Raw genomic sequence first — 72,089 nt, forward strand, 5'->3', positions numbered from 1 at the left:
TCGTATAAGGATGTGGGACCGCATTAGTGGGACCTGTACAGGTAACTTTGTAGATATGTCCACAAGCAGCCCCATTGTTCCAGAATGAATCACTGGCTGCCGCAATCATCACACCCTGATCTTTGTTCCCATAGCATGCTGAATCTGCATATTCAGTTTAAAATTGTCAGTGTAACTGTGTAAGCGTTGAATGTGATATCTTCTAGTGTCTGGTCCAAAATGACCCTCGACACCGGAGTGCTTTGGGGGAAATAGAGAGATAAGTTTACTTACGACCGTAGCTACTGTAAAAGGTTGCGGTGCCACTATCTGCAGTTACCAAAGAACAATAGCTGATTAAAACTAGTACTAGTGCAAGAGATATGAGAAAGGGGGAACTTGCTGCCATTCTTTGCTTTACTTAAAACTAAGGATCGATGAAGTGATTTACTGTGTGGGTATCTTCCTCGATGAGTGAAGATGAAGATTTGATATTCACTATTTATAGATGGATTACCAGAAAAAGACCTACCTTTTATGGGGCGGGGGAGTATTAATAACTTTGCATTGTTATTACTTGACTTATTGGTATTTTGTTAGGTTGATCACATATGTGCTGGTAGACTAAATATAAGTGTTGCGCGTCCGGTGGACTTCCTTCATCAATAATATGTACATAGCATGTAATATTCAGATTGCGTCAATGAAAAATCCTCTCCTAAAATTTTCAATGATACGAATATGGTTGAAGATTGGCTCATTCACTGAAAAAAATTTCTATCAATTTATATTTATTTGGGTATGACATTGTAAGCACCCGGATTTGGCGTAGCCGAAGGAGAAAGAATGGGGGCAGGGATAATATAAAACCTAAGCCACCATTAATGATGACGTGGAAAATATGGGTTGCCCTTTAAAGAATGATCAGTGGTTATCCAAATAAACCTCATTGTAATGTACACGTGTACGACTAATGTTGGGAGTCTTGCAAGAAAATGTATTAGGGCATACGTGCATCTTAATGTCAGGCTTTGTTTATAAAAGGAGACCAATCCTCCAGAAAATTGTACTGTTGGGATTAGTCTCTTGTAATACTTCACTAATTTCGGGGTGTTTACAGACATCTTGTGATTTACTATTATACAATCAGTCAATGTACTAGAAATTCAATTCAAGATCCCTTCCCTTTCTACTTCTTTCTACGTTAATCGACTTTTCTACGAGCTTTGCCCAACTGATCGATTATACTCTTCAGGACTCGTATCAAAGAACATAATAAGCAATAACTTATAAGCATTTTTACTTGAGAGAATTTTCAGCTTAAAATTCGAAACCTTGATACTATAATTAATTAGTATTGCGAGCCTTATAGGCTTATTTACGTACCGTTGGAAGATAATGTTGATAAAAACCTCCTTGTTTACTAAAAGGTCTAGCCCAAGACTGTCCATTGCTAATATGAAGTTTAAGAAACTCTGTTCGGAATCTGCTACTGGTTTGGAATCCCCAATCTCGTAGGCTGAATGTTTAGTGGCCCTAAAAGGTTTGAGTACGCCTGGTCCAGACGTTTTCCAAGTGACGATCATTAGAAAATGCTGCCATTTTATGAAAGATGATATCTTGAAGGTGGTCAAAGATTTCAATGGATGGGGCACTTTAAACTGGAGGTTAACGAATTATTTTGTTTCTTTCAATATTCCTAAAAAGCAAGTTGTCGAATAGATAAAAGATTTTCGACTGGTTGGCTTTCTAAACAACATTTACAAATGATTAGCAAAGTATTGGCTGAGAGATTGAAAGGGGTTTTTCCTTCAGTAATTTCTCAATAACAGTTGGCTTCCCTCCATGGGAGACAAATTCTTGATAGTGCTCTTCTCGCTAATGAATGTATGGATTCTCGAATCAAGAGCGGTATTCCTGGTGTTATTTGTAAAATTGACTCTGAAAAAACGTTCGACCATGTTTCATGGGAGTTTGTAGACGAAGTTCTTGGAAAGATGGGATTTGGCTAATTATGGCGCAAGTGGATTCAAAGATGCATTACCACACACCTACTTCAGTATTAATCAACGGCTCGACTCACAATAAATTCACTACAGGTGACCCGATCTCCCCTTTTATATTTCTTGTTGTGTAAAAAGCTCTTAATCTTCTACTGCAATGTGGTCACAAATTTGGTCACTTCTTTTTTTAAATGGACGTATAATGAAATCAAAGTTAGTCATCTTCGGTCAATGGTCAAAGTGAACGACCAGTCAGTGGACAAAGTCAACCTTTGGTCAAGTATTAAAATCAACCATCGGTCAATTATCGAATCCAAGTTGTCAGTCGCGCTTATAGCCAGTTTCCATCCATGTTTCCAGCGGTGGTGTCATCCAGTTTCCGTCCATGTTTCCAGTGGTGCTGCCAAACAGTTTTCGTCCATATTGTCAACAGTGCTACCAACCTGTTTTCAGCCATGTTGCCAGATGTTGCCAACCAGTTTCCAGCCAGGTTGCCAGCGGTGCTGCCAATCAACATCCAGCCAAGTTGTCAGTCGCGCTGCCAGTTAGTTTCCAGCCAAGTACTCTGCCGCGCTGCCAGCTAGCCTCCATCCATGTTGTCAGTTGTGATGTCAACCAGCCTCCATCCAGTCAACAGTGAAAGTCAACTGTGCTAGTCAAAGTCAAGGTCGTTGGTCAAACCCGCAAGCCCAAGTCGATTTGGCCCGTTTCTACCGATCCAGTACAAAAATCCTGGAGGAAGATTCTAGATAACTTGCTGACCAAGTTGCTAGAGGGAAGTTCTAGAATATTCCAGATGACTTGCTGGCCAAGTTACTTACATATGAAGTTTATCTCGAAATTAGGGTTTAGCCTACATATTCAACTGTATTAATAGAGGAGAATCTCAACCCTAAAGGGGCGCACGCTGATAGATGAAAATACACTAGCAAATCCTAAAAGGGATCAGAAATCAAATGTATCAATCACATCAATGAAATATCTCTCCTTATGGGGATTCATTCGTGGATGTAGGGAAAACTTGTCGAACCACGTTAATATTCGTGTCTCCCATATTCATGCTTGTTTTGTGTTAAACCCTAGTTCTCATCATCATCATCATCAAACCGATTGTGTTTTGTGCCTGATAATATTTCTGGTACAAACAAGTTCTAAAAACGATCTCTTGCATGATAATCCAAAAGCGAAACACAAGAATTGGTGGAAGAAGAAACGGAACAAGCCAAAAACTATAGATGGTCAAAAAAATCCATAGTTACGGAAAAGTCTGTTTCATTCACTTGTGGTGAGCAAAACATTGTTCACCTCAACACAACTTGATTGTGTTGTAAGTGCATCGTCACCAAGGAATGTCATGTTACGTATACGGTGAGGGAAGCACAAGAATTGGGGCGCACATATTGTAAAGCCGTAGGATTCACGATTGGATTCTTCTAAAAGTTATGTATATAAACTTGAACAAGTCTTATGATTTTATTTGCTTGATGTCATGATCTTATATCAAACATCTTTGTGATTATCATTCGTACTCTTGTTTTTTGCTAAGAGATTTGGTGGAAACCCGATTATCGTCTTGATTGGTTGAAAAATGTATACCTTGAAGTTCAATATCCAATATTTAGGAAGACAAGAATTTTTATCTCTACCTTGTTGAGCCCATACTCCAAATAGATGATTTAATGTCAAAAAGGATGTAAAAGAGTTCGTGAATTTCTATCCTCATGATTCACATACCGGGTATGCATACCATTCTTTAAAATAAAATCCAGGGATTTTTGTTTGCGAAACCATCTTGCAAACTCCTCCAGCTCACGAAATATCAGTTACGCCATTTTGCGAACTGGCATGTAAACGTAGATATTCGATAAACTTATTTTGGTCGTAAGTTCTACGCCTGAACTTGAGCTCATTCTTTTTTGCATTCTCTTTCTATTTAAATTATGTTCAAGATGGTGATGATAAATCCTTAATTTTAATGAGTTAGTTTTGTATATGACCCATTTCTTGATTTTGAGCACTTTTGTTCCGTTAGTCACACTTCTTCCACTACACTTGTGAGTCCAAGTTGTAATGACTTGAGGATCTGGGTAAAACTCTCAAGACACGATAATGATAATCGTACTGATTTTGGGTACATCATTCACCATTAGATAAGAGATAATAGATTTTAGGTGAAGTATTTATGATAGACATATCAATGCGAATAATGATACATGTACCTTGTCTGTAGTTCATGTGTATCTAACTTGATTTTTGTTTAAGATTATTAAATAATCAGGTTTGAAGAAACGATGTTGTTTTCTAGGAAACTTCTTGCGAGAATTTATTCTTGTGTTCGAGAAGGATAATAACTACGGTTTGGTATATAATATATTGTGATTACACAGCTATTTCCAAAGATTTTCATCTGACATGTTTTTAAATTTATTTATTTAAATTCTAAGTTTTTGGAAGATGAACTTGCATTATTTAATCTTATTAGTTTTATTTATTGCGAATGGTTTATGAGATATATGTGCCTTTACGTTTTGAGTTTTGTGCTATTATCTCATAAATGATCAAAAGTTAAATCTATTATGTCTTTATGCATATATTGATAAAAAAATAGAATGCACTATTTGTGAAATATTGATATCTCCTTTATCAACTTTTGTGAAAGTACTACATATTACTGCGTAAGTTTTCTTATGTAAAGTAATACCGGTTAAATTAATCAAAAATATTTTCTTATGGTTAACTTACTCGATGATTTTGGATAAAAATCCATGTGATTTGTTAATGTCCAAAGAAATCCTTCTTTTCTCGTAAAAGTAAGGTCACTCATGTTGTTCTCTTGGGAATGACATCAAACGGGGTAGAGTTCTTAAATGAACTTATGCTTAATTGCTTTTTTTCTTTCTGGGGAGAGCGGTTGTGGAATTTTTAGGGGTTAACTTGTATCTTAATAAACTCCTTGATGAAAACACTAAGTTTCGACTATGTCATATCATCTAAAGTAAACTTGATATGTTTTTTTAGTCATGAATTTTCTTTTGAGAATTCATAACGATCTTATAGTTTTCGTACCTTTGCCAATTCATAATTATAAAAATAGGGAGAATTATTTAGTAGTTCACACTACATAATATGGTTTACGGGTCATTATGTAAGGGGAAAAGGATTTCAATCTATAGGTTTTACCTATTGTGAAAAATATGGAAGTATTGACTAGCGGGGAGTGATACATACCACCATAGTATTATTTCAAAGTTGTGATACAATTGGACTTTGATTAACATAATAATACTATGACGCCGAAAAATAATGATTGAGAACATCTGTTTTCTTATTGTTATTGTTATGGATCTTCAAAAACAACGATGCTGAGTTGAACACATTCAGAATCGATGGAGAATTTGAAGTTACGAAAAATTCAAGGAAGTTAAAGAGCCAAGGAAACCAAGCATGATGGATCAGGAGATACAAAGTTTTATTTATTTTGTAATCCATATGTATTGGTAGTTAAAGGGGGAGATTTTTAGAGCATTGCTCGGTCGAACTCGCAAGTGTTGCTATCTCAAGCTTGTCTGTCAAGTTTAGTTTATCAAAACTATATCTTGATTTCTAGTCTACTTATAGCTATGTCTCGGATTAGGATAGAAGTGTATATTTGAGCATTAAACTTCACGGCGTTCACCATTTGAAGAAGAAGATCTACTGAAGACTTTAAAGAAACTTCGACGACAAAAGGTGCGTGGATACTAAAACATATATATCACTCAGAAGTCTATTCAATTATATTTACTAATGATAATAAGTCGTATAACTATACAGACTTTATGTTATACACATTAAAATTTCGAGTCGAGTTTATCTCGTTAATATAATTCTCGAAATATGAGTTTAAATATTAGAATGCTTCGTCATCTACTTGACAACATTTGTTATGAACAATGCATTTGTTGGAAACTAAATATTAAGTCAAGTTGATCATGTGAAAATTACCTTGAACATCTTACATGATCTGTGTAAGACAATCATTTGATGTTAACTTGGAATATTTTGTATTGATCAAATAATCATTTGAAAATTACTTGAAGCTAGTGGTATGTGTAAGATTACCATTGTCGTTCTTCTAAGGATCTTTCAAATCGATAATCTAGAGTTTTAGAACTACTACCAAAGTATGGATATAACAAAATATGTGTACCCAGTATGCGAACTGTGAAGTACGTACTAATTGGGTCCGGAACTCTTGTTTGAAAACTGTGTTTGCGAACGGGTTTATCTGTATGAGTCCAGAACTGTGTTTGCGAACGGAAAACGTAGGGAAGTTCCGGAATAGTGGTTCGCGAACTCAGTTTGCGAAATCAGTGGTTAATTTCTAAAATCGGCAGTTATGACAACTTGTTCACATACTATGTATGCAAACTAAATTGTCTATACAAATGAACTCAGGTTCGTTTACGAACGCTGTTAGAAAACTAAAGTCCCTGGATTTTTAATTCCTTTAAGGTATGCGAGCTCGGTTTGCAAACGGTGGCATTACATTCATGAGTTGGTTTAGTATACATACTTTGTACCTGGGTTGCACGGACGCTCCGTTTTTCGAGACGTGTCCGCGTCCGACTCGCGGTCGGACACGGGACGCGCGTGGGACGCTGACACGACGCGTGTCCGACGCACCAATTTGCGCGTCCTGCGCGCTTCTAGTTTGGACACACCAATAACTCGGGTTTGACGCGTTTTTTTCAGTTGCAGTTAAATTTGCTCCTTTATTTTTTCTATTATTAACTAAATGAAGAAAGACAAACATTTAGATTAATCATTTAGGTCTTTATTAGGGTTTTTTTATTGGAAATGACATCATGTATATCCTTAATTGGACATGTATTGTTCTAAGAATGCATTTTGATTGAGCCATGTGTTTAATAGTGATTGATTGTTTGACCTTATGCGTGTATAAACAAACGATATTTCTTTTCTTTTGAAACTTATACCCAAGTAGCATCATTTTCTAATTTTTAGGATCGAAACACTTGACTTTGTTGTTCAAATACATGATTGTATATATAAATATAAATAATATATAAATAAAATATGTATATAAGTGTTCGCGTCCTAGTTTTTTGAGAACTTTGTAGTGTCTGCGTCCGCGTTTGTGCAACCCAACTTTGTACACATACAAACCAACACGAATATGTTTCAAATGCTTCACACATATTTCTATGAGATATTAAGCATTTAAACAACTCTCCTAAAACACATTCAGATACATTTGATCATCTATCATAATTGGTTGATTATCAGATTTGAGTCTAGAAGTGTTAGATGAAAATAGCTAAGCTAAAGTGTTCATATGGATAACTTCAGTTAGCAGTTATTGATCCAACTCGTTATACACGTTTAGGTACGGTTCATCCATAACTTAATATAAGTATATTTCATTTGTGTATATCAAGCTCAATCATATAACGGTGGAGAATGATTGCTTACTTTATAAGCAAACTTAGCTTGAATCTTAAGTCGGGTTTTCATCTAACGGTGAATATTGATTTTTTGTTAATAAACTATCTTAGATTTGATTGTGAGAAGTCCTTATTTGAAAGACTATATAAGGAAAAGCTCTAGAAGCTTGGAAACTAAATCCCGACACTTTCGTGTATGCTAGTTGCAAACCAGGGTCAATTCTCTTTTAACCTAGGTTTCTAGTTCTTCTGAAAACCATTACTAGGTTTAACGACTTAAAGACTTATTTTGGGATTCGTTAAGCCAGGTCCAACTATTTTCTCTGTAGTTACGTATCCTGATCTTACTGTTATATCGTATTGAGTTTAATCTTCTCTAAGATTATCTCGAGATTTATCTCCGATAGATAAGATATAAAAAGTAATCACAACAATTCTTCGTCTCATACTCTTGTGATTCCATAATAAATTTTTATGTTAATCAGTTAGGTTATTGTGAGGTTACTAATATTCTAGGTTGCTCTTAGCAAGAAATAAGACCGGATTATTAGTTGTGTTTCCTGTTCCCCTTGATATTTATCTAAAGACGGAAACCAAAAAGGAATATACTTATATGTGGGAGACATATTTATTTATAAGTCTTCGACTTTGGATCGTAGCAACTTCTAGGCTGTAAAGGATGTCATCTATGGGAATCAAGTGCGCAGGGTCTTGCGAGATTCAAGAGGCGTAAGGAGCACGACTGTACTTTAATCGGTGTGATACTTGGTTAGGGCTCAACTACATTCCATCCCTAAGTTAACTTGTAGTAGGCTAGAGTCTTTAGCGGCTTAATACAGTGTGGTCTTCAAGTCTGAACTAGGTCCCAGGATTTTTCTGCATTTGCGGTTTCCTCATTAAAAAAAAATCTGGCGTCTGTGTTATTTCTTTTCCGCAGTATATTTACTTTATATAATTGAAATATCATAGGTTGTGCGTTGATCAATCACAGTTGATATACCCGACCTTTTTTGTTGGAAAAAACTTAATCGATACTTGGATATTGGTCTTTGGTACCATCCAAGTTATTCTCACACCAATCAGGTTCAAGGACTCATGTCTGTTTGATTACTGATTGTGTTGAGAAAGAGATAAAGATATTTGATATCTTTCCTTGATTGAGTTTCATTAAGTTGATAATATCAAAATTATATTGGAGTTTAGTCCACATAGTTTGATGAACGAAATAGTTGGGTGTGGTTGTTGTACCCCCGCGTTTTCGAATATAATTTTTATTCAAGTTTGTTATTGTTGCTAGTGAGACCACATGTGAATTTGATTCTTTTAACAACGCCAAATTTGATAAAAATGATTTTTTTTCGTAAAATAAAAATTTAATACTCTTATTTGTACTCCTCTCGTAGATAATTGAAAGAAATTTTCAAATATATAAATTTTATAAAAATAAATAGCATTTATTTTGGAAGGTATTAAATTTTTATATTTTTTTATCTATTTTTAAAAGCAATGGTATCTCTGTAAATATGTAAATATTAATGTAATGTACAATTTTATTTAGGGCTGCACAAGAACCGGCCTGTACTAAAAAAACTGGCTTGGAACCGGGAAACTCGGAAAGAACCGGTTTATGGGGTACAAAGAATGAGAATGAAAGTGAGAACTGATAAAGGACTGGGTACAGGGAACGGTTCTATCCTATTCCCGGCCAGTACCAGACCAGAAGTACCAGTTAATAATAACCGTCTAGATAAGTTAATCATATCCATCTATGCTGGGTCTTATATGTGTCTTAGGCTGACCACTATGGTCATCCAAGATACAAAATTCAAGGTGGTTCAAGGTGTCCTCATAGCCTCTATGGTGATTCAAGATACAAGCTAAAAATGCCAAATGATTAGGCGCTCGGCGACCAATGATTTGGCGCCCAAATATTAGAGTCGTTATATTTTCAAGTTTAAAGATAATTTAATGGACGAGATTGAAATCGCCATATAGCTTGGCGTTGAGCCCCAAATGGTTTAGCGCTCTCAATATAACCGTTAAATTTTGATTTCTAACATAAAATATGATTTCTAACCAAATCATTTGGCACTTTGAAAAAAAATTGCAGCGCCAAACTATTGGTCGCTTCTGTGTTGGTTCAAGAAGACATCCAAACAAATGCTTGAACCTCAACTTGAATCAAGAAAATTGCAACACTTTTGCAACAGTTATTTAACACTCCTCATCTTGTATCTTGAATGTTGGATGACCATAGTGGTCAGCCTTAGTCTATCTCATTTCCATTTCTTTCTTTTTTTCTCGACTCTCAATTGAAGAGTAAAAAACAGCTGCGCAGCAACTTGAAATTGAGAGATGGAAAAGTGAAATGAGTTAGGGGTTCACTATGAATCGAAGAATTGAGAAGGTGGTTGGATTTTTTAGGGTTCAAAATCCGAGAGAAGAAGAAGATGAATCTATAGATGTAGTTTGAAGCTTTGAATGAAGATCAAAAGAGGATTTAGTGATACTACATAGATGGAATTATGCTACAAACGTTGTTGATGGTTTCATTTTCTAGATGATGATGAGTAATTAAGAAACTGAAGAGGGTTGAAGGAATCAGGACAAGAGAAGTAATCAGGGTTTCGATTTTCATAGATAAGACGAAGCTGTTGCTGTTGACATGAAGTACATTGAGGAGTTATGCTCGAGATTCTAGATGATTGATGAACTGAAAGTGAAATTAGGGTCTCTGAGATGAAATTTAGATTGGGTTTGAGTTAGATTGTGAACTATCAAAGAAGATGATGGGTTGGAGTATAAAACTGATTATGGGTTAATCGATAAGATCTTTCTGTTGTTGCTACGATTGATGAATATATAAATGTTGAATTACAGGGGTCAATTTGGTATAGAAGATTCAGATGAGATAAAGATGGATTGTGGTGATGTTGCCGAATAAAGAATGAAAGAATCAGAGAATAATGGTGTTGATATTCATGAGTTTGAATGGAAAAAGAAGATATTTCTGGTGGTGATCGGAAGGCTGAATTGTTATTGATTGCAAGTATGAGATGATGTTGTTGATGCTGCTTGAAACTTCTTAGATGTATGTTAGGATCTGAATGTGTGAAATGCAGTGAAAACTAAAGAAAAATAGGCCGAAATATAGCATGGAATTACCCTTAAACTTTTGTCGGTTGTGTTTTTCATTTGTGTATGTTACATTGTTATTGTGACTTCCTAAATCAGGTAAAGGACTGGTACTGTTTAGAACCAGACCGATAACACAGATACAGGTACAAGCACCGATACATAAATCCAGAACATAGAACCGTCCACTAAGAGGTACAAGGGTTCTGAGGTAACCCGGACTATACTGGCTCATGTGCATCCCTAGTTTTTACTGTTGAATACATATGTATAATGGTAGTTTACATTGAAGGTCGTATTAGTAATATCAGGGTTAGAATATTTTTCCTTTTGTGGCCAACCAAAAAGAACCTAGAGAGATTGGGGTATACCCAAATTTAAATGGACATGTGCCCTTACTAAGGGGAAGTCAAAACAGGATGAAGTTACTTTAGTACCCCTGCACTAATTAACCTAAAACTAAACCCTAAACTTAAAAACTGAAAAACGTTTAATCTTCTTCTAATCTATCTTCTCTAATCCTTCTCCTCTTCTCCTTCCTTCATCTTATTCCATCAACCAAAAATTTCAATTTTGATATTCTACCAAAAATGGTTCGATCCAGTAGCAAGAGAGATTCAACAGGTAAAATGAGAAGATCCAAATCAGAGGGAAAAGGTAAGGAAAAAGTTGGAACTAGCAAACCCGAAAATCCAATCCTTGAGAATGTTGAAAAAAACCTCCACCGGTGAAAATAAAACTGTAAGTGATTTCTAAACTCAAACCCATTATTCTGCTGTGTTGTATGATTGTTATATTAGGTTAGAAATCGAAAATTATGATTTTAAGGTTTCTGGTCGGCATGGTCGATAATTTAAAACCATGTCGACTGTTGTTGTTTTGTAAGCGCCGGCATGGTATCAGGATAAATAACCTGTCGACTTTTCATAGCAGTCATGGCGACAGTTAGACAATAACCAGGGCCGGCAAACCATGTCGACATACATCTAGTCGGCGTTGTCTTAGACTTGTACCATGCTGATTTTAGGTCACAGAAACTTTATTTTCATTAGTTAATTGTCGGCATCTTTCTTGAATAAGACCATGTCGACTTTGTATTAGTCGGCGTGGTATATGATTACAACCCGTCCGACCATAGGTTGGTCGGGAGTGTTTAGATTCTAGACCCTGCCGGCTGTATTACTAGAACCATGTTTCAATGTTTAGAATTTTCATATCTCTTATTTGTGTATTGTTTAGGTTCCCATAGGCAAAAAAAGAAGATACCCCTTGTCTTGTTAACAATCAGAAGAGTTATTACAATTTATTGACGCAATTTTTCCCAATTTAGAAGATCCTAAAGATGAAACTGAAAAGAATTGCCCTGTAAGAAAGTTACTTCTGATGGGTAAGGAAGATACTGAAGAATTTCTAAGGTTTATGGATAGTCTTAGAAATCCCCTCAACTATGAATAATGCACATCATCAGAGGAGGAAGAAGAGGAGGTTGATCCAAGGACTTTTTTCAGGGCATGTGACTTTTCTGGAGTGAACCCCTATTATAATGAGGTCGGTGACTACATAGGTCCAGATATGGGAAAAACAAAAGTTGATGCTGCTGAAAAAGCTAGTGATGTGGAGGAAGATAACAACAACAAGAAGGATCCATGAAATTATTAAATTTTATCATGCTTCACTTGGTTTAGAAACTTAGATTGTGGTTTGAACTATTACATTATGTTTTGAACTGTTAGTTTTTGGTTTTAAACTTATTAAACTTATGTTAATTTTCAGTTTCAGTTGCTTTAGAACTTATTCCTTTTTGTTCAGATTTAAAAAATATTAGAGTTGCAGTAAGTCGGCATGGTTTGTAAGCTCGACCCTGCCGACCATCCCATGCTATATGATATACTGCTGTCAGGGATAGGTAGTCGGTGTGGTTTGAAATCTCGACCCTGCCGACCTAAATGTTAGTAGAATAAAAATATTACTTTTTAGGTACAAAGTACAAGCCATTGAATGCTCAACGGCTATAAATTTCAAAATCAAGATATTAGGTGTGTTGTTATTATAAAAGCATTCTCAACTTCATCTTCAACCTTGCATAAAGAATGGAAGTTTCAAGTGCAACACAACCAAATATTTGTAGTCTTTGTACACTAAGTGGTCATTTTGCGAACGATTGTCCCTTTGAAGGAAGCAAATGCACTATTGAAGGTTGTAAGAGATTCTTATTTCTCATGAAAGCTGCAGTAGGAGATGTATATCAGTCGTATGCTTCAAAATGCACTTGTTGTGGGTTTTTCTATTGGATATATGAGCGCCTAGCTCCGTATGAAGATGAAGTTGCTAAAATCAACCTTCTACCATGCACAGATCCATGTTGAGACGGTAAGATGAATCTCATTACCTCTCCTAAGAAATTGTATACCGGAAAAAGATACCATCTATGTCCCAAATGCGTTAGGATTAAGTTTTTAACGTTTGTATGCTTTAATTAAGGTTTGTATGCTCTAATTAAGTTTTTAAGGTTTGTATGCTCTAATTAATTTTTTAAGGTTTGTATGCTCTAATTAAGTTTCAAAAGTTTTTTAAGTTTTTAAGAATCCTTGTATGCAATGTTAGTTGGCATCATACTAAATTCAAAGCGTGTCGGCTGCTTAGCAGTCAGTATGCAGAAGTCATTAACACTGCCGGCGTACGCATAGTCGGAAGGGTTCTCCTAATACACCATGTCGACTACAATGTGTGAGAACATCCACGAACAACTTTTTTTTTCTGTTTTGATCGGCATGGTTGTCCTCTTAAACCATGCCGACTTCAAAAAAGCCGGCAGCCTAACGAAATCAAGACCTTTCCGACCTTGGTACAGTCGGCACTGTAGGAGGGAAACAACCATGCCGACCGTCCCAGGCCTTTTTTCCTGTGTTGTCATGCAGTGCAGCCGGCAACCTGATGAAATCAAAACCATGCCGACCCTCTGTCGGTCGGCTGGGTCGTGTGACAAATACAATGCCGACCAAAGGAGTATACACCAAAAAAACCACATCCATTTCATTCATTTGTAGTACTCCAAAGTACATTACACAAAACACGAATGCGATTACAAAAGTACTCCAAAAAGATTCCTTATTTCCTAATCATAATCACTCATCACTCAAATCTATGGGAGGGAGTTCATTCAAATCTGTTGAACCTCCTTTAGTCAAATCTATAGGACATTCCCTAGACTCATATAAAACATTCCAAAGGTCCATGTTGTCCTCATAAAGTTTCACCCATTCCTTGCTCTTTTTGTTTATGAACTTCTCCCAAAAACTAAACCTACAAAGAGGAGGTAATGGAAATTCCTTGTTGAGTTGTAGACCAACAAAATTATTTTTATCCACCAAAGCCATAATAATTCTTCTATGCTTGAGTTGCTCCACACAAACCGCATGTTTCGGTGCAAATGCGATACATAGTCCTTTACTAAAAAAATGTACCACGCATGACCACGTATCCGCCAATAGATGGCCACACTCCGGCATTCTCATCCAGTGCTCCCATTTGATCGGTGCATTTCCCTCCGGGCCTTTAACACTAATAAGCAATTCTTTAAAAGTCGCTTCTTTGTCCTCCATCGAACCTTCTAGCATCATTGAGATATGAAACTCCTTGTTTTTTTCTAGTCGGGCGACCATCTTCTTTCTTATGTATTGGCATTGGGTGAGATTCTCCACAACCGCTCCACTTAGGTGTCCCAATTTTTGCGAGACAACGTGAAACCCACAATTTCCATCCTTTGGGACGTCGTCGGTACCAATAACGAACTCTTGAATAATTTGAGGGAGTTGTACGCAATACTCTTGCAATACCAGTTGTACTACGTACCTTCCTTGGACGACCTCTTTTCTTCGAAACATCTCCTTGGCTTGCTTTACTCTCAAGAGGTAGAGTGGCATTTGGATTTAAGTTTGAGACCGTTGGTGTAGTTGAATCCTTCCTTGTCCAACCCCTTTTATTTCCAACCAATTCCACACTTGTTTGACTCTCAAGAAGTGGAGTGCTATTTGGATTCAAGTTTGAAACCGTTAGTGTAGTTGTTTCTTTCCTCGGACGACCTCTTTTCTTTTTAGCCGGATCCTCCTTGAATTGCTCCTCGGCATAAACATATCCGGATGTATCGCATTTTGTACTCAAATATTATTTAATTTGTTCCCTTTCTTCCGCCCTCGTCTTTGTGGTAGGTGGTCTACCACAAGGATCTTGTTTCGCCGGTTTTTGAAGTTCTTCCATAAAAGGGTAAACAATCGGCATCAACTTGTGCTTCATAGTTTGTTTGTCCAACCTATTCAACTTGGGGTACTTTTCGAGGATTATTCTCCCAAGTTCCATGTCGCCAAACTCTTCACCGGGATCTTCTCTTGGATCCGGTTTGAAAGATAGATGATTCCAATAAGGATCGATATCTTCAAGAGGAATGGGAGTTTTATACCTACCAAGCATATGACGACATGGAAGTCCGATAACCTTCATTATCCTACACTTACAAGGAGTGCTCGGCTTTTCATACTTTTGATACAACTTGAGATGTTTCATCATAAAACGTATTGCCCAATGCGAGACGTTGCAATGTATACCAACAAGAAACCAATTATCCTCCTTAAACTCCCTCAACTTCCGGAAGCTACTTTCTTGGAATTACTTTTTTATCTTGTTGATATCATTATTAGTGTACTCATGGATACCATGTTTCACCGTCACAATCCCATTTTGACTTGTGAAAAGGAGACATTTTAGTCTCCCATGAGCTTGCTCTACCATACTTGTGGATTCAAGTTTGAAATGTTTATAGTCGTAAGTAAAAGCATACACAAACCTCTCTTTGTGTGGCCTTAACCATTGTTTCTTGCAATATTCCACTACTTTGGGGTAATTAGTCCCCCACTCATCCTCGAACTCCTTCAAGTTTATCTCATATCTTGCAACACTCATCGACCAAACCACCTTATCCCACGCTTTCATTAATAACCCAAACTTGATCTCACCTTCTTTCCATTCTTCGTCTTCTTTCTTTTTCTCTTTCTCCCTCTCCTCTTTAGTTAGTTTACTAAGACGTTCATCTTCCTCCTTTTCACATTTAGTGTCTTTCTTTGCCTTTGGCTTTTGGATATGATTCATACAATTCTTTCTAAGATTGCATTGTATATGCCAAGTGCAAAGAAAATTTTGTGCATTTGGAAAAACTATTCTCACGGCGTTTATTATTGATTGCTCATTGTCGGTCACTATAACCCCGGGAGTCTCGTCTTCGTGGTAGAGAAGCTTCAAAGTTTCCAATGCCCAAATATAGCTATCATCCTTCTCATGATCCATAAAACACCATGCCGCCGTGAACGATTGCTTATCTGAGGTTTTCCTACAATGTTCAATAAAGGCATGTTGTACCTATTCGTCTTATATATAAGTACAATCCATGAGAAAAACTTGGTAAAAGCAACGCTCCAATTGAATCATATCGGGATGCGCAAGAAAAATACGATCCACCAAGCCCTCCGATGACTCATGGTGTCTCACCGTGTAATTGTATTTGTGTACTAACCATTGTGATTCTTCCATCCCATTCAATTCTTTTGATAGTTTCCTTGGCCGCATAAATTGTAGACAATGAAGAGAGGTTATTCTTGTCATCCCTCTTGAACTTACTAAGGAGATTGCTTGGTTTAATTCCCCAACTTGTTCTTACTTGTTCGAACTCGTGCGGTTTCAACTTGGCAACTTGACAATGCCCAACAAGAGTTTCCGTATCTTTATGATTATGTCAACCAACATCAACTCTATTCATTCTCCACACGTTATCGGTTTCTTTGTTCCTCCAAAATATAATCTTGAATGGGCATCCACACTTCTTTGACTTCGTCTTGTACACCCTAGTTGTCTTCTTATCATACACATAAAATTCTTAACAGTCAATTGACCGCGTCGTCTTTTTCCTCACATTCCAAATCATTAGCATAATGTGCGGAAGTATCAGGACCCATAATATTGTGACCTTGAGGCTGATCCGTCATCGGTACCAATGCAACAATGTACAAAACATCAAAAGTTAGTTGATATGTATTACCAAAGTCGGCAGGGTCGACATATAAAATCATACCGACTACAAAATACCCTACATGGTAGAAAAACTCAACAGTGCGGACCGAAATATAGTCGGCAGGGTCAACGTATACAATACAATGTCGGCGTAAGCATTTTCAAATCACGACTCCTGTGTTGCAAAAAATTGTAAGTCGGCAGGGTCGACATATAAAACCATACCGACTACAAAATACTGATAGGATCCGGAGATACCTATTTATATAAACCGCAATTGCACGGTGTCTAACTAGTAGAACAATGGAAAGTACAGGTCATTCCCACGAGGAGCGGTGGAAATACGTAATCAATATCTCTAATGGACTAACAAATAAAAATGTTTTTGGATTTTTGAAAGAATAAAGACAATGAGAAGAATAAACTCAAGTAACAAAACGAATCAAATGGGAGAGTTGGTAACCAGGGTTTAATGCATCCACCACTATTTCTATTCAAATACTGAAATGAAACACAATTCGTAAATCATTTATTGTTCGTTCTATTGACATCACCTATTATATATATTAGAGTCACAAATATCACTGGGACGCCCTAAACATGGCACATCAAAAGACTAAACCAAAGCATGCACCATCAAATTGCATTAGCGAGAAATTTATACGAAACTAAATACAGGTTCTCAAATAATACCTGGCTATTCTAAGCATACCCCATCAAAGGATTTAACCCAAGCATGAAATATCAAATAAGTAGACAAATATATTTTCGATCCTAACAATTATGCACAAAGGTTATACGAAACCGGTGAAGCAACAACTCATATTATCATTAAATCAATATATAAAATCATGGAATTATTTATTCAATTCAAAATGGTCTATTGCTATATAATCCAGTCAATCAAAAATGGCCTAATACCCATGTAGTTTCAACCATAAAAACCCTGGTTACAAAATAATTAGCAAGTCATCGCTTTCTCAAAAGCCATAAATAAATATATTAGATATTCACTAGCTAATCGAAATGGAATTGGAAAAACGGAAGAATGCAAACCCTTCTCCGTCTCTCCTTCAAGGCTCTCTATCCGCCTCTCTTCTATTCGTCTCCCAAAACCGGCCTCAGAACCCCCCTTTTTCTTCTTCACAATACAGAAAATATATACCAAATAAAGGTGTGTCGTCATTCTCTTAATTAGCCTTAATTGAAATTTGCATGGTGGTCATCAATGTGATCTCCCCATATATATATTCTTCTTCATTTTGCTTGCATGCATATTTGGTAGACTTAAAAAGAATCCCACTGGTGGGAAAGCAAAATCTTTTTAATTCATTTTTCTCCCTCCAACAAGATATTCACGTCGACCCATTTATTTGTTCCAATATTCCACTACCTAACAGGCTTTCCTTTCCAACTTCCCAAAACTATGCATATATGAAACGACACATGGCATAGTAACCCCTATAATGTTTTCTGCTTGCATGAAAATTACACGACTGTTCTTCTGAGCCCCACAAAACCATGATTCAGGGGAAAGCATGTGTACGTGCTTGACCTCCTTGTTTTCAATTAGACCGACCACTTGTGTATCATCCCTTCTCTGTCTGGCTTTGGTGGCTCGAGTAACCTTGCTGTTTTTTTTTTTGTGGCAAGCACTGTTTTAGCTTCACATTTCGTCATTTATTCTTGGATGATTGGATTTACTTCTACTTTCTACAAAAGCATTAAAATAGTATTATTAGCAACAATACTGAGTTCTAGCTAATATAAATATGGGTACAAAATATAGCACATACGTGCTTATCAACACCCCCACACTTATATTTTGCTAGTCCTCGAGCAAAACAAAGAATTGACCCGCTACACAGCTGGTCATATCATAAGAGAGAGTTAGACCCGCTACACAGCTGGTCATAAAATAAAATTTTAAAATACCATACACAAGACCCGCTACACAGCTGGTCATAGAAAATATCCTACAAAAGACCCGCTACACAGCTGGTCATAACCCCTAGTATCATAATGATAATATTTTTATTATTTTTTTAAGACCCGCTACACAGCTGATCATCTTTTTTTTTAAAGCCTAACGAAAATGCCACTCCCCCACACTTAACGTTACATTGTCCTCAATGTAATTGAGTCAACCAACGTAGAAATTAAGATGGGAAATTCAAGCAAACAAATAAAAGATAGAGGAAGAAAACAAATCTGATGGGTTGACTCCCATGAAGCGAAATCATATGGGTTGACTCCCGTAAAGCATAATCTTCGTATCCATGTGTGCGCACATAAAGAACCCCAAATAAGGTGAGGTTGCACCAAAGTAAGCAGCAAAGCATATATATAAAGTCTGAAAAGTTGGGGATCAGTCCAACAAATCAGGTCAGCTGGGAATATGAACCTGCAAACACTATAAACCTCCAAAAAGATATGTACATCCATTCCCAATTGAAAACATTCCTTGGTCGAGATAAATAAATCATTTACATGGACAGTAAACATAGAATGTATGTTAGTTTCTATTTGGGAAGCACACTGTAAATCGGGTTCTAAATCAACTGAAATACATTCGGTCGACACATTATCTTCACTAGATATCATAGGAAGCAATGTATTGACAATGTGAAAGGGCGAAGAATTATCAAACTCAGCACAATAGTTTAAACCTGTATCTAATGGTTCAAGTTTATCAAAATCAGTATCTCCTAAATCTGATTCTAAGTCCGCGGAAATAACTTCCGTTGTTGAGATACCTTGATTAACCATTGGAGGGCGCAATGCATTGACAATGTCAATAAGCATAGGATCATCAGAATCTGCAAAGTGCGCTAAACAAACTGAGATTGGTTCAAAATCAGTAGTTACCTGACTAGTACCAATCGCCTCCACATTCACATCAGCAATCAGGAAATCACAAGATGAGTCAGCAAAGTAGGAGCTCAATGGAGCAAAAATATCATGAATAATCGCCTCATCGACTAAGTGATTTATAGAAATCTCACTATTCAAATGACTAGAAGGTACCTCAGTATGAATGTCTATTGTCTCTAAGTCATTAGACTCAACAATAGTATCTTCTGTACAAACATGTTCCTCTAAATCATCAGCTGCATATAACTCTTGGCATGCTAGAACTCTCAACCTTTGCTCCAAACTAGGCGGTGTATGTTTATAATACTTCTCATATATTGTCAAAGGTGATTCTTCACTTACCATAGGTGGGGCAAAAACTCCATACCGTTTCCTCTGCATATATTCCCCAAGCGTCGTATCAGAAGACGTCTCCTGAGAATGTGAACTTCTACGCATATATTCTGCAAGTGTCACCTTAGAAGACATCTCGTGCAAAGAATTCATCATCCTCAAAAAGGTACCTGAAACAAAATTCTAAAACACAAAAAGAGTCAAAAGGAAAAAGAAATCCTAAAACAAAATAAAAATACTGTACAAAAATAAAATAAAAACCTAACTATTTACAAAACCAAAAATACTAATTACAATATTCCATAAACGCTCCCCGGCAGCGGCGCCAAAAATTGATAGGATCCGGAGATACCTATTTATATAAACCGCAATTCTACGGTGTCTAACTAGTAGAACAATGGAAAGTACAGGTCGTTCCCACGAGGAGCGGTCGAAATACGTAATCAATATCTCTAATGGACTAACAAATAAAAATGTTTTTGGATTTTTGAAAGAATAAAGACAATGAGAAGAATAAACTCAAGTAACAAAACGAATCAAATGGGAGAGTTGGTAACCAGGGTTTAATGCATCCACCACTATTTCTATTCAAATACTGAAATGAAACACAATTCGTAAATTATTTATTGTTCGTTCTATTGACATCACCTATTATATATATTAGAGTCACAAATATCACTGGGACGCCCTAAGCACGGCACATCAAAAGACTAAACCAAAGCATGCACCATCAAATTGCATTAGCGAGAAATTTATACGAAACTAAATACAGGTTCTCAAATAATACCTGGCTATTCTAAGCATACCCCATCAAAGGATTTAACCCAAGCATGAAATATCAAATAAGTAGACAAATATATTTTCGATCCTAACAATTATGCACAAAAGTTATACGAAACCGGTGAAGCAACAACTCATATTATCATTAAATCAATATATAAAATCATGGAATTATTTATTCAATTCAAAATGGTCTATTGCTATATAATCCAGTCAATCAAAAATGGCCTAATACCCATGTAGTTTCAACCATAAAAACCCTGGTTACAAAATAATTAGCAAGTCATCGCTTTCTCAAAAACCATAAATAAATATATTAGATATTCACTAGCTAATCGAAATGGAATTGGAAAAACGGAAGAATGCAAACCCTTCTCCGTCTCTCCTTCAAGGCTCTCTATCCGCCTCCCTTCTATTCATCTCCCAAAACCGGCCTCAGAACCCCCCTTTTTCTTCTTCACAATACAGAAAATATATACCAAATAAAGGTGTGTCGTCATTCTCTTAATTAGCCTTAATTGAAACTTGCATAGTGGTCATCAATGTGATCTCCCCATATATATATTCTTCTTCATTTTGCTTGCATGCATATTTGGTAGACTTAAAAAGAATCCCACTGGTGGGAAAGCAAAATATTTTTAATTCATTTTTCTCCCTCCAACAAGATATTCACGTCGACCCATTTATTTGTTCCAATATTCCACTACCTAACAGGCTTTCCTTTCCAACTTCCCAAAACTATGCATATATGAAACGACAAATGGCATAGTAACCCCTATAATGTTTTCTGCTTGCATGAAAATCACACGACTGTTCTTCTGAGCCCCACAAAACCATGATTCAGGGGAAAGCATGTGTACGTGCTTGACCTCCTTGTTTTCAATTAGACCGTCCCCCTTGTGTATCATCCCTTTTCTGTCTGGCTTTGGTGTCTCGAGTAACCTTGTTGTTGTTTTTTTTTTGTGGCAAGCACTGTTTTAGCTTCACATTTCGTCATTTATTCTTGGATGATTGGATTTACTTCTACTTTCTACAAAAGCATTAAAATAGTATTATTAGCAACAATACTGAGTTCTAGCTAATATAAATATGGGTACAAAATATAGCACATACGTGCTTATCAACACCCCCACACTTATATTTTGCTAGTCCTCGAGCAAAACAAAGAATTGACCCGCTACACAGCTGGTCATATCATAAGAGAGAGTTAGACCCGCTACACAGCTGGTCATAAAATAAAATTTTAAAATACCATACACAAGACCCGCTACACAACTGGTCATAGAAAATACCCTACAAAAGACCCGCTACACAGCTGGTCATAACCCTTAATATCATAATAATAATATTTTTATTATTTTTTTAAGACCCGCTACACAGCTGATCATCTTTTTTTTTTAAAGCCTAACGAAAATGCCACTCCCCCACACTTAACGTTACATTGTCCTCAATGTAATTGAGTCAACCAACGTAGAAATTAAGATGGGAAATTCAAGCAAACAAATAAAAGATAGAGGAAGAAAACAAATCTGATGGGTTGACTCCCATGAAGCGAAATCGTATGGGTTGACTCCCATAAAGCATAATCTTCGTATCCATGTGTGCGCACATAAAGAACCCCAAATAAGGTGAGGTTGCACCAAAGTAAGCAGCAAAGCATATATATAAAGTCTGAAAAGTTGGGGATCAGTCCAACAAATCAGGTCAGCTGCGAATATGAACCTGCAAACACTATAAACCTCCAAAAAGATATGTAAATCCATTCCCAATTGAAAACATTCCTTGGTCGAGATAAATAAATCATTTACATGGACAGTAAACATAGAATGTATGTTAGTTTCTATTTGGGAAGCACACGGTAAATCGGGTTCTAAATCAACTGAAATACATTTGGTCGACACATTATCTTCACTAGAAATCATAGGAAGCAATGTATTGACAATGTGAAAGGGGGAAGAATTATCAAACTCAGCACAATAGTTTAAACCTGTATCTAATAGTTCAAGTTTATCAAAATCAGTATCTCCTAAATCTGGTTCTAAGTCTGTGAAAATAACTTTCGTTGTTGAGATTCCTTGATTAACCATTGGAGGGCACAATGCATTGACAATGTCAATAAGCATAGGATCATCAGAATCTGAAAAGTGCGCTAAACAAACTGAGATTGGTTCAAAATCAGTAGTTACCTGACTAGTACCAATCGCCTCCACATTCACATCAGCAATCAGGAAATCACAAGATGAGTCAGCAAAGTAGGATCTCAATGGAGCAACAATATCATGAATAATCGCCTCATCGACTAAGTGATTTATAGAAATCTCACTATTCAAATGACTAGAAGGTACCTCAGTATGAATGTCTATTGTCTCTAAGTCATTAGACTCAACAATAGTATCTTCTGTACAAACATGTTCCTCTAAATCATCAGTTGCATATAACTCTTGGCATGCTAGAACTCTCAACCTTTGCTCCAAACTAGGCGGTGTATGTTTATAATACTTCTCATATATTGTCAAAGGTGATTCTTCACTTACCATAGGTGGGGCAAAAACTCCATACCGTTTCCTCTGCATATATTCCCCAAGCGTCGTATCAGAAGACGTCTCCTGAGAATGTGAACTTCTACGCATATATTCTGCAAGTGTCACCTTAGAAGACATCTCGTGCAAAGAATTCATCATCCTCAAAAAGGTACCTGAAACAAAATTCTAAAACACAAAAAGAGTCAAAAGGAAAAAGAAATCCTAAAACAAAATAAAAATACTGTACAAAAATAAAATAAATACCTAACTATTTGCAAAACCAAAAATACTAATTACAATATTCCATAACCGCTCCCCGGCAGCGGTGTCAAAAATTGATAGGATCCGGAGATACCTATTTATATAAACCGCAATTGTACGGTGTCTAACTAGTAGAACAATGGCAAGTACAGGTCGTTCCCACGAGGACAGGTGGAAATACGTAATCAATATATCTAATGGACTAACAAATAAAGATGTTTTTGGATTTTTGAAAGAATAAAGACAATGAGAAGAATATACTCAAGTAACAAAACGAATCAAATGGGAGAGTTGGTAACCAGGAGATCCACATTCTCATCTTTCTTCTCATTTTTCGGATTCAACTCCGCACCGAATAGCGGATACCTGGGTTTAATGTATCCACCACTATTTCTATTCAAATACTGAAATGAAACATAATTCATGAATTATTTATTGTTCGTTCTATTGACATCACCCATTATATATATTAGAGTCGTAAATATCACTGGGACGCCCTAAGCATGGGACATCAAAAGACTAACCCAAAGCATGCACCATCAAATTGTATTAGCGAGAAATTTATACGAAACTAAATACAGGTTCTCAAATAATACCTGGCTATTCTAAGCATACCCCATCAAAGGATTTAACCCAAGCATGAAATATCAAATAAGTAGACAAATATATTTTCGATCCTAACAATTATGCACAAAGGTTATAAGAAACTGGTGAAGCAACAACTCATATTATCATTAAATCGATATATAAAATCATGGAATTATTTATTCAATTAAAAATGGTCTATTAGTATATAATCCAATCAATCAAAAATGGCCTAATACCCATGTAGTTTCAACCATAAAAACCCTAGTTACAAAATAATTAGCAAGTCATCGCTTTCTCAAAAGCCATAAATAAATATATTAGATATTCACTAGCTAATCGAAATGGAATTGGAAAAACGGAAGAACGCAAACCCTTCTCCGTCTCTCCTTCACGGTTCTGTATCCGCCACCCTTCTATTCGTTACCCAAAACCGGCCTCAGAACCCCCCTTTTTCTTCTTCACAATACAGAAAATATATACCAAATAAAGGTGTGTCGTCATTCTCTTAATTAGCCTTAATTGAAACTTGCATGGTTGTCATCAATGTGATCTCCCCATATATATATGTATTCTTCTTCATTTTGCTTGCATGCATATTTGGTAGACTTAAAAAGAATCCCACTGGTGGGAAAGCAAAATCTTTTTAATTCATTTTTCTCCCTCCAACAAGATATTCACGTCGACCCATTTATTTGTTCCAATATTCCACTACCTAACAGGCTTTCCTTTCCAACTTCCTAAAACTATGCATATATGCAACGACACATGGCATAGTAACCCCTATAATGTTTTCTGCTTGCATGAAAATTACACGACTGTTCTTCTGAGCCCCACAAAACCATGATTCATGGGAAAGCATGTGGACGTGCTTGACCTCCTTGTTTTCAATTAGACAGTCCCCTTGTGTATCATCCATTCTCTGTCTGGATTTGGTGTCTCGAGTAACCTTGTTGTTGTTTTTTTTGTGTGTGGCAAGCACTGTTTTAGCTTCACATTTCGTCATTTATTCTTGGATGATTGGATTTACTTCTACTTTCTACAAAAGCATTAAAATAGTATTATTAGAAACAATATCGAGTCCTAACTAATATAAATATGGGTACAAAATGTAGCACATACGTGCTTATCAAATACCCGGCATGGTAGAAAAAATCAACAGTGCCGACCGAAATATAGTCGGCAGGGTCAACGTATCCACTACAATGCCGGCGTAAGCATTTTCAAATCAGGAATCCTATGTTGCCAAAAAACTGGAAGTCGGCATGGTTCAAATTTTCTACCTTGCCGACACGGGTACTGCTCATGAAAAGTCGGCACGTTGTTCAAATATAAACCACGCCGGCGCTTGTGGTCGGCAAGATCGACAAGCGTCGACCTTGCCGACCCTGAGAAGCAAAAGTGAAAAGAAAAAAAAATCGATCATTTGCATGGAAAAATCACAATCTTCACCACGTAGGTTGTCTACCTGATTACTTTCAGCTCCATTCCCTTCTTCTGGGTCATTGGATTCTACGTTTCATCATCACTTCCACAACCATCTTGAGTTTGAGGAAAATAAAAGTGAGGATCATGCATGTAATCCATTTGATTATGATCCATTCGATCATGATTTGGTAGGTCATCATACAAGTACTCATCTGTAGGAGGAAAGGTAGAAGACTCCCCCACTTCAAAATCAGGATTAAAATCACTCATATCACAAATTTCTCAAAAACCCTAACTTTTTCCCCCCAAAACCTCCTCTACTATTTCATACTCTTTCCTACTCTCAATTATTTCCAAACCCACTCATATGAATCAACTAACTAATTTAAATAATCTAATCATTTCAATTAAATTAGTGTTAATCATTACAGGGGCAATTTTGCCATTTAAAAAATACAAGGATAAGGGGTGGCTTCTTTTACTTCATAATAACCTAGCTTTTGTCTCATTAGGTATAACCCAATTAATTTGGGTATTACCCTAATCAAGCCAGAAAAAAGAAGCGTTTTCATTATTATAGTACTAGCTCTTAACCCGTGCCGTAACAGCACAGGCGCCTTGGTGATGTATATCTTGGATAAATTTTTTTTTCTCTTTAGTAGGATTAAGCTTCCCGCAACCCAAATGTTGCACAAATAGATTAAATTTTCACCTTGCACACCAGTGATCCAGAACCCATATATAGTACCCCTAAAAAATGATGTAACATTACATGAATTGCCACTTTTTTTAATGGCCAAAATTTGTCTAGAAGTGGTACTCCTGAGTGCAATTGGCAGACAATAATATTCCCATTATCAATCACGTAAGGATTTATTTTAATTTTCTGAGAATTGTTGGGACATTTGTTATTCGACAACTCCATTAACTTGGGAGTAGTCTCTAATCATAAAAGATGTTAATGGGCAGATACATTTATCTTTCCCAGAAACCTTTCAGGCAACACAAAGGTTGTGGACTGCGGTCATTTTATACGCTTTCAAGGACGACAGTTACAATTTTAATTCATCAACAAAGAAGCTTCTTGCAAGTACGTACTAATGCAACCATTTGACTGGTCCTTGAACCAATTCTCAAGTAACATCCTCAAGTACATCCTTTCTCTATCATTCCTGAAATGTACGGATAAAATGTTAGGCAGATTCATATTTTATTGATCAAAATAAAAGTTAGGCATATTTCTAGCAAAATTGCTACTTGCCAGCCAGACTCTGTCACCAAACTATATAATAAAGGCCTGATGAACTATCAACTAACTATACCGTAAAAATTTGAAATATGATTTATGCAGGTATGGAATTTGAAACTAACCTTGATCTGGGGGGAAGTCATGGCTTGACCAAGAGTGCACCCTCTTGCATTAAGGTCACCAGATTTGTTGAGGTGTTGTAACTTCACAATTCTATCATGTTATGACCACCATATGAATCAAATTAATGCATGTCTACCTAATAAAACAAAAATATGAGTAAATTTAGTTATAAGATCCATCAGATGAACCGTAAGAATAACTATAGAAAAAGTAAAGATACTCTAAGCAGGAGTGACTTTAGTAGCCACCGGTGCCTCCCTGGTGTTCCAGATACATGGAATCAACGAATCTATACGGCACTTCTTAAGTGATGAATGTCGAAATGAAAAATCCAGTAAGAAAGCAACCAACCCAGATTGTTGTCATTGGTGTCTCTCTGGTGCACCCGCCACCTCGAATGAATTCCTCTATGTTGCACTTCTGATGCAGTATACTTCCAAGTTTTAGAATATTTTTCAACATAAGAATTAAGAATCAACATTGCAATATAAATCCATTATGTGCACAACAATTTAATCCATGTCATGACTTAGCGTGTAAGTTCCTTCCCCGGTATGTTAGTTGTTGTAGTGCGAGCTTTCTTGTTCGCGCCGCCTCGTTTCTGCTGAAATGTTTGCTTATATGTTTTGCAAACTCATTGCTGTAATTATTCTTTGAACACATCTAATCAGAATTTATGTTAATAATTTAAGGTTTATTAGAGGTCTTACATCTAGCTAAGTAGCTGGATTAGCATCACTTTCTCGTTGATTAATTAGACTGTTGAATACTTATAGTGTTCATGCGCTTTGTGATTGCACCTTCTCAATTGACCCATCAAATGTCTCTGCAATCAAGATCCATAGCTTTACCTGATTATCAGATTATGGCATAAAGTATAGAAATGACTTCTAATTTTCTAACAGTAAGCATATTCTTAGTACTATAAAGTTAAGAGCTCCAAATGAATCAGTAGATTTCAATAAGAAATGTTCACCAACCTGTTGCGAGCACATGTACACACTAAAACGAAAAACAATAAAGGGTGCAAATTCGAATCGGACTAAGTAGCTTTTACTGCCATTACCATCCGGGGAAAAAAAAAGAACCATAACAATAAAGCATAAAGCCATTCGAGGACATCAATAGAGGAAACCCCTAATTAGGATTTTGTTGCATAATGTTAAATCATTGCAATAAAACATCCATATGGAAAAAATCTCATGCAGATCTCGTTATATGTATAATCATAGCATCCATTTTTACAAACTCTAAAAGTCAAAGTTTTAAACCTGGTTGAAGCCAATGGCCAAGTTTCAGAACATTTTTTATTTTCTATTCACTACCCAAATGCCACAACTACGCACTCAATCTATCATCACAGTGCACCATCACAAAAACACACACAGAACACTATCCTTTGAACCCTTCCGTCAACATCTCATCACCCACTACCATAGCTATCGGTACCTCACAATTATGTTTATGATACCTTTTAATGCACTGCCATACCCGTTTACCCCTTGTGAAACTATATACGTTGTATAAACTTTGACTTCTCGAAGCTTCTGGTTTTGGTTGCCACATACTTAATCAGTTAAGCTCTTTTTATGCACATAAACAAACATGAAATCCATTATATTTTGGAAATGTATTAAAAATCTAAAAGTTACACCCATGTGCACAATCCAAAATACCTTGAGCTTGAAAAACAGAGGAGAAAAATATGATTCCTTTTTATTAACTTTCTCCATGCATGTTGTCTCTGAATAATGAAGATTTTTGAAAAAAACTCATTACAAAATCTAATAAGAACCTGAAACAACACAAAAATAGAAAGAGTATAAACAAATATGAGAATTGAAAAGAAGAAACAAAGGGTATAATCAATCACGATGTACCTTGATTCTTGAGTAAGTCATTCCTTGTTATTCTAGCCATCAGTAAATTAGGGTTTTCTCTTCTTCTTTTGAATTTGTAAGAGAGATTCAATTGGTTTCTCTTTTGTGAATTGTAGTTTTTGTATCCGAAATTCAGAAGATATTAGGGTTTCAACAATTTACCTTATACACCACGACGATCATCTACCGTCAAGAATCGAAATTCAATAAGATCATGAACACACGGATGATTAGACCCAAATTATTTTTTCTTTTGAAAAAGCATTTCCCCAAGGGAGACCGAAACTTGTTTTTCTGGGGTTAACCCTGTCAAGGTGGAGAAACTGAAAAATTGAAATTTTTGAGAAAAGTTGGGTATTTCTGGAGAGCTAAGGAAAGCCTCAAGATCTTTTCATTACCAAGAAAACTAAAAAGTCACGCGAGAGCAGAGGGTATCCGGTTGTACTTCCCAGGAAAACGTTTCAAAATAACCCCTGTCATAGATTTATCTTTGGTGAGGACAAATCTGGAGCCAAACTTTGCTTTGTACTCTTGATAAGATAAGAGATTTTCAAGGACCAATCCGAGGAACTCAAAAAACCCGAGATTTATTGGGGTCTTCCATGGGCAAGACTTTCATGAGTTTCACAGGCCAGACAAGGGTTTTTTAGCTCTGACTTGGGTTGAGCAAGCTCTCTAACCCGACCAACCCAACTCCCGGCTTTAACCATTCCTTTGACCCTAAACTGGATGACGGGGTGTTGGAAGTTGTTGCCTCATTATTTTGTTCTTTTTGATGGACTGGTTTTGATCGAAGTTGATTTTTACGAATTCACAAATGCAAACTATTCAATATTTATGCTGTTTCGATTATTCCAGAATAACGAAGTACTTCCGGACTTTTGACAGAATTTGACTTTTAGGAATCTGAATTATATTAACGTTTGTTGTTGTTCCGTACGTTTTGTTGCATTCTGAATTGGTAACCAGGGTCTGTAGATCATGCAAGTTTCACATGTCTATTGCTTTATTATAACTGCTGGTCCCAAGAAGTAGATCGCCAATCAATAAATATAACGATGCATACATCAATCCAAAAAAAAAAAAAAATGATGGAAAATGATTTATTTTTTTTCTTCTTTTTGATGAAATCGTAGTTTCAGTAATGCTAAAGTGATGGCCCAGCTGATGTTCAGTCCGTAGAAGAAGCTGTCGATGACTTAAGTGTGATAAAATGATCGCCTAGCAGATGATGGTTCAGTTCATTAATTAGAGCCAAAACGTCGCTATAAATATAACTCCTACTGCTCAATTCTTCTTACAACATATATGAAAACAGAGCCAAAACGCCATGAAGATCAAACATCTTTCCCTCTCTATTGCTCTCTCTTTCTTCTCTTTCTGGCTACTGCTACTCTAATATCACCTTCTCATGCTGCTGCTTTAGGAAAATGCAATCCTAGTGACTACAAAGCTCTGATGAATATTAAGAAGTCACTAGACAACCCTAATCATCTAGCTTCATGGATTCCAAATACAGACTGTTGCAAGTGGTACGGAGTCGCATGTGATCCCGAGATCAACCGTATCAACGAGCTCAACTTGTTTGGAGGTGAGCCAAATTCCATCCTCGTTAGGGGATCTTCCTTATCTTGGATCTTTATCTTTCCGGGAATTTAAGAATATCACTGGTACAATCCCACCATCTATCACAAAGTTAAAGAATCTCTATGTCCTGATCTTTCCTATTTGAGTCTCTCAGGTCCGATTCCCAACTTCTTTAATCAGCTTACTAGCCTCAGTTTTCTCTACCTCTCTTCTAATCAATTCTCCGGTTCCATTCCACCAAATCTTTCGGAACTAAAATATATTAAAACCATTGACTTGTCCTACAATAGACTCACAGGTTCAGTTCCTGAAAGTTTTGGGAGATTTCCTGGTCCAATTATACCTCAATTGTTCTTGTCTCACAACCAACTCTCGGGTCCAATTCCAAAGTCTTTAGGTGCTCTGGATTATTGGAAGATCGACTTGTCGTGGAACAGGTTTGTTGGGGACGCATCTGTACTGTTTAATGCAAGCCATAGTGAGGTAACCCATATGAATTTGTCGTGGAACCAATTCGAGTTTGATTTATCAAAGGTCAAGTTTCCAAAGAATTTAATGGTGTTGGATTTATCACATAACAAGATCTTTGGTACGATCCCTGAAGAAATTAAGGGTTTGCAATTGTTGTATGGGTTGAATGTGAGTTATAATAGCCTGTGTGGAAAAATACCACATGGAGGGAAAATGGGGATATTTGACAACACTGTTTATCTCCATAACAAGTGCTTGTGCGGACCACCAGTGACGACGGGCTGTAAGAAAGAGCTAGAGTAAGAATATGAATGTAGTAGGCTAAGTACTTGTTGTTGTTAGCTAGGAAGGATTTTCTTTGGTCTATGCATGTCCGAGAGAATCTTGATTGAGAATGGTGCGACTGTTCCAAGTAATATCTGTCTCCTACGATGATGGATTAATCTAGTGTTATCATCTATAAATAAATATTTACTTTTTCATTTAAAGATCTTATGCACTGGGGTGTACTCTCAGTGTCTCTCAAGTATGATTTATTGATAGAGGATAACACTAGATTAATATCAGAGACTAAACAAAGACACTATTTCATTTAAAGATCTTGAAATGAATAGTGTATACATATGAAAGGCACTATTTATCTGCTTTCATGCCCACTTATGTCAGGTAGTTGCGAAGAGGCCTTTCATATGTATACACTATTGATAAGAAACCATGAACACTGATGCGGATGCTAGTTCAGCTGTTCATGTATACGTGCCTTAGCTAGGCTAAACTATGCATAACTGGAGGTTAATGACTGTATATTATTCAGACGACAAGTATCTCTTTTAAAATATAAAAATAAAAATAAAAATAAAAAGAGAACATCAAACAAAGGGGAAAAAAAGAAAGAAGAGAACATCAAATAAGACTATAAGTCACTCTCTTCAATATCGTCATCATCTGTGGTTTCTGCTGCTGCATTTGACGGTTTGCCATTCACCGCAACAAGCTCAGTTTCAAAAATCAGTGTTGCTCCACCTGTTATTTTCAAGCAAACTTTAGAAAAAGATAGAATTTGAAGAGAACCAGTCTAATCACCTACGCATTTCAAATGATAATCAACAAGACTACTGGGACTTTGAAGAGAACCAGTCTAATCACCTACGCATTTCAAATGATATCAACAAGACTACTGGGACTTGAAAGGCAAACACAGTTCTTTCGCCTTGATTTGATTTCTAGTTTTCATTCAACTGACTGGTACCGCTAGTTATCAATTTCAGTCTCAGCCAAGAATCACATGCAAATACAGTTGCAGTTTATAATCAGTTGATCACCAAATTATTTTCCCATATCCATTTTGTGCAACATTTTGTAACAGCATTAAAGATGATGTGGTGTTCCAACAATTTCTGTTCCTTTCTTTTGCACGCTTTACTTAAGTAACAATTAACAAAATCTCATTTGGTGATGGAAATAGATGCAAACTATGGTGCAATGAACCGAAATCAAGAGACATAGTACTGGTCACCAAGAGAAACCTGATAGAGCACTAATTTTCAAAGTTGATCACTATGAACCAAATAGAGTTTTACCTGGAATGGTAGGTGGGGAACCCTGGGCACCATAACCTAGTTTTGCGGGTATCTTCAACTTACGCTTCTCACCAACACACATGCTCAGGAGACCCTGGTCCCATCCTGCGAACAAAGAAACAAAGTCCTTTCAATTTTGTTATAAAGAAATTGAAGCATATTAAGAAACTGAAGAAAAAAAAAACACCATATGGCTTGTTTGTCGCTTACCTTTAATTACTTGACCGCTACCAAGCTCAAATTCGATAGGGTCGCCCCTCTCGAAACTTGAATCGAAAACGGTTCCATCAGTAAGTGATCCCTGCCATGTTCAGCGCCATTAGTTATGACAATGACAAGAGCCACAGGCACAAGGATACTAAGTGAGTTAACTATGAGACTTTTGGCAAAATACAAAAAGTCAAATTCCTCAAAACCATTGATTTAGATAGTAAATCCCAATGCACTGTATATTAGATGTTTGCTAGCGCATCCATCCGGATGGAAGGGTGAACCTTTTGGTTTGGATTATTCATCTTAGTGATGCAATTCAAATAAGCCCAACAGGCAACAGGTTAACCAATCTCCTTAGTAGAAGACATAAGAACCTCAGTTCATCATTGCACTAAATTTGCACACGAAATGCACATAACTAAATTTAATATTATAACACTGTTGAATAAACAAAGGTTGTATCGTCGCTCACCCGATAGTGTACTTTGATCCTATCACCCTTACGTGCCTGAATGTCACAAGTTTTTGGCTTGAACTGCAGTGACAACAAAAACAGATCGTCACAAAACAAACAATTATAAATCACATTGCAAATCATTCTTCATTAACAGTAACATAATCTAACAACAAAAAAGTATTATCATCCACCACCTCATCAAGACTATCTTTGAAACCGATACCGAAAAACCTAAATCTGACAACCAACACCTTAATCGGATCAATTGATATCAATTTGAAGAGATTTTATACCTTAACACCAATCTGAAGCTCCGTCACATCCTTAGATTTAGCGAAAGCTGAGTAAAAGAACAACAATTAAACCTTCTATCAATCAACCACAAAAATCTATACAAAAAAATATTAGGTTGAGAAGAGAAAAATCGAAGAGAGTGTGGATTTATACCTGACGAAGATAAAACCAAAACAAGAGCTACTGTAAAGAAACAAAAGAGATTCATCTTTCCCATTTTCATCTTCTCTCTCGCTACTGTTTTTTCCCTTGATCTAGATCTGGAGTTGTCGAGTGTAAATACTACGAGACTAGAGAAAAAGAGGGAGGAGTCCCGAGTTAATATGTAGTTTCGGTTAATTCAGAGATGCACCCTGGTAACTTAATAATTGTTTAATACTACCTCCTGGTTAATTTTGTAAGTGGGTTGGCCGGTTGGGTAATTTATTTTGTGAATTCGGCCAGAGCCCACGAATTACTTGTTCCCCATATCTTTTTCTTTTTTGTTTAGTGGTTCAACCTCAATTGGTATGCGTATGAATCGATTATTTAGAGCGTCCACAATCATGGAGCCAAAGATGGAGCATCAAAAGAGACTAGTGGCAGTGGTCTGGAAGATAACTAAATTTGGTCGGATTTTTTACGGTTTGGGACCAAATCTAGTGCGAAATCCAAATCAAAGTTATATTTGCTCGAATGTTGGTATTATATATGCTCAAATCTGGCACTAAATATACGTCCGCCCAAGTGTGGGAGGTGGATTACACATGCGCTCAATATCAAGTGTGGATTAAACCTCCGCTTGACCAAATTTTGCTTCTCTGTCGTTGTGAATGACCACGAAGCAAACAAAAGAAAATTAGTTTTTAACTTGGTTTTTTCTCTTCATGATCGTGAACGCTTAGACGAATGAATGCCATCAAAGTTATATAAAAAGTGATCCAAAAGAAGGCGCGAAAAAAGATTTTCTAAAGATTTAAACTATGAAATATGGAGTTCGGGATTAGTGCCAGGAGATTTGAATCTTTTTGAGCACTAATAATGAAATTGTCGTGTGATAGATAAGTCTTGCTTGAAAAAAAGTAATCAACCAGCTGACCATACACTTATTAACCTATGTAATATTACATTCGAGTTCATTTCTTAAATTCTTGCATCCAAATTGAAGTCATTTTTCAATCATATCACCCATGCAAGCAGCTTATGTGATTAGAAGACAAACCATTAGTACAAAACAAAGCTGGGCTAAGTTTGCCTTTGTTAGTGGTGGTCAGGATTTGTCCAGACAAAGATAAATCAAGGGTTGTGGTTCTCCTGACCACTCCCTACAACTCGAACGCTTGGCATTAATTCCAATATTATGAATGAAAAATGAATACTCAAGTCAATATATGGATAGATCAGTCTTGCTTGAAAAAGAGTAATCGACCAGCTGACCATACGCTTATTAACCTATGTAATATTACATACGAGTTCATTTCTTAAATTCTTGCATCCAAATTGAAGTCATTTTTCAATCATATCACCCATGCAAGCAGCTTATGTGATTAGAAGACAAATCATTAGTACAAAACAAAGGTAGGCTAAGTTTGCCTTTGTTAGTGGTGGTTAGGATTTGTCCAGACAAAGATAAATCAAGGGTTGTGGTTCTCCTGACCACCCCCTACAACTCGCAAGCTTGGAATTAATTTCAATATTATGAATGAAAAATGAATACTCAAGTCAAGATATGGATAGATCAGTCTTGCTTAAAAAAGAGTAATCAACCAGCTGACCATACGCTTATTAACCTATGTAATATTACATACGAGTTCATTTCTTAAATTCTTGCATCCAAATTGAAGTCATTTTTCAATCATATCACCCATGAAAGCAGCTTATGTGATTAGAAGACAAATAATTCGTATAAAACAAAGCTAGGCTAAGTTTGCCTTTGTTAGTGGTTGTCAGGATTTGTCCAGACAAAGATAAATCAAGGGTTGTGGTTCTCCTGAACACCCCCTACAACTCACACTCTTGGCATTAATTCCAATATTATAAATAAAAAATGAATACTCAAGTCAATATATGGATAGATCAGTCTTGCTTGAAAAAGAGTAATCGACCAGCTGACCATACGCTTATTAACCTATGTAATATTACATACGAGTTCATTTCTTAAATTCTTGCATCCAAATTGAAGTCATTTTTCAATCATATCACCCATGCAAGCAGCTTATGTGATTAGAAGACAAATCATTAGTACAAAACAAAGGTAGGCTAAGTTTGCCTTTGTTAGTGGTGGTCAGGATTTGTCCATACAAAGATAAATCAAGGGTTGTGGTTCTCCTGACCACCCCCTACAACTCGCACGCTTGGCATTAATTCCAATATTATGAATGAAAAATGAATACTCAAGTCAATATATGGATAGATCAGTCTTGCTTGAAAAAGAGTAATCAACCAGCTGACCATACGCTTATTAGCCTATGTAATATTACATACGAGTTCATTTCTTAAATTATTGCATCCAAATTGAAGTCATTTTTCAATCATATCACCCATGCAAGAAGCTTATGTGATTAGAAGACAAATCATTAGTACAAAACAAAGCTAGGCTAAGTTTGCCCTTGTTAGTGGTGGTCAGGATTTGTCCAGACAAAGATAAATCAAGGGTTTTGGTTCTCCTGACCACCCCCTACAACTCGCACGCTTGGCATTAATTCCAATATTATGAATGAAAAATGAATACTCAAGTCAATATATGGATAGATCAGTCTTGCTTGAAAAAGAGTAATCAACCAGCTGACCATACGCTTATTAACCTATGTAATATTACATACGAGTTCATTTCTTAAATTCTTGCATCCAAATTGAAGTCATTTTTCAATCATATCACCCATGAAAGCAGCTTATGTGATTAGAAGACAAATAATTCGTATAAAACAAAGCTAGGCTAAGTTTGCCTTTGTTAGTGGTTGTCAGGATTTGTCCAGACAAAGATAAATCAAGGGTTGTGGTTCTCCTGAACACCCCCTACAACTCACACTCTTGGCATTAATTCCAATATTATAAATAAAAAATGAATACTCAAGTCAATATATGGATAGATCAGTCTTGCTTGAAAAAGAGTAATCGACCAGCTGACCATACGCTTATTAACCTATGTAATATTACATACGAGTTCATTTCTTAAATTCTTGCATCCAAATTGAAGTCATTTTTCAATCATATCACCCATGCAAGTAGCTTATGTGATTATAAGACAAATCATTAGTACAAAAAAAATCTAGGTTAAGTTTGCCTTTGTTAGTGGTGGTCAGGATTTTTCCAGACAAAGATAAATCAAGGGTTGTGGTTCTCCTGACCACCCCCTACAACTCGCACGCTTGGCATTAATTCCAATATTATGAATGAAAAATGAATACTCAAGTCAATATATGGATATATCAGTCTTGCTTGAAAAAGAGTAATCAACCAGCTGACCATACGCTTATTAGCCTATGTAATATTACATACGAGTTCATTTCTTAAATTCTTGCATCCAAATTGAAGTCATTTTTCAATCATATCACCCATGCAAGAAGCTTATGTGATTAGAAGACAAATCATTAGTACAAAACAAAGCTAGGCTAAGTTTGCCCTTGTTAGTGGTGGTCAGGATTTGTCCAGACAAAGATAAATCAAGGGTTTTGGTTCTCCCGACCACCCCTACAACTCGCACGCTTGACATTAATTCCAATATTATGAATGAAAAATGAATACTCAAGTCAATATATGGATAGATCAGTCTTGCTTGAAAAAGAGTAATCAACCAGCTGACCATACGCTTATTAGCCTATGTAATATTACATACGAGTTCATTTCTTAAATTCTTGCATCCAAATTGAAGTCATTTTTCAATCATATCACCCATGCAAGAAGCTTATGTGATTAGAAGACAAATCATTAGTACAAAACAAAGATAGGCTAAGTTTGCCCTTGTTAGTGGTGGTCAGGATTTGTCCAGACAAAGATAAATCAAGGGTTTTGGTTCTCCCGACCACCCCTACAACTCGCATGCTTGGCATTAATTCCAATATTATGAATGAAAAATGAATACTCAAGTCAATATATGGATAGATCAGTCTTGCTTGAAAAAGAGTAATCAACCGGCTGACCATACGCTTATTAACCTATGTAATATTACATACGAGTTCATTTCTTAAATACTTGCATCCAAATTGAAGTCATTTTTCAATCATATCACCCATGCAAGAAGCTTATGTGATTATAAGACAAATCATTAGTAGAAAACAAAGCTAGGCTATGTTTGCCTTTGTTAGTGGTGGTCAGGATTTGTCCAGATAAACATAATCAAGGGTTGTGGTTCTCTTGACCACCCCCTACAACTCGCACGCTTGGCATTAATTCCAATATTATGAATGAAAAATGAATACTCAAGTCAAGATATGGATATATCAGTCTTGCTTGAAAAAGAGTAATCAACCAGCTGACCATACGCTTATTAACCTATGTAATATTACATACGAGTTCATTTCTTAAATTCTTGCATCCAAATTGAAGTCATTTTTCAATCATATCACCCATGAAAGCAGCTTATGTGATTAGAAGACAAATCATTAGTATAAAACAAAGCTAGGCTAAGTTTGCCTTTGTTAGTGGTTGTCAGGATTTGTCCAGACAAAGATAAATCAAGGGTTGTGGTTCTCCTGAACACCCCCTACAACTCACACGCTTGGCATTAATTCCAATATTATGAATGAAAAATGAATACTCAAGTCAATATATGGATAGATCAGTCTTGCTTGAAAAAGAGTAATCGACCAGCTGAACATACGCTTATTAACCTATGTAATATTACATACGAGTTCATTTCTTAAATTCTTGCATCCAAATTGAAGTCATTTTTTAATCATATCACCCATGCAAGCATCTTATGTGATTAGAAGACAAATCATTAGTACAAAACAAAGCTAGGCTAAGTTTGCCTTTGTTAGTGGTGGTCAGGATTTGTCCAGACAAAGATAAATCAAGGGTTGATTCTCCTGACCACCCCCTACAACTCGCACGTTTGGTATTAATTCCAATATTATGAATGAAAAATGAATACTCAAGTCAATATATGGATAGATCAGTCTTGCTTGAAAAAGAGTAATCAACCAGCTGACCATACGCTTATTAGCCTATGTAATATTACATACGAGTTCATTTCTTAAATTCTTGCATCCAAATTGAAGTCATTTTTCAATCATATCACCCATGCAAGAAGCTTATGTGATTAGAAGACAAATCATTAGTACAAAGCAAAGCTAGGCTAAGTTTGCCCTTGTTAGTGGTGGTCAGAATTTGTCTAGACAAAGATAAATCAAGGGTTTTGGTTCTCCTGACCACCCCCTACAACTCGCACGCTTGGCATTAATTCCAATATTATGAATGAAAAATGAATACTCAAGTCAATATATGGATATATCAGTCTTGCTTGAAAAAGAGTAATCAACCAGCTGACCATACGCTTATTAGCCTATGTAATATTACATACGAGTTCATTTCTTAAATTCTTGCATCCAAATTGAAGTCATTTTTCAATCATATCACCCATGCAAGAAGCTTATGTGATTAGAAGACAAATCATTAGTACAAAACAAAGCTAGGCTAAGTTTGCCCTTGTTAGTGGTGGTCAGGATTTGTCCAGACAAAGATAAATCAAGGGTTTTGGTTCTCCCGACCACCCCTACAACTCGCACGCTTGACATTAATTCCAATATTATGAATGAAAAATGAATACTCAAGTCAATATATGGATAGATCAGTCTTGCTTGAAAAAGAGTAATCAACCAGCTGACCATACGCTTATTAGCCTATGTAATATTACATACGAGTTGATTTCTTAAATTCTTGCATCCAAATTGAAGTCATTTTTCAATCATATCACCCATGCAAGTAGCTTATGTGATTATAAGACAAATCATTAGTACAAAACAAAGCTAGGCTATGTTTGCCTTTGTTAGTGGTGGTCAGGATTTGTCCATACAAAGATAATCAAGGGTTATGGTTCTCCTGACCACCCTCTACAACTCGCACGCTTGGCATTAATTCCAATATTATGAATGAAAAATGAATACTCAAGTCAATATATGGATAGATCAGTCTTGCTTGAAAAAGAGTAATCAACCAGCTGACCATACGCTTATTAGCCTATGTAATATTACATACGAGTTCATTTCTTAAATTCTTGCATCCAAATTGAAGTCATTTTTCAATCATATCACCCATGCAAGAAGCTTATGTGATTAGAAGACAAATCATTAGTACAAAACAAAGCTAGGCTAAGTTTGCCCTTGTTAGTGGTGGTCAGGATTTGTCCAGACAAAGATAAATCAAGGGTTTTGGTTCTCCCGACCACCCCTACAACTCGCACGCTTGACATTAATTCCAATATTATGAATGAAAAATGAATACTCAAGTCAATATATGGATAGATCAGTCTTGCTTGAAAAAGAGTAATCAACCAGCTGACCATACGCTTATTAACCTATGTAATATTACATACGAGTTCATTTCTTAATTACTTGCATCCAAATTGAAGTCATTTTTCAATCATATCATCCATGCAAGAAGCTTATGTGATTATAAGACAAATCATTAGTACAAAACAAAGCTAGGCTATGTTTGCCTTTGTTAGTGGTGGTCAGGATTTGTCCAGACAAAGATAATCAAGGGTTATGGTTCTCCTGACCACCCTCTACAACTCGCACGCTTGGCATTAATTCCAATATTATGAATGAAAAATGAATACTCAAGTCAATATATGGATAGATCAGTCTTGCTTGAAAAAGAGTAATCAACCAGCTGACCATACGCTTATTAGCCTATGTAATATTACATACGAGTTGATTTCTTAAATTCTTGCATCCAAATTGAAGTCATTTTTCAATCATATCACCCATGCAAGAAGCTTATGTGATTAGAAGACAAATCATTAGTACAAAGCAAAGCTAGGCTAAGTTTGCCCTTGTTAGTGGTGGTCAGAATTTGTCTAGACAAAGATAAATCAAGGGTTTTGGTTCTCCTGACCACCCCCTACAACTCGCACGCTTGGCATTAATTCCAATATTATGAATGAAAAATGAATACTCAAGTCAATATATGGATATATCAGTCTTGCTTGAAAAAGAGTAATCAACCAGCTGACCATACGCTTATTAGCCTATGTAATATTACATACGAGTTCATTTCTTAAATTCTTGCATCCAAATTGAAGTCATTTTTCAATCATATCACCCATGCAAGAAGCTTATGTGATTAGAAGACAAATCATTAGTACAAAACAAAGCTAGGCTAAGTTTGCCCTTGTTAGTGGTGGTCAGGATTTGTCCAGACAAAGATAAATCAAGGGTTTTGGTTCTCCCGACCACCCCTACAACTCGCACGCTTGGCATTAATTCCAATATTATGAATGAAAAATGAATACTCAAGTCAATATATGGATAGATCAGTCTTGCTTGAAAAAGAGTAATCAACCAGCTGACCATACGCTTATTAACCTATGTAATATTACATACGAGTTCATTTCTTAAATACTTGCATCCAAATTGAAGTCATTTTTCAATCATATCACCCATGCAAGAAGCTTATGTGATTATAAGACAAATCATTAGTAGAAAACAAAGCTAGGCTATGTTTGCCTTTGTTAGTGGTGGTCAGGATTTGTCCAGATAAACATAATCAAGGGTTGTGGTTCTCTTGACCACCCCCTACAACTCGCACGCTTGGCATTAATTCCAATATTATGAATGAAAAATGAATACTCAAGTCAAGATATGGATATATCAGTCTTGCTTGAAAAAGAGTAATCAACCAGCTGACCATACGCTTATTAACCTATGTAATATTACATACGAGTTCATTTCTTAAATTCTTGCATCCAAATTGAAGTCATTTTTTCAATCTATCACCCATGCAAGGAGCTTATGTGATTAGAAGACAAATCATTAGTACAACAAAGCTAGGCTAAGTTTGCCCTTGTTAGTGGTGGTCAGATTTGTCTAGACAAAGATAAATCAAGGGTTTTGGTTCTCCTGACCACCCCCTACAACTCGCACGCTTGGCATTAATTCCAATATTATGAATGAAAAATGAATACTCAAGTCAATATATGGATATATCAGTCTTGCTTGAAAAAGAGTAATCAACCAGCTGACCATACGCTTATGCCTATGTATATTACATACGAGTTCATTTCTTAAATTCTTGCATCCAAATTGAAGTCATTTTTCAATCATATCACCTGCAAGAAGCTTATGTGATTAGAAGACAAATCATTAGTACAAAACAAGCTAGCTAAGTTTTGCCCTTGTTAGTGGTGGTCAGGATTTGTCCAGACAAAGATAAATCAAGGGTTTTGGTTCTCCTGACCACCCCTACAACTCGCACGCTTGACATTAATTCCAATATTATGAATGAAAAATGAATACTCAAGTCAATATATGGATAGATCAGTCTTGCTTGAAAAAGAGTAATCGACCAGCTGACCATACGCTTATTAACCTATGTAATATTACATACGAGTTCATTTCTTAAATTCTTGCATCCAAATTGAAGTCATTTTTCAATCATATCACCCATGCAAGTAGCTTATGTGATTATAAGACAAATCATTAGTACAAAAAATCTAGGCTAAGTTTGCCTTTGTTAGTGGTGGTCAGGATTTTCCAGACAAAGATAAATCAAGGGTTGTGGTTCTCCTGACCACCCCCTACAACTCGCACGCTTGGCATTAATTCCAATATTATGAATGAAAAATGAATACTCAAGTCAATATATGGATATATCAGTCTTGCTTGAAAAAGAGTAATCAACCAGCTGACCATACGCTTATTAACCTATGTAATATTACATACGAGTTCATTTCTTAATTACTTGCATCCAAATTGAAGTCATTTTTCAATCATATCATCCATGCAAGAAGCTTATGTGATTATAAGACAAATCATTAGTACAAAACAAAGCTAGGCTATGTTTGCCTTTGTTAGTGGTGGTCAGGATTTGTCCAGACAAAGATAATCAAGGGTTATGGTTCTCCTGACCACCCTCTACAACTCGCACGCTTGGCATTAATTCCAATATTATGAATGAAAAATGAATACTCAAGTCAATATATGGATAGATCAGTCTTGCTTGAAAAAGAGTAATCAACCAGCTGACCATACGCTTATTAGCCTATGTAATATTACATACGAGTTCATTTCTTAAATTCTTGCATCCAAATTGAAGTCATTTTTCAATCATATCACCCATGCAAGAAGCTTATGTGATTAGAAGACAAATCATTAGTACAAAGCAAAGCTAGGCTAAGTTTGCCGTTGTTAGTGGTGGTCAGAATTTGTCCAGACAAAGATAAATCAAGGGTTTTGGTTCTCCTGACCACCCCCTACAACTCGCACGCTTGGCATTAATTCCAATATTATGAATTAAAAATGAATACTCAAGTCAATATATGGATATATCAGTCTTGCTTGAAAAAGAGTAATCAACCAGCTGACCATACGCTTATTAGCCTATGTAATATTACATACGAGTTCATTTCTTAAATTCTTGCATCCAAATTGAAGTCATTTTTCAATCATATCACCCATGCAAGAAGCTTATGTGATTAGAAGACAAATCATTAGTACAAAACAAAGCTAGGCTAAGTTTGCCCTTGTTAGTGGTGGTCAGGATTTGTCCAGACAAAGATAAATCAAGGGTTTTGGTTCTCCTGACCACCCCCTACAACTCGCACGCTTGGCATTAATTCCAATATTATGAATGAAAAATGAATACTCAAGTCAATATATGGATAGATCAGTCTTGCTTGAAAAAGAGTAATCAACCAGCTGACCATACGCTTATTAACCTATGTAATATTACATACGAGTTCATTTCTTAAATTCTTGCATCCAAATTGAAGTCATTTTTCAATCATATCACCCATGCAAGCAGATTATGTGATTAGAAGACAAATCATTAGTACAAAACAAAGCTAGGCTAAGTTTGCCTTTGTTAGTGGTGGTCAGGATTTGTCCAGACAAAGATAAATCAAGGGTTGTGGTTTTCTTGACCACCCCCTACAACTCGCACGCTTGGCATTAATTCCAATATTATGAATGAAAAATGAATATTCAAGTCAATATATGGATAGATCAGTCTTGCTTGAAAAAGAGTAATCAACCAGCTGACCATACGCTTATTAACCTATGTAATATTACATACGAGTTCATTTCTTAAATTCTTACATCCAAATTGAAGTCATTTTTCAATCATATCACCCATGCAAGCAGCTTATGTGATTAGAAGACAAATCATTAGTACAAAACAAAGCTAGGCTAAGTTTGCCTTTGTTAGTGGTGGTCAGGATTTGTCCAGACAAAGATAAATCAAGGGTTGTGGTTCTCCTGTCCACCCCCTACAACTCGCACGCTTGGCATTAATTCCAACATTATGAATGAAAAATGAATACTCAAGTCAATATATGGATAGATCAGTCTTGCTTGAAAAAGAGTAATCAACCAGCTGACCATACGCTTATTAACCTATGTAATATTACATACGAGTTCATTTCTTAAATTCTTGCATCCAAATTGAAGTCATTTTTCAATCATATCACCCATGCAAGTAGCTTATGTGATTATAAGACAAATCATTAGTACAAAAAAAATCTAGGTTAAGTTTGCCTTTGTTAGTGGTGGTCAGGATTTTTCCAGACAAAGATAAATCAAGGGTTGTGGTTCTCCTGACCACCCCCTACAACTCGCACGCTTGGCATTAATTCCAATATTATGAATGAAAAATGAATACTCAAGTCAAGATATGTATTTTCAAAAATTATAACGGGGAGGTTTGAACTCATGACCTATTGTGTCATAAGAGTGGCCTCTAACCAGTGTTTCACCTTGGTTGGAATTAATAGAAAAGATAAATCAATGGTGGTGGTTTCTTCAACTTAAGTATCATAATTGCTTTATTAATTAGTGTTTCACTAATTGCACATAATAAATAATCTATTCATTATAAAGTGTTCTTTAATTAGTGTTTCACTGATTACTCATAATAAATGACTAATCATTTTTTAATTATAAACATTTTCTTAATTAATCATAATATTTAATTCTATTAATAAGTAATTTTGATAAATAATATCAATAGACATTTTTGGCGACAATGAGTAGTAGAAGAGGTGGAGGCCGAAAGATTAGTGGTGGCTAAGGGCGGAGCCAAGCACAATTATATTTATTTTTGTTCTTTTATCGTAAAATGGGATACAAAGTCCATTTTTCATATGTATCCAACTTGCCAAGAATTTTTTCTCCCTCTTTCCTCAAAATCCTGGCTCCGCCCCTGGTTTGTGGTGGTAGAAGTAGTGACGGTGAGTGCTGGTGAGTAGTGATGGACAATATTAATTTTATGTTGTCGCTACAACATCGACAACATCGTAGTGTGGAAGATGTGGTTGGTTGTTTTTAACACTTTTTATAAATGAAGGTACCATATATTTCAAGGATGATATCATGCAAGACAATATTTTCATGATCGTAGTTGGGTCACCCAAATGGTACCCCTGTTATCTTTGGTACTATATCGTATAAATCATGCTTTTTGAATGTCAAAATAAACTTGATTGCAATACAAAAAATAATATATACACGGGAAAAAAATAATGAAACTAATCAATTGACGACATTTTGTTCAATCTAAACCTCACACATGGCGTTTGTGATTGAAAAATAGAATTGCGTCCAACAACCTACATGGGGTGGGCGGCAGTGATGGTGGCAGTGGTGGAGTCAAAATCTGACATTGAGGAGGCCTACTTTTTTTTAAAAAGAAACATGTAAACTTTGGTATACTAAACCATAAATATATATGGACAAAGTACCATTTATAAAATAAACTAAAAAATTTATGTAGTTATTAAAAATTTAAAGGGTTAGAGCCAGGTTAGTCAATCCCTGGCTCTGCCACTAGGTGGTGGTGGATAAAAAAATGGATTCATATGGTTTTATGGTGGTGGCAGGTATTGGTGAACAAAAACATATTATGCTAATTTTGTAACGCCACAAAATATGTAACGTCATATTATAAAGTATAAAACGTGGTTGATCATTCTAATGTTAAAATAAACTCGATAAAACACATGTCCATTTTTAAAAAATTGGTGTAATAAATTGCCATGTTATGTAATAACTAAACGAACGACACGAATCAAGATCAGAACATATGAAATTATTTATTAGCGATTGGTCTATGTAAAGAGTGGTCAGGATTTGTCCTTGATAAAGATAAATTTACCTCTGGGGTTTGTTCAACTTAACCATTTTTAAATGTTTTATTAATTAGTGTCTCATTGATTGTTCATAATGATTAATTAAATTTCTATCATAAATGTCCCTTTAATAATCTAACATAAATACATAATTTTACTAATAAATAATTTTACTAAAAATTATATTAATTCCAATGGTGGTAGTGGAAGTAGGGTTAGTATAAACGGTGGCGGGTATTTATGAATGGTGGAGGCGGTAACATTACTATTGGTCGAAGAAATAGTGGCGGTGGATGGTTTTTATGATGGTGGGTGTTGGTAATAGTAGTGGATAATAATAGTTTTGCTTTTTAGTGAGTTTTATTGACCGAGTAAAAAAGAAATCTTCACAAAACATGCAACATTGTATTGTGAAAGATGTAATTGATTGTTTTTAGCACGATTGATAAGGACAAAAACCAAATATTTCGAGGATGATACCGGAACGTATAAGACAATATGATCATGACTGTTAGATCACCGAAACAGTATCCATATTATAAATAGGCAATTGGTGTACCCGCGTAAGAGAACATTATCGCTCTTTCAACTACCTACAAAGACAACAACTTTCACTCAATTCCCGATATAAAACCTTTTTGACCGGGAAAATCTATTTGCATTCTAAAATATTTGTTTCAAAATTATGTTTGTTCATCAAAATCATCATAAAAACTTTAAATCATAAATCTAAATTTCGCCTCCGATTTTTATAGAATATTTTTTATATTTTACATTCTCAAATCATGCGACCTCTTGATTACAAATCAACAATATCAAATTACGGATCAATATGTATAGGTTTCATTCACTGGGTTAGAAGGTATAGTTGATACAAATAACACAAAGCAGAACATGACTGAGAATATTTCAATAATTTGGTCAAGAAATAAGGTCAAAATTTTAAGATTAACTTTCTATAAGACTAATTAGATCGGCTTCGATAGGAGCCGACTAAAATATGGATTAATAATAATTTCCACGTAAGACAATTGGAAATCATAGTTTGGCTAACTCTGCCTATGTAAAGAGTGGTTAAGATTTGTCATTCCTCAATTGCTATGTTATGTGAGAAGAAGGTGATATCTAAGATTGAGGTACAATTCAAATCTATTAGACTCATACCATTTACAACTGGACGCCTTGAAAAAAATTGACGTGTTGTTATTATTATTACAGGTAAGGGATACATTGACCACACTTGCGCAAATAGCTCACTTCGCAAATGATTGGCGTTGCACGTACTGTCTAGAATGCAACAAGGAATTTGAGGAAACAAGGCACCAGAAGCAGTGTCCGGAGCATTTTGGATATAGTAACTTAGACTCGATGTAATACTTATGTTCTTTTTTTTTAGTTTTTTCACAATCTATTTATTTAAGAAAAGTGAACATTGAAAATACATAACATCAACAAAAATTAGACAGATTGCGTTTGACAATAATGACTACTGATGGTCCGGAAACGGAAAAAGAAAGGAATTGTTGTAGAAGAATTTTTGGGATATACAACGGATTACTTGATACGAATGAAAGAGGTATAACTATTTCGATTCTGAAATCACATAAAGTTCACAGTAGAAGATGACATCAAGTTTAAAGTTAGTAACATACATAACATGACTAACTAAATTGTTAAAAACAAACAGGATATATAAACTTAGAAAGCCGTGGGACTTGAAGAGGTCAATTTTGAAAACTACAATCTTAGAAAGCAACGATCCACAATGCTATAATTTTGTTTTTATAAATATTCAATGTAGAAGATGTCAACTTTTGGTAAAGGATCTATTGACAACCTATTAATTTGAAATAGGATCAAGGAGTACAATATGTGTTCAAAGTTCTTTATGAAGTAATGTGTCGCCAGATTGTACTCCAAGTGAAGGTAGGAACATATAGAAGTGACAAAATGTCCAAGACTTTTGAAGTTACCAAAGCCTTCGTTAGGACGAACTGTTGGGCACAATACTTTGTTGAAGATTTAATGGCAGAGGTTCGCATATATACAATCACTTCGAAAAGGTAATGGATACACATTTTAAACATTGTCATCTAATGGGTGTTGAAAAATTACAGGAAAATCATGTCACAGTGGAGAGTTTGTATCATCCGTTTGATGCAAAAAAATAATAATATTCTCTGCCTATTTGGAGGATCGACAACATGACCATGATAGATGAGTCAGCTGGAGCGAAATAGGAGCATGGGGAGACTTTTATGGACGATATTGATTAGTTGGTTTCACTGAGATGAGCGCTGCTGACGACATATTTCCAAAAAATATTTAAACTTCCATGTTCATGTAGTGCATTATCTCATTATAAGCAATGAACCTAAATAAAAAAGTGTCTGGAAGTTAAGATTATATTTCTTTCGTTTGAGCAAATCTCCAGCGGTAAAATACTAAAGGAAAAAACAAGAAAAAAAGAGAGGAAAATCCCAACTATTTTTATGACAAACTCATATTAAATCATAAGGAGTTGATAAGTATTCGGGACAAAAATTATACAATATATTAAAAATGAACCAACATCATGGTCCGTTTCGTTATGGCACGAGTTAAGGGCTAGTTTATCACATAAAATAATTCATGGCATGAAAATAAAAAATAAAGAAAGAAAAGATTTCATGCAGGAGCGGAGTCAAGGGTCAACTAACCCTGACTCTATCCCCCCACAAAATCATTAAAAATATTATCTTGTATTTAGTACCCATATAATATTTTATATTCTACTAAAATTCATATGTTTATGTAAAAAAAAAAACCTCTCGTTGGTAATTTCCGGTTCCGGTACGAGTTTCATGGCTTTGGAACTGGATATGTCAAAAAAATTTGACAAGGTACAGTGGATTTTCTTGAGAAAGTTATGAAGAAGATTGGCTTTAATGATGGATGGTGTACTCTAGTACATCAACATGTGTGTTCTACAAAAATTCAGTTTCAATTGAAAGGTTCTTTATGTGCACTTTTCATTCCATCAAGAAGACTTAGGCAAGGTGATCCTCTTTCACCTTATTTGTTTCTCATAACTATAGAGGTTTTCACAAAGGCACTTTCCCATGTTGAGTACAAAAGAAAAATTCAATAGATAAAAAAATACCAGAAATGCTCCTCAAGTCTCTCATCTATTGTTTGTTGATGATTGTTTACTCTTTATAATATGAATAATTTACTAGAAGTTTCGAGTCATTAGTAAGAGATTAGGACAACAAATAAATTTCTGAAAATAATTTATTTATTTCTTTAAGAATATTCATGAAAGGCATTGCACGATTCTTACAAGAAGATTAAAAGTCAAAATGGATCTTGAAGAGAGATATTTGGGTTCACCATTTTTTTTAATGGGAGGAAAACTACTTCTTTTTCTGGTATTGTTGTAATTATGAAAATGAGACTTGCGAGGTGGAGAAGAGAATTCAAGGCTCATGCTGAGAGAACAACTATGGTGAAAATTATACTCAATGTCATGCCATTGCGCCAAATGAGTACTTTTAAGCCCATTAATGCTACAGTTATTGAATTGGACAAAAAGAAAAGGAATTTTTGGTGAGACAAAAACATGAATAAAAATTACTTCCTGGTATAAGTTGTGCAGAAGAAAACATTCAGGAGGTTTAGGATTCATGGATTTGAAATGCTTTAATTATGCATTACTATGTAAAAGGAGCTTGGAGATTATATACCTAAACTGATCAATTGTGTGCTTCTGCTCTAAAAGCAGGATATTTTTCTGACACTTATACTTCGAGTTAAACAACAAATGAATGTTATTTTTTTCTGCAATTCGATATTTTACTTTAATTAACTTAAATCGTTGAATGTCATTTTGACATGAAATTTTTTACACAAAATCGTGGATTTCATCAAACAATATAGCCTCTGGATAGTGGGTATGGATAGCTCACCAGTACCTAGAACTTTAATGATAATAGTGTCAAGAAAGAACTTTTATCTTGCTTATCTTTTAATTGATGATAAACAAAGGATTTGAAATATTGTAGTCATTAATATTTTGTTTGAGAAAAATGTTGTTAGAGCATTGCTCAGTCGAACTCGCAAGCGTTGCTATCTCAAGCTTGTTTGTCAAGTTTAGTTTATTAAAACTATAGTCTTAATTTCTAGTCTACTTATAGTTATGTCTCGGATTAGGATAGAATGGGTGTTAGAGCATAGATCGGTTGAACCCAACAAGCGTTGGTATGTCAAGTTTGGTTGTCATATTTTAGTGAGTCAAAACTCATTTTAAGAGTCGCTTGATTATGTACTAGAGTCAACTTCGTATAGTTTAGCTTGAAAGTATTAGGATATGAGACATTACAAGTATTGCGAAGACTTGAAGAAGTGAAGAAGTAAGAAGCTACAACGACAACATCATCCTTCCTCTTGAGGTTAGTGATATTGACTTGAACTGTTTCATTCCCTAACGTATCTTTCAACTCGTGCATATTGAAAACAAAACAGCGAAGCATGTTTGCACTCTAGATAGACATAGTATTAAGAAATACAATACGAGGTTTATTGCTTAACCATTAAACTTTGTAGATAAGACATCGACATAATCGTTTAAATGCTATTGTGATTATGTATAGGTATGAGGTGAGGATTTCATCCTAGGAAACTATGTTTTACATGTGTTTTAAGGAAGTAAGTTCATAAACTTGTTTATGAATCGAAAAGGAAATCGCCAGGCGTTATTGGGATTGTTATTCATTGCATATCTTGTGAACATCCAATATGTGTGATTTAGTATAACCGCTCATGACTTGTTTGTGTTCTTGGTAAAACTATTCATAAAGGCCTGACTTATGTATTGGTATGACTTTTATTAGTGAAACCGATCTTAAGTAATCACCTGTGAGGTATGATCGAGTTTGTGATTTGTGGTTAACCGAATCTGGGTAAAGGGGAACCGATCCTAGTAAGAGGTGCAACACTTCACAAGGGGAATCGATCTTTGTATGAGGTGCAACAAGGTTTATAGCAGAAAGGGGAAGCGATCCTATGGACATGTGCAACACGTTTTTCGGCAAAGGGGAACCGATTCTATGGACATGTGCAACACATATAAGTTAGATACCATATATATGTGGGGAACCGATCCTAGTACTTAGTCAACCGAAGTACACATGGAGGTAGAACCGAAACTTGTTTTGGTAGAACCGTTAAACCCATGATTTGTGATTGAGTGTTCTTGATCAATCACATAGTTCTTGAAAGTCAGATGAACCAATCCTAAACTTGTTTGGAAGTGTGGAAAATCGGTTTCAAGGGTGTAAGTATGAACGAGGACTTACAAAGTAAGGATGTCGACACACTTTGAACACATGCAGTAGTGTTTATCTTTAATTGTTCAAAGTTATTCCTTAATAGCTAATGGAAGAAAATCCCAGGATCGAAACATAAATAAGTTAAGAATATTTTAATTAAGGTCTTAATTTTATTTTAGGAAAATGAAATTAGTAACGTGCATTTATTAGTTGAGATTTTCCAAAGAGGTTTTCGGTCATTATTTTGGACAGAGCATTTCCAGGAATTATGGAAACCGAATTTGGAATTTTAGTGCATATCTTGAGAATATTTTCGGTTTTGGAAATTCCTTGGTGTCCAAACATCCTTGTCTATAAATACTTGAAGTTTGCATTTCTAGCAAACTAATCCTTCGTGACAGCAAACTTCCTCGGTTGTGTTGTTACTGGTAAAACCGCCTATTCGGAGAGGAGAGTAACCTAATTAGGTGAAATCTCTTACGGCCGCTCAGTTTAAAGTTTTCTTTGGAATTGATAAGCTCTATGAGTGCCGTTGGTGGGAAACTAGATAATTGCGGTTTATCTTGTATTTTCGATTGATTTGATTGACTAACGGTGGTTGAACTTTGATTGCACCTAGTTTGTTTATGCTTGAGAATCTTCTCTTCTGATATAAGATTCACTCAAACTAGATCGAAGTTTCGACAGGGATCTTTAGACTGTTGTTAGTGCTAAAGACGATCTTATGATAATCCATTGTTAACAGACTCCGTTATGTGCGTGATTGATCACAAGAGATTCAAGTTTTTGTGTGCAGGTGTTTATTGAAGATCTAAGAAGATAATGAAGATTTCAGATTTGAGGTTCATAATCTTTGGTGTGCACAATACTTGTTTCAGTATAAGAGGATCCAACTATAATTGGTTTATCCTTGTGGTAGATTGGATTGATTAGTTGTGTAGATCGGCATCAATACAATTCTTTGTGATTAAATGTATTTATTGCAAAATCTTAACAATTACTTCGGTAGTTGAACATAAGATAGATCTAAGAATCTGATGAAGGAGTTTATTTGAGATAAACAGAAGAGCCTTTGTCTAACTCACATCACTTGGTTGAAGAGAGTTGATACCAAACAGATTTGTTGTTCCTTTATTGTTTGGAATACGAACCAAAGGATTTGTTCCAAGTACGTGACTTATTCATAAGTTGGAGGCGTGGGAATACAGAGGGAACTAGGTGAACTATAGGTCTAGTTGCTTGGTCTCAACTATACGAAGTTGGTTTAATTTTGTGTAGCGGCTTAATCCTGAGAGTATTCAATTCTGGACAAGGTCCCGGGGTTTTTCTGCATTTGTGGTTTCCTCGTTAACAAAATCTTGATGTGTCATTTACTTTATATTTCCGCATTATAATTGTTTTATTATAATTAAAGTAAATTACACAAACGTTAATTCCTATTTACTTGATAAGAAATCCTATTGTGTTTGGTGAAGTACGAACCTTTTTATCAAGTAAACATACTTCGTTGTTGTATTGTCTCGATCTCGTATCCATAAACGATCGCACGAAGTGTGAGCCGATTAGGTTCATTGTATCGACTCAGTCCATAGACAATCACTTTCGGAGAAAGGACTTATAGGTAGGAAAAGTTTTAGCTTGAGGTATATTTGGGTACCCTCGCCTTTTCAATGTGTAGTTGAGATTTAGACTTCACGGCGTTCATTGATTGAAGACGAAGATCTACTGAGGAGAGCTTGGAGGAACTTCATCGACAAAAGGAATGTGGAGACTAAAACTTATATATCACTCAGAAGTCTATTCTATTTTATCTCCTAATGAGACTAAGTCGTATAGCTATGTAAACTTTTATATTATATATATTTGATATTTCGAGCTGAGTTTAACTCGATTATCTATTTCTCGAAATATGTGTTGGATGCTTTTTTCTTTAGCTACGTTCATCATATTCTTGACGCGTTTAGTTGGAAACAATTTATTTGTTGGAAACTAAATAATAAGTCAAAAGATGATCATGTGGAAATTGCCTTGAAACATCTTACATGATTTGTGTGAGACAATCATTTGATGTCGACTTGGAATGTTTCTTATTGATCATTCGATCACTTGAAAATTACTTGAAGCTAATAGTTTGTGTGAGACAGCTAATGTCGTCTTCTAAGGATGTTTCAATGATTGAAATGAGAGTTTAGAACAAAAACCTTTGTCTGGATACAACACAGTATGCGTACCTAGTATGCAAACTATTTTGGTATGATTCAGGTCCGGGAACCTTGTTTTACATTTTCCTTCTCTTGGAGCTGCACATGAGATTCAGTCTCACATCAAGGTACATTCAACATTTAATGAAGTTTTTCTTTCACAATCCGAGAAAATTTGGTTCATGGTTTGGTGTTAAGGGATGGGATTTTAGCTAATTTTATAGACTAATTTTCCAATTCAAACAGACAATTGTTAAACGGTCGGTCCTTGGAACACAACAACTAGATGGAATGATGCAGAATCAAGTTACATCTACAAACAAGAAACAATGTTTTAATTGTGGGAAAATGCCAGTAAGTCTAGAATATTGAATACACTTTGGATACACTTGTTATGAGACAAATGACAAGTTTGGAGGAGTCTGTCAGTTTTGAGGTATGAGTACTAAAAAATTTATAAGCTGGATTACATTTGAAATATAATAGTTTCCATAATCATTTTCAATTTATTATTTTGTAATGTATAATTAGATAACCATTATTTTAGTTACATGTGGGGTGATTCATTGTTGCATCTCTCGTAAATTTACTAGTGGACAGTAGGGAAATAGATAGATAGTTTGAGGTAATGCTTGATATGAAGAGATAAGTTGAAAAGAAAAGACAAAAGGAAAGAGATTTTGAATCTTTTCTTAAGTTAATCCTATCATGTTTGTGCAATGGATTTGGCTTGTTTTTTTGTTTTTTAATTTTCTTGACTAGTGCCAGTGATGGTTTTGAATATACTATGAGTTAATAGTCGTGAACACAGCTTAGAATTGAGGCATCGCTCACTGATTTGTTTTTACATTTTACTGCGCAATTACTTTCAAGTAATATTACGAGCAAGTAACGTCGGTTGTTGGTCTTGAAAATGCAGCGCCCAACATAAGTTTTTTTTTCTGTAATTTGTATTCAAAACAACGTGTTGTAATTGTGCTTCAGTCTTGGGTTTACTTTGAAACAACTCTTTAAAATATATTGGTTATTCTGCCTTTGAGACCATTGTTACCAATTTAAAACAATTCTTTCCTGGTCCTGGATATACTTTCATGAATATATTGAACATATGTAGTGGTACAGGAGTAGGATTAGATATGTATGTGACTATGTATGTGAATATCATTGTATAACTATGTTGCAGGTGGAAGTTTTACTCACGACCATGTAGATATGCATAAGTGAGTACCATATCGTACCAACACCGTACAAATAAGCAGCTAACAAGGTATAATCCTCATATACTCCCAGAGATAGTTCGTGATGGTGATGGGAAATTAACAAGGTCTAATTTCCATTCTTTGTTTACAAATTTAATCGTGTTAGAAATGACATATTTGCGAAGTTCGATTTCACGCCTAGTTACTAGTCATAGTAGCAATACACTAATATATCATTTATTCTTTCAGTTAGTGGTATTTTTCACTCTCTTAGCTTCTCTAGTGTTAGCAGGTAAGCTTGAAGTTTATTAGCATTCTAAAAAGTCAATACTTAACTGATTGTCCTTATAACAGTGTTATTTTTTGGACTTGTTTGTGCGACTTTATGTAAAGTCGCCGTTTGCAGGGTTGAGGTATATTATGCGTATCTGTGGTGCAATGGTAGCAAAACTGATTCCATGTAAGAAAATGCGTGTTCGATTCACGTCAGGATCACTAATTTTAATGCATCAATTTTTGGGATCAACATTGGTTGTTGACACTAGATATTGGGGTCAACTTTGGTTGTTGATACCATTTTCTGGGATCAACTTTGGTTGTTGATACCATAAACTCTGAACAGTTTCTGAATTTTTAATTTTGCGGATTAACTTCTGTTGTTGACATTATATTATTTATTTATTTTATTTTTTGATTTTTGTTTTGGGGATCAACTTTGGTTGTTGACACCATATTTGGGGATCAACTTCGGTTGTTGATATCATATTTCATTTTTCTTTTTTCTGATTTTTGCGTTTGGGATCAACTTCGATTGTTGACACTATATTATGGTGCTAACTTCCGTTGTCGACACTATATTATTATTATTAATATTTTATTTTTTTGATTTTATTTTTTTTGGATCAACTTCAGTTGTTGACATCATGTTATTTTTTATTTATTTTCTGATTTTTTTTTTGGGATCAACTTTGGTTGTTGACACCACGGGCGGTGGTGGAGGACTAGCGGCGGTGGCAGTGGCGGTGGTGGACTGGTGGTGGTGGACTGGTGGAGGTGGATTGGTGGCGATGGATTGGTGGTGGCGGTGGTGGTGGAGGTGGAGTTGGAGGTGGCGGTGGTAGACTGGTGATGGAGAGTTGGTGGTGAAATGAGAGAACTTTTTTTTTACAATGAAAAGGAATGTTTGTGTGATAAAATAAGAAAAAAAATTATATAATAAAGGGTATTAATGTAATCCATCTTTAAATGGATAAGGTGAGGGGTATATTTATTGTGTAGTAGGGGGTATATTTGTTGGTCATGAAAACTAGGGGTATATAATTAATGTACCCTAGATAGTCAAAGAATTATCATAGACAATACTTAATCAGGTCTAGAATGAAATGTTTTCGTATCAAACTATGAGATATACGTGGCATAAATCATGAAAGAACTATAAATCAAATACCATTGATTGAGACACTCAAACATCATTAAGCATAAAACTAACTTTGTTTTAGAACACAAAATAAACTAACATCTACAAGTTCATTCGTCGCCCTAACATGGAAAACTAGCAAAACATAGCAAGAAAACAATAAACAGCAAACCCTCGTTATTTTTTGGACTTGTTTGTGCAATTTTATGTAAAGTCGTCGTTTGCAGGGTTGAGGTATATTATGCGAATCTGTGGTGCAATGATAGCACAACTGACTCCACGCCAGAAAATGCATGTTCGATTCACGTCAGGTTCACTAATTTTAATGCATCAATTTTTGGGATCAACATTGGTTGTTGACACTAGATATTGGGGTCAACTTTGGTTGTTGATACCATTTTCTGGGATCAACTTTGGTTGTTGATACCATAAACTCTAAACAGTTTCTGAATTTTTAATTTTGCGGATTAACTTTTGTTGTTGACATTATATTATTTATTTATTTATTTTATTTTTTGATTTTTGTTTTGGGGATCAACTTTGGTTTTTGACACCATATTTGGGGATCAACTTCGGTTGTTGATATCATATTTCGTTTTTTTTTCTTCTGATTTTTGCATTTTGGATCAACTTCTGTTGTTGACATTATATTATGGTGCTAGCTTCGGTTGTCGACACTATATTATTATTATTATATTTTATTTTTTTGATTTTATTTTTTTTGGATCAACTTCCGTTGTTGATATCATATTTAGGGATCAACTTCGGTTGTTGACACCGTATTATTTTTTATTTATTTTCTGATTTTTTTTTTTGGATCAACTTTGGTTGTTGACACCACGGGCGGTGGTGGTGGACTAGCGGCGGCGTCGCCGGCAGTGGTGGAGTGCTAGTGGTGGTGTGGACTGGTGGCGGTGGTGGACTGGTGGTGGCATAAATCATGAAAGAACTATAAATCAAATACCATTGATTGAGACACTCAAATATCATTAAGCATAAAACTAACTTTGTTTTAGAACACAAAATAAACTAACATCTACAAGTTCATCCGTCGCCCGGAAAACTAGCAAAACATAGCAAGAAAAACAATACCCTCGTTTTCTTCCCTGTATCCGGCGTCCCCTCCTTGAGTTTGAGTCTGGTATTTATGTGCTGCTGGGACTCCCCCCCTCTGGACTCGATAACCAATCGCGCCAAAGCCCAATACAGTACTAAACATCAATCTCCAGATCCAACTCTGGCCACAACACCTTTCTCCACAACTGTTATTTCTATACCCCATCTTCTGTTCCTGTGAACTTTTCAGTCCCGGCCACCAAGCACCACTGACTTCACCACCCAATGGTTTTAAACCAAAACACCAAACTGAACCCAAATCACATGGAACTGACTTCCACATTTAGGCACTGCCTGAACAAATCATTTCAGGCCAAATACAATGCATTGGTAGCTAGCAACCCCAATTTCAGTATAAGCTAAGAACTCAGAGCAATAATCCATATACGACACCTATAACATTAGCATCTTAAATCTTCACAATCACTGCCAGAAGATGATTCAAACTTCACTGTATCAGAACCCCGAAATACTGTCCATCAAACACAACCAGGTCATCTTTCTCATTGTTCATTGCTGCGGTACAGCAGCTAACGTTGCCTGCCATCACCCATCGAGCACAATCGACGCCTCAGGAACATCAATTAAACCCATCCAGCATGTCTTCACTCTCTCTCAACTCCTGCAGTTCCATTTCTATCAACAACATTCTCAATTCCATCTTGGGTAATCGAGCAATCACCACCGTGTGTACCGTAGCCAGCAGATTCTCCTTCATTTGATACATACCAACAAACCCAAATTCCATAGTACAGCTCCATAGAAAACCAATTAAGCCAGAACCCATTTCAGCGTTCAATTACATGTCGAGAACCCCTTGTCACTGAATTAAATCAACACCCCCAACTCCATTGTTGCTGTTGCAGTTCAATTCCATCTCCATTATCTCTTCACAATTCTAGCACCAACAACATACATCACAAACAATCAATACCCATCTATTTGATTCACCATCTCAGATTGATGCCAGCAACCTGAAGATTAACGAATTTCGGATCTCCTTTTCAAAGAGCTGCTGCCATGAATTGCCTCTGTAACTTCCGACATCAGATCCTAATTCCGTGTTGTCTCGATCTCACGCCATAGAAAATGGTTGCAACAGTGGTTCGGAGAAATGAGACACCCTCCAACGAAATTAAGCTCGGATCCATTTTCTTTGTGAAGAACATCACCAGCTTTATGAGGAAATGAATATCTGTTTTGTTTATGTGATGGGGTGGAGGAAATGAGGCCACGTTTCTTATTTCTCCGTAGCCACCAGTGGGCCGGGCTTGAGTGGTGCTATATTAGAGCTGGCAAACGGGCGGGCCGGGGCTGGCTTGTACCCAACCCGCGGGTTAAGGGTTAAAACGGGTCCAAGCTTGCGGGTTGTTATTCTTCACGGGTCGTCATTTCTTCAACCCGCGCTCGTAGCGGGTAAAGCTTGCGGGTTCACGGGTTAACCCGTCTTGTTTAATTAAAAATTAAACAACTTAATTTATGACAGATTTACAAGGACCAACACACAAATTACAAAAATTCCTTGTAACGCCTAACATCCATCTAATCACTGGTTGTTTAATAACATTAAGATGAACTTTTCTAAGAGCAGTTTTATCAGGATCAATCCCACAATAATGAGAAAGTTGAACTAGATATAATAGAACATCTGAAATTTCTTCTCCTAAAGGTTCTTTCTCTTCTTTTTTCCAATCTGGTAATCCTTTTGGTACTTCGGCTTTCAATCTGGTAACTTTTCTCCTAAATCTTCTCTTCCAGCAGCTTGTGCATACAACATATTCATCCCCTTACATAAAAAAACACATCAGTAAGCATTCAAAAGATAGCTAGTCAGTTTAGCAAATGCATCAGCAAGAAAAAATGGAAAAACTTAAGCAAAGATCGGAGGTTCAAGACTTCAAGTCACTCTCTTGACTTCAAAAAAAACCTAAATTGTCCCCCCATACTGGTGCGTTTTCAGATGATATCAACCAATATGCTCTTATACAGTAAGATCATACACATTTAGAGCATCTTATATACATTCCATATGCCTTTTAATACATGGAAGAGCATATAAATTCAACCCATCAAAAACTAAAAACAGAGAGATGTAAAATGAAATTCCCAAAAACATATACAATATCATTGTTCTTAATCTATGTAAATTCTTGTCTGGTCAAATCCTATACATTGCAATCTACATTGTGCACAACAGCACATGGCAAAAATAACACGGAGAAGTAAGATTAAAAGTTAAAGCTTGGAGCCAATATGTTTAAAATCATGGCTAGATATACCACAAGTATTACATATTCAAAACCAAATAACAATTTGTTTAGACATTTCCACAAACAATTAAAGCTCATAAAACTACCGTGTGATGAAACAGTTCAAAATGTAATTCACATTGAGGCTTGGAATTAAACCCATGAAAAACTAAGTAAATAGTAACGTTATTACTTCCCTGAAATTCAACTAATGTCAATTATAAACCCTAATTTGAACAGAAAACACCCGAATTTGAACACCAATTTAACAACTGACTTTAATCAAACATGCAACTCATAGATAAATCATCATACTTCATTAATTTGGGAACAAACAGATAAGGGTTTGATTACTTACTTGATCCAAATCGAATTGTTGCAGAGTTCCTCACAAAATTGTTGCAGAGTTCTGAAATTACATCAAACAGAAACCTAAATCAATAAAAAAAATAAAAATTCAATCAAATCTTAGGATAGGCATCGAAAATTAATACCAACAAAAACCTATAAAGTTACCCTAAAATTGTATTCACTTCTCGAACCTTTGATGCCGAGATTTACAAATTTATTGAATCACTTCATCTTCTTTCCTTGTAATCTAACTTAGATTGGCTATGCTTAAGGAAAAATTGCAGAAGAAGAGAAAGAAAATAAGAGAGGATGGGTTAACCAAAAAGAAGAAGTTTTCTTTCGGTATTAACTGAGGGGACACGCGGCATACTAAGCCAGCGCTATGTGACATGCGGTATATGGGGAAATTACGGGTATACGGGTTGTACCCGCGGGTTTACGGTCTGGTCCGGGTTTACCCGTTTTCCTACAAGCCGACATTTCTCCAACCCTAACCCGGCTTGTTTAGAAACAAGCCAAGCCGGGCGCGGGTTTTTACGGGCCGGATCAAGCCAACCCGCGGGTTTTTGGCTTGTTTGCCAGCTCTATGCTATATATAAAATACCAGGCCAGCCACATTTGAAGCTCTAATGACATGAGTCATGCTGATTAGGGGTGTGCAACGGATGGACGGATGTAGATTAGAGGTCACCCGCATCCAATCGGTCAAAATTGCGGATTCAAAAAATCCAACCGTGTCCGGTCCAATCACCCACGGATTTAACAACCGCGGATCAACGGATAATACGGACCGGATGCGGATTAACCGTAAATTTAGTTTAAAAAACAAAAATATTTACTCGTCTTTAATTTTATCCTGTTCATGAAGTAAAGCTTATATAAGCAGCTTATCATGTTCATGCCAGAGGAACAAGCTGTTGGTGGCGCCCAAGCAGCACAACGAGCTGCTCATGCTGCTGTTCGAATAAGAACAATGTAAGATATTCTCCCGTCAGATCCTTTTCAAAAAAACAAAAACTCCCATCAGATCTCGTGGGTCTTAGACTATCAACCACAGTACACACAATCTAAATTATCTGATTGTGTATGTAGAGTTTAAGCCTCGTTATTGCAACAAGCTGGTTAATAAAATTTGGCTATTCATATTACAGGCTTTCTTGAGTTTGAAACAATGCAAAGCCGATCTAGAAGAAGAGATAAGACAAGTGACTGTTGTGGATGTTGCGGCTTTGGTAGCCATTGCCTTGCAAAGGATAGTGTCATCTCAGGTGGATCATGGAGCTTTTTACCTTGGAGTTTTGATATCTTGTTGATGTTTCCTTGATCTTTCTTCTTGCCCTACGGTGCGGATAAGTCCGCGGATTTCAAAGTCCAACCGCAACCAAACCACTAAAAGTGCGGATTTGAAAATCCCACCCGTGTCCGGCCCATAAAATCTTGCGGATTGGTTTTACCTGCAATTTTGCGGACGAATACGGATGAAATCCGCGGTTCCGGACTTTTTGCACACCTCTAATTCTGATGTTTTTCGCCTCAAACGCCATTTAGCTTCTATATTACCCGGTTATTTTCCGGATGACGGATCTTAATTGTAATTCCTGTAACTTACTTAAAATATAATTATTAGCGAAATATCGAGACCTAACTAGTATAAATGTCGGTATAAAAGTGTCGCACTTGCATGCTTATCATCTCTTGTGATCAATCACACACAGAACGAAGTCTGTTAACGATGAATTATCACAAGACGTCTTTAGATCTACAAATAGTCTAAAGATCTCCGTCGATACTTCGATCTAGTTTGAGTGAATCTTATATCATAAGAGAAGATTCTCAAGCATAAACAAACTAGGTGCAATCAAAGTTCAACAACCGTTAGTCAATCAAATCAATCGAAAACTAATAATAAACTGCAATTATCTAGTTTCCCACCACGGTACTCGTAGAGCTTCTCAATCCCAAAGAAGTTTTTAAAACGAGCGGTCGTAAGAGATTTCTCCCAATTAGGGTACTTTCCTCTCCGAATAGACGACTCCACCAGTAACAACACAACTAGTAGTTTTGCTGGCTCTGAGGATTAGTATGCTCGAAATGCAAACTTCAATATTTATAGACCAAGGAAGTTTGGACACCAAGGAATTTCCAAAACCGAATATTCTCAAAGATATGCAATAAAGCCAAAATCGGTTTTCATAATTCCTGGAAATGCTCTGCCTAAATATTGACCGAAATCTCAGTAGAAAATCTCCAATTAGTAAATGCACATTACCAATTTTTATTTTCTAAAGATATGCATTTAATTGCTGGAAATTAAAAGCATATAAAACTAAAAACCTTAATTAAAAGATTCTCAATTTATTTCGATCCGGGACTCTCCTTTAGTTATTAAGGAATATCTTTGCACAATAATAGATAAAAATTACTGCACATGTTCAAAGTATGTCGACATCTTTGCTTTGTAAATCCTTTTTCATATTTACAATCTTGGAACCATTTGCCACACTTCCAAACGAGTTTAGAATTGGGTCATCTGACTTCCAAGAACTATGTGATTGATCTAAAACATTCAATCACCATTCATTGGTTTAACGGTTCTACCAAACACAAAGTTCGGTCCTACCTCCAAGTGGCTACTAGGATCGGCTACACTAGTTTACATAAAATGGCTAACTGAGTACCAGGATCGGTTACCACTATTTATGGTACTTACTTGTGATTGGTTGCACAAGTTATAGGATCGGTTACACCAATTACTAAAACTTGTTAACCTACTACAAGGATCGATTACACATCTTGTGATTAGTCCCACCAAGTTCTAGGATCTGTTACCCAGTGACTAGGAATGGTCACACCAATTACAAATATCGATCATACCAACTCTGGTGATTACTTAAGATTGGTTTCACTAATAAAAGTCATACCGATACATAAGTCAGGCATTGTGAATAGTTTTACCAAGATACATAAACAGGTTATGAGCGGTTATACTAAACACACATATTGGTAATCCAAAGATTTGCAATGAATAACAATACCAATAAGCCTAGCCATTTCCCTTTCGATTCACAAAAGTTTATGAATTATACTTCCTTTAAACGAATGTAAAACATTCTTTCCTATGACGAAATCTTTACCCATACCCATACATAATCACAATAGCATTCATACGATTATGTCGATGTCTTATATACGAAGTTCAAAAGATAGGCGTTATACTTCGTATTATAATTCCTTAATACTACGTCTAACAAGAGTATAATCATTCACAGCTTCGCAGTTATGTTTTCAATATAGCACGACTTGAAAGATACGTTATGAATGAAATAGTTCAAGTCAAAATATTACTAACCTCAAGATGAAGGATGATGTCGTCGATGTAGCTCTTTGCTTCTTCGCATTCTTCAAGTCTTCGAGTAATACTTGTAAGTCTCATATCCTAATAACTTTCTATCTAACCTATACGAAGTTGACTCTAGTAAATAATCAAGTGACTCGTTAAATGAGTTTTGGTTCACTAAAATATGACAACCAAACTTGACATACCAATGCTTGGTGGGTTGAACCGAGCAATGCTCTAACATATAGTATTAACAACATTTATTCTTAAGAATTTATATCTAGAAAGAAATATTACAATACTTATTTTTATTGGAATTCAGTTTATATTACAGTTCGGTTACATACGATGTTATTACTTGGATATTGATTTTTGAGATTGTCCAAGTAGAACTGTCTTCATATCAGGTATCAGATCTTTACTATTAATTTATGCTACTGGTTGCGAAAAATCTGTCCATACAAATTTCCGAATAACAAAGTTGGTGGTGTACTTGAATATTGTAAAAAACCTAACAAACTTATGTTTGTATTTTATAAAACAATGAACACGTACATGTATGTGATGCCATATGTGTTGCATGTATCACACATGTGATTTTCGTAAAATGGAAAAACCCTTGAGAAAGATTCATGGTCCCAACTTCGTCTAGTTATAAATTCGGGGAATAAATTTTCCATTTTATGATACAAGTAATTTACTAATTTTTTGCTTTTATTTGAAGGATTAGTGCGTGAAATTTTCGTAACGATAATACTTCTGCAACTCACATGGAAAATAAGTTATATTTGAGGAGTCAAGAAGTTGTTCTTATTAAGCATTCTTACTGCTGATTACTTATACTCAAGGATGATTACTGTCGATTTTCTATTCGTACGTTCTTATTGAGCATTCTATGCAAGGCAATTATCTATAAACCAATTTTCTGGAAGCCAACAATGTTTCTGGACATCATCCGAAATATTATCTGGAAATAAATTATATGTGAATCAAGATGGATAAACCAAATTAGAGAGAGACGGAGACAAAAATAAGATGACATAAAAGATAAGTTTATTTTTCTATTTACAATAAAATAAGAGCTACACCACAGAGATGACATTATACTTTATACTCTTTCTTGCTTCACAAAAAAATTATACTCTTTTTGTCTTATCAATTCATTAATGAATATGTAAATAAAAACCTAATTGCACTGATAATTAAAAATACTTTACTAGTTAGATTAGACTTTCCTCTTTGATTAAAATTCCTCATCGACTATGACGCCTGTATTGCCACCTGTGTATAGCAGCAAAACAAACAATCTGTGTGTGTTGGTCCTTCACCTTCACCTCGACTTCCACACCAACTGGCTACTAATGTGAACAAATTGAAAGTTATACGTATAAATAAGGCCATAATGTATACATAAATTACCCATTTCGAGTCCAAGAAGTACAAAGGTCAATATATTTGTGGCATTCGTACTGTTTTCACCTCTTGGTGAAATCGGTGCACAAGGAAATCAATGTTTAAAAAATCGACAGTGAAGTATATACACAGACACAAAGAGCAAGAAATTTTTGTTGTACTCAATGTCCAGCATTCCGTAGAAATTTCCAAAAAGAAACAAAAGTGCGAAGAAAAAGTGAAGACCAATCTTGATGTAAGCAAGAAATCTTGATGTATTCTTGCTGTATGAAAACCTATAGTACAATAATGGCACTATACACAAACACCCAACGGGGATAATAATTAACCATATGAACAATGCCGCTGGGGGTTTCTGGACTAGCGCGATGATGCTTGATAGCAAAACAAGAGCACCAACTGCAACAATAATACTCCATACCGCATAGCTAAAGCCATGAAGCATCTTAGTACCAAAACCAGCAACAACTTTTTCGTTTTGTTCTTTAGGAATGTCTGCTACGGGTGCTCTCTCCATAACTTTTGAAAGGTTATATGAAGAAAGATGTAATGTTTATTGAGAGATTTTTTGTAAAAGAACATAAACAGGAGATGGGAGTTTTTATACGGGACTTATTATTCCCTTAAAAATTCTCCACACTTAAGGAGACTAAACTTAATTAATTTTGTGCTTTACTTCTGCAGGTATTTTTGAAAGGCCTGATAACAAAGTATTTATTTAGCTTAATGAGATTGCATAAACAAAAATTAAATGAGAAAGTGAATACAACCAATTTTGATTTTTCCTATTGTAAACCATATATGTGCGTTGCCAGCTGCACTGACTGTCGCTATGCTTACATTTTTCCTTGCTAAGACACAAACTTGGCTAAGTTCCAAATCTTAATTACTTGGAATGAGTAGAACTCATTTTCATTTTCCTATCATTGGGGATTTTCAACCTTGGTAGTTCCTGCATATCAATGTTTAAAGAATCGACAGTGAAGTATTGGTGTGATGAGGTGGCGATGGTGGTGAAGTATAAGGTGTAGTAATAGTAGTATTATGAAGAATAGTAGAAGACGATGAAATTAAGTGTTGGCGGTAGAATTTTCAAGAAGATTATAAGGTTATGAAAGCATTGTAGTATTATTACCAATAGAGGGTTTACCAACAATAGGTACTTATCAAATGTAATAGATTTAAATGTAGGACACTTATGACGGTAACTTTTGTTCCTTGAAAAGATTGCAATAGCGCCTTCATCTCATAAGAAAAAAATATTAGTTTTATCTCTGGGAACAAAAAATATCGTCTTGAATAACTTTTTTTTTATACGAATGATTATTGGTTCAACCAAAGCTATCATTGGAACAAATTATATAACATCTCTAATCGTAGTTAAATTTCCAGACACACATTTAGCCACAGTGATTATAACAAAACAAAAAAAAATAAAAATAAAAAATAAAAGTAGAAAACTCATGCAAAATAATTAATTTTTGTAAATTTATAAAACAACGAATATGTTACATGTATGTGATGCCATATGTGTCTCATGTATCATACATGTGATTTTTGTGAAATGAAAAAACCCCTGAGAAAAATTTATGTTCCCAACTTCGTACAATTATACATAAGAATAAATTTTTATACTTTATGATGCAAGTTATTTACTAACTCTTTTGATTTTATTTGCAGGATTAGTGACGAGACTTTGGTGTACAACAAACTTTTGCAACTAACATGGAAAATTAGTTATATTTGAGAAAACAAGAAGTTGTTTGATCGCTTGTCGCAGCGCGTCAAAATTAATATTATTTTTTGACTACTTATAATTTATTATAAAGCAAGGGTAAGAAAGGATGTTCCGAGAGAGAGGTTTGGGATTTCTATATATTTCGATTACTTAGGTAGGACCCGAAGGTTTCCTGATTATATCTAAACTAAAATCTAACAAGGAAATAAATAAGCAAATAAAACAGGTAAATTAGATATATGAAAATATCGATCAAGGATTTTGTTTTCATTCACAAACAAGTTCTTGTCTTAATAACTAGAATTGATATTTAATCTCTCTTTATCAAAATCCCTAGGATACCTTGATCGCAAGAATATCCTGTAAATTTTCTCATTTTATCACACTTACACGTAAAACGATTCAAGTATGAATTCTACTAAAAAAATAACCTAACGTGGAAAGCGCACTAATCAAGTTCAATTCCCACGTAGCATTAATGTAGAACGATAAATGAAAAATGCAATACAAAGATTTCTTGAGATGTGAAGAGACGAAAAGGATGAGAATTGACGATCTTATAGAAGAGAATTAAGAGATAAAAGAGAATTGATAAACGAAGATAATAATATTGATTGGTAATAATAATAAGATGTATCAAGAGACAATTCATATGCCTGTTTATATAGGATTAAGCTAGATACCTACAATATTATAACTCTAAATAAAGGAAATAACAATAACTTGAGAATGAAACAACAATAACTTGGGAATTAAGGAAGATGTCCTGCATCAGTCCACCCTTCTTGAGAAAAAACTCGACCTCGAGTTGCCATCATAGAATATGACTAGATATTACGATCCAATGAATGCGAAGCATCTTTTACTCTCCATATATTTCTCTTAAGTTACTGATATTACTTATCATGATCAAACACAAATACCATATATTTGGAGATCCTAAAACGAAGTATGCAAAAAACAAATGCTTCTCAAATCATTATATATGTTTGTCTAGACTTCCCGCGATCAAACACAAAAATCACTTCATTACTGGAAGGAATGTAATCCATGCCAATAGCGATGACTACGAGTACAAAATGCGCACCTCCCAAATTCTGAACTATACCTTTGAACGCACATCCAATTAATTCTTCAATGCAAATGTGAATAATTTTGTGCAGCTCTTTTTGTAGTTTGGTAAGAGTTTTAGTGTTAGAACACTGCTCGGTCGAACTCGCATGCGTTGCTATCTCAAGCATGTTTGTCAATGTTAGTGATCAAAACTATAATTCTTGATTTCTAGCCTATTTATAGATGTCTCGGACTAGGACATAGATTGTGTAGTTGAGCTTAGACTTCACGGCGTTCATCATTTGAAGACGAAGAACTACTAAGGGGAGCTTGTGGAACTTCATCGACAAAAGTTATGTGGAGACCTAAACTCATATATCACTTGGAAAGTCTAATTCTACTTTATATCCTATATTGAGACGTAAGTCGTGTTACGATATAGCTTTCTATATACACATTTGAGATTTCGAGCTGAGTTTATCTCGCTTACATATTTCTCGAAATATGTGTTGGAAAGCTTTCGCTTCGACCAAGTTCATCTTATATCATGTGAAAATTACCGAGTAACATCTTACATAGTTTGTGTGAAACAATCATTTGGTGTTGTCTTGGAATATTTCGTTATGATTATTTCAATAACTTGAAAATTGTTTTGATGCTAATAGTGTGTGAAAATGGCTATTGTCATCCTCCAAGAAAGTTCCAATGATTGAAATAAGAGTTTGGAACACTTAACCATTATTGGATATATCATGGTGTGCACTCTTGCACATATGCAATACATGTCCGGGAACCATAGTATGCGCACTCGTTTGCGTTCCGGTTGGTTTGAGAAATCCGGAAACCTAAGTATACGTACCCGTTCGCGTACTAGCGTACAAGTTCATATCCGAGAATGTCTGCTGGGATTGTAAGTTCGCATACCCGTTTGCGTACTGGCGAAACCCAATCTTAGTCCGGGTATTTCAAGTATGCATACCCGTTTGCATACTTGAATGTTAAAGTTCTAAAATCGGTTTTGTACATGAACATAACCATTTATATAATAAGGAATGCAATCTTTGCAAACCGTGGCTATAATGTTCATGATTTATTCGAGTGAATCAAACTGATTTTTCTTCAATTGTGTTCTTGTATAATTTTTTGATAATATAGCAATTGAACAACTATTTAACTAGTTTCTTTTAAGTCATTTGAACTAGTTATGGTTAAGATGAATAAGGTTGATATGAGAGTAATCATATAGCTAACCACGGTTAACTATTTGTGAACCAACATGGTGTACACGTTTAGGTACGGTTACATAAACCTAAATGAGGGTACATTTCATTTGTGTGTAACAAGCTAAGTTCGATCTAACGGTTGAAAGATATTAGCTTGGTTGAATCAGGTTTTTCATCTAACGGTGAATATTGAATGCTTTGTTACCAAGGTAACTTGGATTACAAACCCTGATTTGAAAACTATATAAAGGAGAACTCCAGCAACTGGGAAAACTAATCCCCACACCTACTGTGTACTAGTTGCATAACTAGAGTCGATTCTCCTTTAACCTTAGGTTTCTATCGAGACCCTGTAGGTTAACGACTTCAAAGACTTCATTGGGATTGTGAAGCCAGACCCAACTATTTTCTTTGTAGTTGCGTGTTCTGATCTTGCCCGATTCTATCGTATTGAGTACAATTGAAATAATTGACTCGAGATTAATTTCTCCGATAGGCAAGATAAAAGTAATCACAAACATCTTCGTCTCATCGTTCGTGATTCCACAATATCTTGTTTCGCTAGTCGATTAAGATTATTGTGAGGTGATTGATAATACTAGAATGTTCTTCGGGAATATAAGACCGGTTTATCAATTGGTTCCTATTCACCTTGATTTATCAAAAGACAGAACAAAAACTCTTGGGTATTTCTGTGGGAGACATATTTATTCAATCTATAGACTTTTCTGTGTGAGACAGATTTGTTTATCAAGTCTTCGACTTTGGGTCGTAGCAACTCTTGGTTGTGAGTGAGATCAACTAAGGGAATCAAGTGCGTAGTATCCTGCTGGGATCAGAGACATAAGGAACGAAACTGTACCTTGAATCAGTGTGAGATTGATTATGGTTCAACTACAGTCCAGTCCGAAGTTAATTGGTAGTAGGATAGAGTCTGTAGCAGCTTAATACAGTGTGGTGTTCAATCTGGACTAGGTCCCGGGGTTTTTCTGCATTTGCGGTTTCCTCGTTAAAAAACTCATGGTGTCTGTGTTATTTCTTTTCCGGAGTATATTAAAATATCACATTTTGTGCGTTTAGATCAATCAATTAGAATATCCAACCTTTGATTGTTAATTTAAATTGATTGACACTTGAACATTGGTCTTTGGTACCGTTCAAGTTGTTTCACATAATAATCAGATTGATTCTGACTGTCTAGTTGATTCTCTAGAAACTGTATTGGAGTAAGTCCTCTCATATTGCCAAATGAATTGTTGGCTGTGGTTGTTAGACCCCCGCATTTCATTTAGTATTTATCTTAGTAACATTCATATGCTGTAGCTTTGAACACCTACAATGTCACCCTTTTTTCTTAGGCAGTTCAAACGATCTATATTAATGACGAACTTTAATTTTCCTCTCTCGTAATAGTTGTCAAAGTTAACCGGAAAAATGAAATCAAAAAGATCTGTTGGATTGCTACCGGACTTGATGCTTGCTCAAGCTGGGAAAACATAACTAGTGTTGTTCTTCTTCCACTTCCAAACGGAATTTTCGATTAATGGCAGTAGACATCTCTTGTTCTTCGTGCGGTTTAGGGGTACAAAAGATTTCTCCGAGGATGGTAATGGTGTAGATGAATAAAGTTGAACGATAATTAGGATGGGATAGTCTATGATGGTGATTCGGATGACCTCTTCATAATAATGGACATGCTCACAAACTAATCCTTTTGTTTCCAGAGCTTGACAGAATCCCCTATGAACTCTATATGATCGGTCTGCGCTATCACTTATCGCGTATATTACCGATAATAACTTCATTTTCATGTACAACAAAAGGACTTATGGGTCATTATGATATTTGTTTTAACCCATCTCGGTATAGAGTTCCTTAGTTCGGTAATAGGAAATGACACGTCCATACGGGAGCAATATTAAAAATGCCCGTCCATGTCTGAACCATTACAACATCTAAGTTCATTGTTCTTTAGACCAGTTCAGAGTTAAATAATTGTAAAAACGGCCTCTGCAAATAAATATCCATTACTAGATACAATAACGAAACACACAAAATTATGCACTAACAATAACTATATCAAGACATGAAAGTTAAAGCAATTTCCCAAGATCGGATCAAACAAAGGAACAACCCCTGCAAATCTTATGTTTCGTATGCAATCAAGGGAAAAATCTAAGGGGAAGCTAACTTTTACGAACACTCAGATGCATTCTTCATAGCTCATGACCTTTCTATGAACCAAAAGCTCACTAAGAAATTACTCCATTATCGAAGAAGAAAAAGGAAAAAGAAAAGATTTGGGAAAAACTCCCAAAAAAAAGATAATATTGAGAGCTATGATTTAATAAGTTAGGTCAATATGTTTTTGTTTTTTTTGTTGTTTTTACCTCGAACATGTTTGTTTCTCGAAAGAATTGACATACTACTGATCAAATCAACAAAATCTGTTTAGAGAATGTTAACCTATTACAAGCAGAAATAATTTTATTTTTCCGAAAATAAAAATAGTTTCCAGGAGTTAAAAGAAAATAATTAATTTCAGACATAAGGGAGTTTTCACCCTTAAAAGTCAATTTCAAAATTTGGACTTCAAACTAATTTTGCCTTTTCTACTTTCTTTTTTTTTTTCTCTGAAGCATTTTCCCATTTCTTATATAAGGAAGTGCTAGACCAACCACACTTATCCCGAAAAGAAATCCCGAAAAAAAAAAGTTAATAGACTAGATCTGCTGCTCTAAATATTGGGATATGTACAAGGAAATTGGGTCCCACTATCTCACCGTCGGGATATATATCGGGAGAAAATTTCCATAGAGATACCATTTCCGTTATATATATATAATATGTTAGAGCACTGTTCGGTCGAACTCGCAGGCGTTTCTATCTCAAGCTTGTTTGTCAAGTTTAGTTGCCAAAACTACAAGTCTTGATTTCTAGTCTACTTATAGCTATGTCTCAGATTATGATAGAATGTGTAGTTGAGCTTTAGACTTCACGGCGTTCATCGATTGAAGATAAAGAACTACTAAGGGGAGCTTGTGGAACTTCATCAACAAAAGGTATGTGGAGAATTTAACTCATCTATCACTCAGAAGTCTATTCTATTCTATCTCCTATTGAGACAAAGTCGTATAGCTATATAGACTTTACATTATACACATTTGATATTTCAAGCTGAGTTTAACTCGCTTATATCTTTCTCGAAATATGTGTTGGAAAGCTTTTTGCTTTAACCACGTTCATCATTATTCTTGACGAAAGTCAAAAGATGATCATGTGAAAATCACGTGGTAACATCTTACATGTATGTGAGACAGTCATTTGATGTAGGCTCGGAATGTTTCGTATTGATCATTCGATCACTTGAAAATTGCTTATAAGCTAATAGTTTATGTGAGACAGCTATTGTCGTCTTCTAAAAATGTTTCAATGATTGAAATGGGAGTTAAGAGCTAAAACCCATGTCTGGCTACATTACGGTTTGTGTACTTAGTGTACGAACTGTTTTGACGGATTTCAGGACCGGAAGTTTGCATACCCGTTCGCAAACTTATTCAACTGTTTAAGTCAGGGTACTTAATTTTTCATACCCGTTCGCAAACTTATTTAACTGTTGAAGTATGGGAACCAAGTTTGCGTAACCGTTCGCAATCGGTTTCAACTGAGTTCGGCCCGGAGCTAAAGTTTGCGTACCCGTCTACAAACTGTCGGCTTGTGACCAATGTCCGGAACTTAAGTTCGCATACCCGTTTGCAAACTTAAGCGGTTCAAGTTCTTAAATCGGTTAAGTATGATTTCGTACTCATGAAAAATACATGTATAAATTAAGAAATGCAATCTTTGGAAACCATGGCTAAAATTTTCATGAACTGATTCTTTTGAATCAATCCGATTTTGCTTCAGTTATGTCTTGTATTCTTCTATGAGAATATAAACAATTGAACAACTCTATGAGTAACA

At 35.6% G+C, this 72,089-nt stretch overlaps 2 protein-coding genes, 2 long non-coding RNA genes and 1 pseudogene across 8 annotated transcripts in view; 1 reads left to right on the forward strand and 4 right to left on the reverse strand.

The window, feature by feature from the left end:
- Nucleotides 1-388, reverse strand: part of LOC113359012 (putative EG45-like domain containing protein 1) — a 654-nt gene extending 266 nt beyond the window's left edge. The window contains exons 1-2 of the mRNA XM_026602713.1: nucleotides 274-388; nucleotides 1-144 (exon numbers count right to left, since the gene is read on the reverse strand). The exon at nucleotides 1-144 is cut by the window's left edge and continues 130 nt beyond it. Of these exons, the coding sequence (XP_026458498.1) occupies nucleotides 1-144; nucleotides 274-388 (259 nt within the window). The remainder of the gene's footprint in view (nucleotides 145-273) is intronic.
- A 25,875-nt stretch (nucleotides 389-26,263) lies between these two features.
- LOC113335876 lies at nucleotides 26,264-29,118 on the reverse strand. 5 transcript variants are annotated; one of them, XR_003353531.1, is made up of 6 exons: nucleotides 28,657-29,118; nucleotides 28,453-28,571; nucleotides 27,487-27,602; nucleotides 27,128-27,196; nucleotides 26,776-26,912; nucleotides 26,264-26,576 (listed from the first exon to the last, which is right to left on the reverse strand). It is a non-coding gene; the product is annotated as an uncharacterized LOC113335876 (long non-coding RNA). The 5 variants fall into 5 exon arrangements; XR_003353533.1 differs by having other exon boundaries at nucleotides 27,487-27,627; XR_003353530.1 differs by having other exon boundaries at nucleotides 27,487-28,359.
- Nucleotides 29,119-29,964: 846 nt separating this feature from the next.
- On the forward strand, nucleotides 29,965-31,167 carry LOC113359018 (annotated as a pseudogene).
- A 278-nt stretch (nucleotides 31,168-31,445) lies between these two features.
- Nucleotides 31,446-33,561, reverse strand: LOC113314019 (peptidyl-prolyl cis-trans isomerase FKBP15-1-like). The gene is made up of 6 exons (XM_026562798.1): nucleotides 33,412-33,561; nucleotides 33,258-33,304; nucleotides 32,980-33,042; nucleotides 32,505-32,595; nucleotides 32,295-32,399; nucleotides 31,446-31,737 (listed from the first exon to the last, which is right to left on the reverse strand). The coding sequence occupies exons 1-6, from the start codon at nucleotides 33,479-33,481 to the stop codon at nucleotides 31,628-31,630; spliced, it is 486 nt and encodes a 161-aa protein (XP_026418583.1). The 5' UTR covers nucleotides 33,482-33,561; the 3' UTR covers nucleotides 31,446-31,627.
- Nucleotides 33,562-56,587: 23,026 nt separating this feature from the next.
- LOC113314025 lies at nucleotides 56,588-59,711 on the reverse strand. Its single transcript, XR_003342226.1, has 3 exons — nucleotides 59,528-59,711; nucleotides 59,370-59,420; nucleotides 56,588-58,548 (listed from the first exon to the last, which is right to left on the reverse strand). It is a non-coding gene; the product is annotated as an uncharacterized LOC113314025 (long non-coding RNA).
- Nucleotides 59,712-72,089: the final 12,378 nt, after the last annotated feature.

The sequence above is a fragment of the Papaver somniferum genome, chromosome 1 (genome assembly GCF_003573695.1).
Source record: "Papaver somniferum cultivar HN1 chromosome 1, ASM357369v1, whole genome shotgun sequence".
NCBI lineage: Eukaryota > Viridiplantae > Streptophyta > Magnoliopsida > Ranunculales > Papaveraceae > Papaver > Papaver somniferum.

Excerpts from the sequence above, each read along its gene's own strand:
- LOC113314019 (XM_026562798.1), bottom strand. The coding sequence starts at position 33,481 with ATGAAAATGGGAAAGATGAATCTCTTTTGTTTCTTTACAGTAGCTCTT. Across the intron at positions 32,400-32,504 it reads TAGCGGTCAAGTAATTAAAG|GATGGGACCAGGGTCTCCTG; the intron begins GTAAGCGACAAA and ends CTTTGTTCGCAG. Across the intron at positions 31,738-32,294 it reads TTCCCCACCTACCATTCCAG|GTGGAGCAACACTGATTTTT; the intron begins GTAAAACTCTAT and ends TGAAAATAACAG.